The sequence below is a fragment of the Telopea speciosissima genome, chromosome 7 (genome assembly GCF_018873765.1).
Source record: "Telopea speciosissima isolate NSW1024214 ecotype Mountain lineage chromosome 7, Tspe_v1, whole genome shotgun sequence".
In the NCBI taxonomy this organism is placed as follows: domain Eukaryota; kingdom Viridiplantae; phylum Streptophyta; class Magnoliopsida; order Proteales; family Proteaceae; genus Telopea; species Telopea speciosissima.
In genome coordinates, this window is record NC_057922.1 from 48170133 (window position 1) to 48242221 (window position 72089).

At 40.4% G+C, this 72089-nt stretch overlaps 4 protein-coding genes across 4 annotated transcripts; 2 read left to right on the forward strand and 2 right to left on the reverse strand.

Annotated features, from left to right (window-relative positions):
• Nucleotides 1-2461: 2461 nt before the first annotated feature.
• Nucleotides 2462-2842, forward strand: LOC122668644 (secreted RxLR effector protein 161-like). The gene has a single exon (XM_043865183.1). The coding sequence runs from the start codon at nt 2462-2464 to the stop codon at nt 2840-2842; it is 381 nt and encodes a 126-aa protein (XP_043721118.1).
• Nucleotides 2843-10354: 7512 nt separating this feature from the next.
• LOC122669027 (CBS domain-containing protein CBSCBSPB3-like) lies at nt 10355-36168 on the reverse strand. The gene is made up of 14 exons (XM_043865640.1): nt 35814-36168; nt 35569-35737; nt 35319-35451; nt 28149-28319; nt 27123-27201; nt 26884-26997; nt 26696-26762; nt 18973-19078; nt 18842-18900; nt 11518-11627; nt 11284-11414; nt 11095-11177; nt 10918-11007; nt 10355-10746 (listed from the first exon to the last, which is right to left on the reverse strand). The coding sequence occupies exons 1-14, from the start codon at nt 35954-35956 to the stop codon at nt 10555-10557; spliced, it is 1647 nt and encodes a 548-aa protein (XP_043721575.1). The 5' UTR covers nt 35957-36168; the 3' UTR covers nt 10355-10554.
• Nucleotides 36169-60457: 24289 nt separating this feature from the next.
• Nucleotides 60458-63926, forward strand: LOC122666854 (uncharacterized protein At4g08330, chloroplastic-like). The gene is made up of 3 exons (XM_043862948.1): nt 60458-60574; nt 60696-60796; nt 63396-63926. Exons 2-3 carry the CDS (start codon nt 60711-60713, stop codon nt 63787-63789), a joined length of 480 nt encoding a protein of 159 aa, XP_043718883.1. The 5' UTR covers nt 60458-60574; nt 60696-60710; the 3' UTR covers nt 63790-63926.
• A 5241-nt stretch (nt 63927-69167) lies between these two features.
• LOC122668645 (uncharacterized mitochondrial protein AtMg00810-like) lies at nt 69168-69971 on the reverse strand. Its single transcript, XM_043865184.1, has one exon. The coding sequence runs from the start codon at nt 69969-69971 to the stop codon at nt 69168-69170; it is 804 nt and encodes a 267-aa protein (XP_043721119.1).
• Nucleotides 69972-72089: the final 2118 nt, after the last annotated feature.

Sequence of the window (72089 nt, forward strand, 5' to 3'; positions counted from 1 at the left end):
GTCCCAATTAAATTCAACATATAACTTGTCTCCAAAACAGTGACAGAATAAAATCTCTAAAATCCCTACAATCCATACCTAAAATAATTTTTTCTCAAAAAATCCCTAAACTCATACCTTTTCGGTTGATAACCTTCAATTAGAGGGATGCTGATCCAATTCTTGAGACACAATGGGAGAAAAAAATGCAAAACTCGGCAGATCTTCATCCAATAGGGACGACCGAGAGCGAGACAGAGAAAGTGAGAGGGGGAGTGTAAGAGGGAGAGACAGAGAGAGACAGAGAGAAATAGAGAGAGGGAGAGACAATTGCAGAGACAAAGATAGAACGATGCAGAGACTGTGAGAGATAAAGAGGGAGAGAGCGAGAGAGCGAGAGAGAGAGAGACAGAGAAAGAGATAACGAGAGAGAGAGAGAGAGAGAGAGAGAGAGAGAGAGAGAGAGAGAGAGAGATGTCTGAGGCAATCTCACCTTCAAAAATTGCAAAGCGTTATAGGCCTCCTTTATCTCCACAGCTCCACGGGCAAGAGCCTTCTTCGCAAACTCAAAACCCCAGACTTTTCTTCTTGGTTCTCTTCAATAAATCATGGGTTTTCCTCGATTTGTCCAACATAAGTTGTTCTCGTTCTTCTGATCGTGTAAAGCGATCACAAAGAACGTTCTTTTGATGAAATTTTCCTTTGATTTGTTACGAAAGACCAATAAAATGAACCAACAAACCAAACATGATTTTGTGTTTTTTGTTCTCAAAGAATGGAAGAATTGCAAAGAACGTCGTCTCGACCATTACCAAATGCAGCCTTAATCTATCTATGGTGATCTATTGGATTAATGGATTATATCTTGTTTGAAATTTTAATTCTACATGTGGTATCAGAGACTCCATAGATTAGGTTTAGAACCCTAATCAAGTTTGCGAATAATGGATTAATGTTTCTAGATTGAATCTACAGATTAAGGAAGATTATAATCCTATTTTTATGTGTATTTCCCTATAATTGATTTACTTGTATATATTAATTATAAACAATTACAAGAAGCCTCATTTGCGGATCGATTTGCCTGAGTTGGTTGAATCCGATTAGCTTTGATTCTCTTTGGTATTGCTAGGCATGGGATCGACACGGATTAGCTCCATATGGCCGTAAGAATGGCTAATAGTTTTAGAGTTCTCTTCGATGACTCGCTCCAGGTTTCAGAGCTGATCATGCAGAACATTAAATTGCGCCATTATCACTAGAGCATCAACGAATGGAGGTTCTGTGTTTGGATTCTACAATGTTGAAGGGTTTGGGCATTGTTCTCTTAACTCCATACCCGTACTTCGTTGGCCTTTAGATCATCGAGATCCGTGATTCTTCTCTTGAATGATTCGTTCTTTTTCGTGAGGTTCCTCCCAAAGTTCTCTAGACTGACCAAGAACCATCAGAGTGGAGTTAAATGAAAGTAAACATCGACGGCTACCGTCCACCATCGTCCATCTTCATCCAAGACCACCAAAGAACGGCCACCATCCAAGACTTTCCCCTAACCATGGCAAGATTGTCAAGACTGCCTTAACTCCTTCGTGGAAAAATGAAGATGAAAATTCCTATAAAAAGAAATTAATCTTTCTGTATTTTGCATCCCAGTTGTAGTAGTTACATAGCTATCGAGAGTTTGTATCCTACCTTCTAACCTTTCAATAAAGATCCTTGAAGTTTCTCCTCCGTGACTCTACAAATTTGGTATCAGAGTAAGGTTATTAGCTTTGTTCTTCCACCGTTCACTATCGAGCTCTCAGAGGCAATAAACTTCAAGCTCAAAAGTTCTTGAGCTTTGTTTTGAATTTTTTCCACCACCAAGTTAGAATCGTTGACATTGTATGTGAACTGCAACAGTGCCATCTTTAGCATTTTGCATTTCTGCAGACTCGAGTTCTTCCACAGCTTCTTCCATCTTTACCGTCTTTCATACACCCTAGCTCTCACAGATTTTCTCCTCCAATTCTATTTCCTTTGCTACCTCTTAAACTAAAGAAGAAAGGATGAGATAGGAGGTGGTTAGTATATTAAAGTGTTAGGTGAGTGTACTAGGTGTCTTTACTCATCATCTGTTTAAAAGTGTGATTGTGACATTTGTTGGTGAGGGAGTTAATAGAGAGTGAAAAGAAAATGAGAGTGACGTTGTATATGGTGTGTTTTTCAAAGTGGATATTCAGTTACATCTGTAGATTCAAGCTTGTTCATAAGAGCTCAAGACGGTAAGATATCAATCGTACTCGTTTATGTAGATGACCTGATTATCACAGGAGATGATGAAAATGAAAACCGTCAAATCAGGAAGAATCTATCTGTACGATTTCAGATGAAGGAGCTCAGGGAGCTCAGGCATTTTCTTGGACTTGAGATAGATCAAGTCAAAGAAGGGTTGCTCTAGTGTCAACAAAAATACACAAGAAATCTCTTACAAAAGTATGGCATGGATGATTGCAAGCCCATCTCTACACCAGTAGAAGTCAACAATAAACTAAGTGTTGAAGGGGAAGATGACTTGGAAGACTTGACCATGTACAGGCAACTAGTAGGTAGTCTGATTTACCTAACAATGACTCGACCTGATATGAGTTATGCAGTTGGCCTGGTAATTCATTTCATGCAAAAGCCAAAAAAGCCTCATCTGGAAGCAGCTCGTCGTATTTTACGATATGTAAAGGGAATTGCTAATTTTGGTCTCTTATACAGAAAAGGAGAAGCGTGCGAGCTATTTGGTTATTGTGATGCTGATTATGCAGGTGACTCAAGCACGAGAAGGTCAACAACTGGATATACATTCAGTCTTGAATCAGGACTAGTCTCTTAGTGTAGCAAGCGACAGTCTATAGTATCTTTATCAACTACAGAGGCAGAGTACAGATCAGCAACAATTGCGGCACAAGAAAGTACATGGTTGATGCAATTAATGAATGATCTACATTAACCAGTGAATTATTTGGTATCACTATAATTGTGATAACTTATCTACCATACAATTGGCAGAAAATCTTGTTTTTCATGCAAGGACCAAACATGTGGAAGTGCACCATCACTTCATTCAAGAAAAAGTCTTGCAAGGAGAAATTATACTTTAGCCAATCAAAACAGATGAACAAGTTGCTGACATGTTCACAAAAGGACTTAGTTTTACCAAGCTTGTCAAGTACAGAGATGAACTAGGCATGACAAGCAGGCTTGGAAAGAGAGTCGATGTTGAGGGGGAGAATTGAAAGTAAACGTCGACGGCTACCATCCATCACCTTCCAAGACCACCAAAGAACGGCCACCGTCCAAGACTTTCCCCTAACTATGGCAAGATTGTGAAGACTGCCTTAACTCCTTCGCGGAAAAATGAAGATGAAAATTCTTATAAAAGAGAGCCAATCTTTTTGTATTTTGCATCCTAGTTATAGTAGTTACATAGCTATAGAGAGTTTGTATCCTACCTGTTAACCTTTCAATAAAGATTCTCCTTCGTGACTCTACATCAAATGCATGTTCTGGCTTGAGTTTCTCTTATTCTTGGTTATGGTAAATCTCATTTTTCAATCGTTCTTTCAAGTTTCCCACATACAACACCAATCTGTTGCAGAGGAAAACCGTGTCATCACACTATGAGGTCACTTGCAAGCAAGAAAATGATGATAGAGCACAAGAGAGATCTAGACTTGGGTCTAGTGGGGACTCACGGATGCTTAAGTCAGTATTTCTCACAACAACAGTAATTTGTATCAGGAACTAAAATAGCAAGAAGTAGGAGAAAGTATTAAAGTATTTCGAACATGTACCTTGTGTCCCTTTTTTACTATTTTTAGGACGAGGAATAATGTAACCCTAATCATAAGGAGTGGCGAAAGGTCATCTTTGTCCTTGTGAGTGAAGTACTTTCTGAAGATTCCCCAGTATGTTATCCATGGGAGAGCTTAGAGCTCAAATCCCAAGAGAACATGGTGTTATAACTGAATCCTATTGATGTCAAATTCTCTATCACGTGTCGATGATCTGTTAGGTCACCACATGATAGTCATATGATGGTGTTGATTTTATGTATATCACTATAGTATACAACTGGGTGTCTTTGACCTAGCAAATTTTTCTAGGCTTGGGGCATGGCCCTTCCACTTAAGGGAGGGCTGAATTTACAGTTTTAAACCCTTTTAGTTAAGTCAATCAATTTAAAAATAAAATAATTCAGAAAAATTTATGGAATGAGCATGGGCATCTAAAATAAATACTTTTTAATAGTGATGGGACTGAGCATTAATTATCTAATGGCTAAATTAAGCACTTTAAATGAAAAGCCCTCGATCGTATCGATTTGAACAGTCCTATCTTTATCTTCCTTCTATCATTTTTCTTCTTTTGAGGTCTCTCTGGATTCTAGAGCAATCAAAACAAAATGAAAGAAACCTGCATTCCCGAATATCTTTAGTAGACCAAATTATAGTCCAAACGATTCTACCAGATTGTGCCACAAGGTTTCGATCGCCAGCTTGTACGTCTTTCCTCTCTATTTGTGTGTATGTGTGTTTTATTTATTGATGATTTCCATGTTCTATGATACTTGCAGAGCATCCCAAGTATGTTCGTTTAGAATGTAAAGGAGTTTTGTGAAACCGTAAGTCTTAAAGGTGATGGGCAGAAGATTTGGAAGTTGGAACCATAAGTCTTAAAGATACTGGCCAAAAGACTTGGTGGTTATAACTGAATTCTGTTGCTGTCAAGTTTCCTGCTAATCTGCCATGTATCGGTGATCTGCTGGTACCACGTGGTATTCATGTGATGGTGGTTGATTTTATGTATATCACTATGGTATACTGTTGGGTGTCTTTGACCCAATAGATTCTTCAAGGTTTGGGGCATGGCCCTTCCACTTAACGGAGTGATGAATTTAAAATTTTAAACCCATTTGGTTTAGTCAGTCAATTCAAAAATAAAATAATTCAAGAAAAATCATGGACTGAGCATGGGCGTCTAAAGAAATGTTTTTATTGGTGATGGGATTGAGCATTCTCTAATGGCTAAATGATGCACTTTAAATGTAGAAGCCCCTCGATTGTATCGATTTAAACAGTCTTATCTTCATCTTTCTGCTATCCATTTTTCTTCTAAGTTCTCATTTGACTCTAGAGTAATCCAAACAAAAAGGAAGAAACCTACATTCACAAATATGTTTAGTAAACCAAATTTCAGTCCAAGTGGTTCTACCAGTACCAGATTCTAACCCAGGGTTTGATCGCCAACTTGTACATCTTTCCTCTCTCTATTTGCATACATATGTGTTTTATTTATTGATGATTTCTATATTCTATTATACTTGCATAGCATCCCAAGTATGTTTGTTCAGAATGTAAAGGAGCTTCGTGGAATCGTAAGTCTTAAAGGTGATGGGCAAAAGACTTGGAAGGTGGAGTGAAACGAAAACCCAAGATGGCTTGATTTTTCAAAATGGATGGTCACAGTTCGTAAGAAACAATTGCTTGGAAGCAGGGAATCTGTTCATGTTCAAATAAAATGGGCATTTACATTTCGATGTCTCCATTTTTTCACCATGAAAGCTTCTGTAAGAAAGCATGTTCCTTTTGTTAAGGATCATGGCTGCCGTGTTACCAGAAGATCAAGCAACGAATGCGAGGAAGTTGCACCTCTCAAACAGGAAGTGATTGTGTTACAACTGATAGGCCCAGGGACACCACAATAGAATGGTGTCTCAGAGAGACATAATCAAACACTATTAGACATGATTCGTTCTATGCTTAGCTATTGTGAGTTACCTTTATTCTTTTGGAGATTCCCCCTAGAAACTGCCATGAACATAATGAACAGGGTCCCCAATAAATCTGTGGTATGGGCGAAAGCCTAGCCTACGACATTTTAGGGGTTGGGGTTGTATTGTACATGTTCGTAAACAAAGACAAACGAGTTGGAATCCCAAACACTTTAAGATTTTTTTCTTATGATACTTAGAGGTACTACATGGTTCTATTTCTATGATCCTGTAGAGCTAAAGTATCATTAGTAAACATGTGACATTTATGGAAGAGGAGTTTATCAATAGATGATCTGATCACTGATCATAGAAGAAGTTTCTAATGTTCAAGCATCATCTGCACCTCCAATTTAACCTCCAACCATACCTTTAATTGAAACTCTTGTCTTAGCAAAACATTGTTATCAAGACCCTTGATGCAATGAGACAACTTTTAGACCTCTTACACGTTTGAGTCTTCTTATAGAGGATGAAGAAAAAGTGGAAATGTTCCACATGGTACATGATTCTTAGGAATTAGATCCAAATTGTACTTTAAGGCTGTAAAAGATTTGGACACCAATAAATAGGTGGAATCATGCATTTTGAAATGGACTCTATGTATTCCAACCACGTCTAGACTCTAGTAAATCCACCCCATAACGTAAAGTCCATTGGATGCAAGTGGCTCTATAAGAAGAAAATAGGTGTGGATGGGAAAATAAAGAGATTTAGAGCAAGACTGGTTGTGAAAGGTTACTCAAAAGGAATAGGTGGACTATGATGAGACATTTTCACCACTGGCAATGATTAAATCCATTCGTACTTTATTAGCAATTGTTGCGTACAATGACTATGATATCAGGTATATGGACGTACAAACTGTCTTTTTGAATGGTATATCTTGATGAAGATATCTATATACAGTAGTTAGAGGGTTTCTCTTCTCTGGGAGAAGAAACAAAGATGTATAAGCTATTGAGATCAATCTATGGTCTCAAGCAAGCTTCCAAGAGCTAGAACATCTTTTTTGACCTGATCGTACGTTAAAATGCTTAGGTTGGAACATATCATTGATGAACCGTGCATTTACAAATAAATTAGTGGGAGCATGACTTGCTTTCTAGTCTTTTATATGGACGATATATTACTCATTGGGAATAATGTGGGTATGCTATCATCTGTAAAGGTATGACTGTTTACAAACTTCTCGATGGAAGATCTTGGTAAATTTAGTTGCATCCTAGGTATAAAACTTGTGAGAGATTGCAAGAGTAGGATAATGTTACACTTATGACAATCCACCTATATAGATAAATATTTTGCTAGGTTCAACATACGAGATTCCAAGAAAGGAAATGTTCCTTTTAGGCACGGAATAACTTTTTCTACATCACAATGCTCTCAGTTTTCTAAGAATATTGAGGCTATGAATTAGTCTTCCAAGGATATTGAAGTTATGAAGAGAGTTCTCTGTGCTTTGACAGTGAGAAGTGTCATGTACGCCATGTTGTGTATCAGGCCAGATATTTGTTATGCAGTAATGATTGTGAGCCAGTATCATCTAACCCTGGACAAGAATATTGGATTGTTGTAAAAAATATCCTTGAATATGAGAGGAGAACCAAGGTCTATTTCCTAACCTATGGCTTTGATTAGTTGCCAGTCGTGGGTTTCACCGGCTCAGATTTTCAAACTGACAAAAATGATAGAAAAACCACGCCTAGGATGGTGTTTACTTTAGGTAATGGGATCGTTATATGGAAGAGTGACAAGCAGAAGTCAACAGCTAACTCCATGACTAAGGCTGAATATCTAGCAACTGGAGAAGTGGCCAAAGAATGTGTTTGGGTGAAATAATCCTTGATTGAATTGGGAGTTGTATTTGAGCTCGTCAATCACCCCATTCTATTATATTATGATAACAAGAGAACCATCACACAAGCAAAGGAACCCAGAGCTCATTGAAAGAACAAACACGTGGAGAGGAAGTACCATCTCATTCGAGAGATTATCCTGTGAGATGATGTAGTCATTGCTAAAGTTGACTCTAAAGATAATTTATCTGATCCCTTGACAAAGGGTTTTGTCACAAAATCTATGAGCAAAACATGAGAATAAAACATATGTGGAAATTGCCATTGATATTGTTGGAAGCGTACCATCAAATCTTACAATTAAGTTGTTTTATTTATTTTGTTAATGCATAATATTAATGGGCCATAATTGTGATGTTCACGACTAGGGACAAAATTGTGCATTTCATTCATACGGTCGTCAAACTACCTGTCTAGTGGAATGATGATTCCAAGATACAAGTGTGATGCACATATGTTTGTACATTGGATTGGATCACATAAGAATCTTAAGTGGTGTATGGTCAGATGTCAGAATCTTATTTTATTTATTTTGTTATGCATAATATTAACGTGCCATAATTTTGAATGTTCACGACTAAGGACAAAACTGTGCATTTCAATCATACGGTCGCCAAACTATGTGTCTAATGGAATGATGATTCCAAGATACAAGTGTGATGCACATACGTTTGTACATTGGATTGGATCACATAAGAATCTTAAGTGGTGTACCGTCAGATGTCAAAATCTTATTTTATTTATTTTGTTATGCATAATATTAACGGGCCATAATTTTGAATGTTCACGACTAGGGACAAAATTGTGCATTTCAATCATATGGTCGTCAGACTATGTGTCCAGTGGAATGATGATTCCAAGATACAAGTGTGATGCACATACGGTAGTACATTGGATTGGATCACATAAGAATCTTTAGTGGTGTATTGTCAGATGTTTAAGTAATGAGATTCTCATAAATAGCTTACGATTGGTCCTCTAACTTGAGAGGTCCTTATCGTAGCAGCTATGCATTATGGATTTTGGTGTACTAACAATTGATATCTCCCCGACTATATATCGGTGTACTAGATTCATAGTGTCAAGCAGTGTTTGAAAGAGATGCTCCACACGGAATCAACTACTTGTAATGGAAAATATCAGAGTGTGTGTTTATATTTGATTAGATGAAATCCAGATCTGATAGCACGTTTCGTAAATACTTAACAAAAATTTTTGAAATTATTAATTAGTATCAATAATTATTTTCTAAATGTGTTTGAAATATTTTTATTGGTCTAATCAACAAAACAAATTCTCTGTGCATGTGATTACAACGGTCTACGATGGTGACGATAATTATCACCATGCCCTGAGAACTGTTACATGATATTAAGTGGAGAGACCTAACCATAATTAACTGATGCATTGGGAGAAATAAGAATTATTTCATCTTTTATGTACATATCAATAAATATCTTTAATTGAGAGTTACAAACATTATCCAATATTATATTAGAGGTGGATATCCTAATGGGAGCCTACCTCTTCCCAATTTGACCATCACTTAATAAGAGTTGGGGAAAAAGTTCTATACGGGAGTATGGCCTCCGTCAGCACTCCCATGAGTCTATCTCTCTCCTCCCCATGTGAAAAGGCATCTCTGCCCCCCTTGTTTGGAGGAGAGAGATAGACACATGAGAGTGCTGGCGTAAGCCACACTCCCGGACAGAGAACTACTTCCCTAAGAGTTATTATCACAATATGATACATTGTTTGTTAAGAGAGAGCGAGAAAGATTTTATTTGATTGGCAGAAAGAATGCTAACCAATGTTGTGTCTCGGCAGTGTACCTGCGCCCAGACACAGCCCAGCTCAAACCTGGTCCTTTTCGCCTTTTGGGGGGATGCGTCGGTTTTTTCGTGCTGGGCTGTCTGGGCACAGATACAAGCTGCGCCCAGCAACCTGTTAGTGTTCCTTTTCCTTATCTGATTAAAGAAACTATTTTACTAGAGTTTCTTTGTTTGCATAAGAGTTAAGTTCCTTAAGCAGTACTCTTGATTAGGTTTTTCATGCCTGAAGGGTATATTACTTCTTACATACCTCAGAAAGTAGGTTATGATTTAGTTATGGAGTTGTTCATCAAAAGATCTTGGAATAGATCAAATGAGTTACTCCCTTAAATACATTCAGGTTGGAGACGTAAGTGTACCTGCAACCCATATATCCTTTGGTAAAAGTGAACTCATTTTATTTTATGATACCATTCATAGTACAAAATTCACTAGATGGTTTCTTCCAATTTTTTTCACATCCATAGATGATTGTTTTCCTGTCTATTTCAAATCTTCTACAGCAATCTAACCGTCATCTATTGTACTTTAAAAGACAAAAAAAACAAAAAACAAAAAAGCAAAGGTTAACATGTCAAACCAACAGTTGAGAGAGAGAGAGAGCACAGATTACCATTGCAACCCATGACTTCCCCATTTCTTGGATCAAGATGGTTTCTATAATTTGATACATTGCGAGATTCAGTACAATAGCCTGTAAAAACATGAGGTGCTTGGCAGGGTCTGGGAGACATTTTATCTGTGGATACACTTCTTGGTTCTACATCTGCAGGCTATTTGTATAACTCAATTGAGTTAGATACCATACTTTTGACTCTGTTTTTGGGTTCTTTCCTCCACGGTTCTAGGCTTCGCCGCTTCTTTGGAGTTTTGTTTCTTTCGGTCCTTTGAATGAATAATTATTTATTCCTTTACAAACCTTGGCATCTCGTGGGCCCTAAAGGAACAAGGCATAAACAAAAAAGAGCAACAGTAATCTAGGGAAGTACCATGAGTATTATATTTAACTCAGTTAATCTTCCAGTAGCTCTTCTATGAAACATTACAGCATGGAGAACTTCAAGTCAACCATATGCCAACATTACTGGCTTGAGCGCTTCAAGTATACCACTAAACTGATGCCTACCAATGCAGCTGCACCAGCCAAAACCCCCGACCGGAGAGAAAGCCCACCAGATTTCTGAACTGTTGTTGTATCCATTGAAGATCTTGTATCTATTGAAGATGATGCATGCTTGCTTGATTCAGAATAATCAAGATGTAACCTTAGAACCTACAATTGCAAAAAGTTGATCAATTAAAAAAAAAATTGCAGAACACTGGAATTGCACACCTGAATTGATTGGATTTAAGAAATTGATAGCGATTGAAGGATGGTAATAGTCCAGTAAAAATTAAATAGCAACACCCATCTATTGCTTGATCCAAAAGCAGGGATGTGTACCTTCAGTCCAGCTGATCTGGCATGATTAACAGCCCCAATAAGGTCACTATCATTTGAAAGTAGTACTTTGTCCCCTTCATCATCTTCATACTAAAGGATGAAACAAAAAGGACTGAGCAAAACCGTCCTAAAGCAAGTGTAAGCAAAGAAGAACAGGGTTCGAAATGAAAGACGCACCAAAAACTGAGGACGATTGTGAACATCGTCAGTCTTTATCCTCTGCATGACAGCAGATATAAGTTCATCCAAATGCTCAGTACCTAAGGGATAGCAAGAAAGGTAGAAACTGTTATTCAAGCTAACAGAACCCAAGCACAATGACTTCCTGACCCAGGTTAACAAAAGGATATTTCCCAGGATACATACCACAATTAAGCCTATGAATATGGCCCTTGTGATCCTGGAACTTGAAGTTAAAAGACTTCCCAAGTCCAAGTGGTGGATACATGAACTTGCTAGCTTCAGTACCTTCGGATGCCATTAGTGCAGACATTTCGCTGCAAAGAATACGCTTACATGCAGAATCATAGTGACAAAAAATATACTCAAGGTAATCAAGATACCACCATAAATTACATGAATAAGGCACCAAAATGCTACCTTTGGGTGTCATATTCCTCATCTGGTGGCTCCAAAGCGAGTGCAGAATCCCAAAACTTTTGCATCATTGTGTTTGTCATATCATTGACAGTTTCAGAGTTACCCTCAACCTGCAAGAACCAACCAATTCAGCAATTCAGTGCAAAGTCTCCTCCCCACCCCCCAACCCCCAAAAAAAAAAACAAATCTTTTGTTTCCCATATTTATGACAAGCATAACTAGCTATTAATATGTCAAATGCTTTTATTTGATAGCAATAAAGAATGCTAAATATATCTAAATAAACTTTGACAACCTTCCTCCCCCCGCCAATTAAAAGAAAAAGAAAAGAGAAAATTCATCACAGAATTATGTCCTAATTTGTGAAACTCCGAAAATTTTCTAGGATTTTATTTGAGTCATTTGACAGATAGGAACACTCAGTTTAGTAGGTTGGTAATACCTGCAGAGCTCCACTCCAACCCCGCCCCCCTAGTGAGCCATATTCAGGCCCTCCTGTGATGAAGCAGCCTATGGGTTCAGTTTTCCGTGCATTAATTTTTCCCATGTGTAAAAAATATATTCAATTACTCTTTGAAATTCAAGAAAACATGGAAAGACAAAGGTCTCTCTTTCGCCACATGGCAGAAGAGGTCTGCAGCAGGAACCTAGCATGTGAAGCAAAGTGGAAATACCATTTGGAGAAGAGCAAATAAACAGTCTCAACAGGAACCAAAGGCTGTTGCACAAGAACACGCTACCTGTCGTCACCAATCAGTGCAGATAATTCCTATAAAATTTATTCATTCATCTATTAATTAATAGACAATTAGTGGATAAAGTCTTAAAATTAAAAACACAAAGAAGCTTAATACAATCATTCAAAAAGCAGAGGCGAAGCCGAAAAAACCATCAAACTTAAAAGAACAGGGCAACTAAGATGTCTGGTAAGGCTCGTAATGGCTAGATGCCTGGTAACTAGGCTAAAGCACAGGTCAGAGACAAATTCTCAAAATCAAGAGCACAGAGAAGTTTAATTAACACTGAAAAGCAAAGGAGAGGAGGAAAAATCCATCAAACTTAAATGACAAGGCAGCTAAGATGCCTGGTAGACACATCATCGCCAGATGCCTGGAAACTAGGCTAGAGCATAGATCATAGATACAAAGAATCAGGGGCTCAACCATGGGAGACACATTCTTTTGCCTACAGCACATATCATGTACATGCAGGCTCTAAATTTATGGGAAAAACTACTTTATGTGGCCCAGTTTAGGAAGGGCTTCGTAAAAGGTCCACTCTTGTAGTGTCACGTGGACAGATGATATTTCAACCGTTGGATAGAGAGGACAAGGTCTGGATTAGCCACAAGCCAAGTTTCAAAGCCTAACTCAAATCAAATAACCTCCCGTGTATTGGCATACATCCTCATGTACATAATTGTCACGGCATCAAGGCAACCCAAGGCGGTGGCCAGGTGTCGCTTAGGTGGGCACATACAAAGGGTGGGGGTTAGGATGTAAAATAAGAGATTTAAATCTTTTAACATGTAAGTTTTAGGAAGGGTTAGAAATTAAAATGAGATTTTGATCTTTTAAGATGTAATTTCTAAGGAGGGTGTTATATATAAAATTTATTTCTTCTTTTACTTGCAAGGAAAATATCTCTTTTTAACCCTTAATTACGATTACACCTCTTCGACTTCCTCTCTTTTTTGCAACCCCAGCAGCTGCTACAACTCCAGTGGCTGCTTCTTCTTCTTCCCTTTTCCTTGCAACTCAAGCAGCCACTGCAATTCCTGCAGTGGCTACTTTTACTTGTAAGGAAAATATCTCTTTTTAACCCTTCATTACGATTACACCTCTTCGACTTTTTTTCTTTTGCAACTCTGGCAGTCGCTTCTTCTTCTTCCCTTTTTCTTGCAACTGAAGCAGCCACTGCAATTCCTGCCATTGCCACCGTCTGCAACTCTGGCAACCACTGTAACTTCTTCTCTTTTCCTCCATTTTTAACCTGCTTCTCTCCCAACCCCCTCTTTTCAGATTAATTTTGGGACTTAGGATCCTGAGTCCTGGAAAACTGCTTTGTCTCCAAAGCAACAACCTTGACAACTATTGATGCAGTGGCATTATCATGGCTGGACTGGCAAGACCCAATCTGGACCTAGACCAACACAAACCAGATCCAAACCGGGTTTATGGTACAATAAAAGTTGGTAGGGGCTTATTCTTGTAATTGCTTTCTTATTTTATTGTGGGGCATGGTTTAAATCTCAATAGAAACATGTATTTTCGACCGAGATATCTCGATTTTGTAAAAACCAAGACGAAACCTAAGTGTGAAACGACTTTGTACCTGGTTTCGACATGTTGAGACTTAATTTCAGACATTTTGCAAGTTTTGACCTGAACCTGGTTGAACCACCTATATAAATTCACTTATCCTCATCGAAACTTAGGCTCGAAATGGTATCAAACCAGGTCTGGCACTGATTTATGCCAAATATTATTTAAGTATATGCTTTTTATATTATTTCTTTCATTTACTTAAGATATTATTCATAAACTAGCAAATACCCCTATTTGAATCCAATAAAAATAGTTAAAAAATAAAATTCCAAAAGGATAAAAAGTCAATCCCTAGTTCGAGAACAAAGGCTGAATTTTGGGTTGTAGGGGCATCCAAAATTGCTTAAATCTAATTTATATTGAAGGAGTTAATTTCATATCAAACATTATTTGATGTGCGGGAATGTTGTTTAAAATCGCCCTGAATCGAAATAAATTTTTAGACACCAAAACAAAAGATTATTTTGCCGTTCTTTTGGTTTTTAGTGATGTTCTATCACAATACGATTTATGGACTTTTTAAATTTTAGAAAAAAACCCTAGCATTTGATGGGCTGCTCATCTCTAAATATGGTGACAGAATTAGACATGATATTGGTTCTGATAGACTTACTAATGTGTCTTCCATCCTTCATGATGGATCTTAGCATCATGGCCCTAGCAATTCTCTTAATCTCATTGAGGTTTAGAGCACTCCTCAGCTTTAGTCCAAGACTTGGGGGTAGTGGGGATAATGTACTGCGGTTGCAAACTCTAAAAAAAATTCTCCAATTCTTCTGCATGGGATTTGGTGAGATCTAGAGCTCCTAAAGTTCTCTGGTTCATGTTGGTTTGGTTTAGCTCAAACATTCCTAAACACTACTTTACTGTTTGGAGAGCTATGATGATGCAGGTTTATCACCAAACTGGGCTTCTTTCCATAAAAATAAGTCTAGTGTTGGGTTATAGAAATGTTGGGGCATATTTGTCACGGCGTCACGGCAATCCAAGTCGGTGGAGGGGTGTTTGATCGATATATCGATACGTCGCCTACCATGGCGATCATATCGACCATGTTTTATTTTTTATTTTCTATATTTTTTAATGTCATTTAGTATGCTATAATATATACCCTATAACATCAAAAATCAACAAGAAAGTGTACTACTAATCTACTATGGTTTAATTCATGAAAGTGTAATATTTATTAGTGTACTACTAATCTACAAAAGTAACTAAACAAAAAAAAAATTAAAAGAACATAATTTATAATTTTATATTGAGTGAAATCAGTGAATAAACCTAATAAACAGCCCATATAAACAACAACAAAATTGCTGATGTGAATATGTGCTTGCTTCTGTTGTGTGTGTGTGTGTGTGTGTGTGAGAGTGATGGACTACTGGCTGTTCACTCCCTGTCTGTGTGTGTGTATGTGTGGCTCTGTGCAAGGTAACAAGAAGAAAAAATTTTAAAAAAAACACCTTCTTTGTGACTGTGCAAGCCTGCAACTGCAAGGCAAGAAGAAGAAAAAAAAAAAAAAAAACCGAGAGAACTACTGGCTGTAATAAATCCCCCCCCCCCCCTCTATCTCTCGACTCTGTCTCTGTGTGTGTATGTGTGGCTGTGTGCAAGGTAAGAAGAAGGGGGGGGAAAAAAAACCCCTTTGTCTCTGTGCAAGCCTGCAACTACAAGGCAAGAAGAAGAAACAAAAAACCGAGAGGTCTATGATTGTGTGCAACCCTGCAACTGCAAGGCAAGAAGAAGAAAAAAGAAGAAAAAAAACCCGAGTTCTGGGACTCTGTGCAAGCCTGCAACTGCAAAGCAAAAAGAAGAAGTTAAGAAGACGAAGAAGTGAGAAGAAGAACTGAAGAAGAAGGATCAAGTTGCCGGAGGACTGGGAGGAGATTGGAGAAGAAGAAGAACCAAAGAAAAAAAAATAAAAAATTACTTACCTGGAGGTTGCCAGAGGGGTTCGAAAACTTGCCGAGAGTTGCAGGAACTTAAGCCAAAGTTCTTCTTCTTTCTTTGCCTTCTTCAGTTCTGCTTCTTCTTCTCACTTCTTCGTCTTCTTAACTCCTTCAGTCTCTGTGTCTCTGTCTCACGAACTCTCTCTTCTGTCTTGAACTTTCACTTTGCGATTTCTATTTCTCCCAAATTCCAATTCCAATTAGTAATAGTGTTTCAAAATTAGGCCATAGTGTACTGTTTAATGGTTTTAATTTTTTTATGTTAATGTGTATTGCAGGTGTAACTTTTCCAGTTACACCTCCAATACAAATCAAGGAAAAAGCATTTAAGCTCTTAAATGGTTTTAAAAAAAAAATTTAAAACCTAAGTTTTATACACTAATATCGACCGATATGCCCACATATCGTGGTATGGCGTCCATGGCGGAGCCATGGAGGCCATATCGGGCAATATTTGTACCTCATCCATGTCGGAGCTTGATATACTTGCTTCTCCAATGCCAGGATGCCATGGCGACACCAGGACAACTATGATGTTGGGCCTTTGATCCCATGGGTTTTCTTTGTAATAGAGCACTTTTATGGGCTTAAAGTAGGGGTACATAGATTGCATACGGGATTAGCCCTATACTTAGTTTATTTTCATATTTTTGCATTTTAAATTGAACCAGTTGAACCACTCGTCCAATTTAAGTGATTTTAGAATATTCTTTTAGGATAGAATTTTTTTAACTTAAGTTATATTTTAGGGTCCACACCTCTACACGAATTTTTTTTTGGTAAATGAATATATTACCGAACCCTAAATGGGGGCAGGGAAACAGAACCAATATACAAGAAGAGGAAGAAGTGAGGAGAGAGGAGGGGAGGGGGGGCAAGGGGCGTCAACCAGCCTACGCAGAGGAGGAAGGCCGCAAAAGGGCAGTGTCAAGGCCCCAAAAATTTACAATATGTCTGTTCTTCACTTCTTCCAGTTGTCAATGGAGTGGAAGAGATGGCTTTCCAAATCACGTCGAAAGATCTAGAGTTGGAAGTCCATATCCTGAGGTTTCTTTCCAGCCAGATATGATGAATCGCAACACCAAAAAAGCTTTCCAATAATGTCACAGATGGAGTTCCCTGAAAAGTTTTTGAGCAACCAAAGCCATTCACAATCAAAACTCAGGACTCTTCTGCTCCGCGGCCAGATGGAAGACAAGGCCTTGTTTCAGATGGAGGAGGTGAAGGGGCAATCAAAGATGAGATGGGGGGTGTCTTCTCGGCCAATCCAACAGAGGATGCAAGAAGGGTTGGCAGGGATGGTGCGGTGGATGAAGAAGGCTTGGGTTGGTAGGCAAAGTCTTAGGGTTCTCCAGACAGTGAGGTTGTGGTGGGGATGTGGCCAGTGAACCAAATTAATTTGTGCCATGGAACAAGAGGGCTCGGCTCTCTGGTAAGGTTCCAAGCTGAGGAAGCGGTGAAAAGACCATTGGAGGAGGGGAGCTAGATAACCTTGTCCACGGAAAGGGGGCGGGGAGGCTGTAAGGAGGGAGGGTTACCCAAATCTGGGAGGTGATGACAAGGTTGAGATGGGGGTGGGGGGTCCAAGAACCTGAGTTTATGAGGGAAGAGACAGGGGCATCTTTTGGGAGACCTGAGGAGTATATGGCTCTGGGACCAAGAAGGTTATCAAGGATCCCTAAGGGGTGCCAGGGGTCAAGCCAAAGGGAGGTGGAGGTGCCATCAGCAATGGAAGAGATGCCACGAAGGGTAAGAGGGAGTGTTTAGTATTTAGACTCAGCCTGGGAATTTCTATTCCTAGGCTGCATAGGAATTAGGCCTTTGGCCAATGTACAGAAAGGACAAACGTGGGGCTCCTCTTTACCTCACTGTTTTATGAAATCTGCTCTTGCAAGCTGCTACAACCTTTCTTCTATTGAAGATCTGCTTTGTGTGTGATCAAAGCTGGTGGGATTGGTGTGTGATCCAATCGACACCTTGCAGTGTGAAGCCCGGGTGGTTCGTTGGTGGGATTGGAGTTTGATCCAATCGACAATCTGCGGTGTGAAGCCCGAGTAGGTCCTTTCAAGTTCTACTTTCAAGTTTCTGTCAAAGATTCGATTTTTATTCAAGTTCCTCCATCAACAAGCTGTAGTCGATTATGTTCTGCCATTACAAGTCTGAAACATTCCTCATCCCCAAATTTTATTTCTAATCCTCTACAGCCCCAAACCTAACCCTAATTTTGACCTAAATCCATTTTCTACCCCAATCAGCTTACCAGTTCATAGCAGATCCTTTTTATTGGCTCCTAGTTTGTCTCCTACCAACCTAGGACTACATTATATGCCCAGAGAGTTTCCTACTTAGGAGTTTCTTCTTCAAAGAAATTTGTCAATTGACAACTGTTGTCTCTGTTGGAACTCCTTGGAAAGTATGAATCATCTATATTTTTCCAGTCCTTTTTTAAACTCTGTTTGAAAAAGTATTCTTAGTAAGTGCCGGCCAAATCATAGGGCTATTCTTACTTTTGACAGAGAACAGAAGTGGGTCCATAAGGTATTTAATGGCAAAACTTCCTGTGACTCTCTGGGTAAGCTGGCTTTTAGTATGGTTATGTATCATATATGGTGGGAGCGGAACAAAAGATGGACGTCCTCAAGCGTTCAATTGAGCAGATTTGGAATGATATCAACTTTGAGATCAGGAATAAAATTCTTCCAAAATGCTTAGTCTGCCTTGACACTGGTAGAAATAGGCATATGACCTATTCTTCGGATCTTCCTCTCTTTTTTCTCCCCCCCCCCCAACCAATTTTTGTATATCATCCTTTGCTATTGTTTCTTCCCTCCCCCGTTGTTTTCTTGTTCTCCTTTTTTGCTTTTGTTTCTCTTCCCCCCGATTTTGTGCCCCCCCCCGATTTTGTTGTATCCTCCTTTTGTTAGTTGATTTATTTAGTTAGGGGTTTTTCCCCTTGGTTTGCCTTCTTGGCTTTTTTTGTATTGTCTGTTTTTTCTTTTAATATATTATCCATTCACTCAAAAAAAATGCATTAAAATGATACTTTACCATGGAAATTGCTGCATGAGTGATCTGGAGGACATCCACGCAAGCAGCAATGCATCCATCTGCAGACAAAATATTATCAAATCCAGGGTTATGAAACAATATCTTGCTGAAATTAAGAAACTAATGCTCACCTTTATCTACAATAGGAAGATGTAAAAATTTCCCTTCATGCATTATATGCAATGCTTCAAGGATTGTTGTCTCCAGTGTTGCACATTCTGGATTGGGTGTCATTACCTTCAAAAGAAACCACATAAGTAAGGTAATGCCAACAAACTGACAGTAAGAAAAAGACCCATTCATCCAGAGAGTTTGATGTTCCAGGGAGACATCACCAGTGCAAAAAGGTATAATATCAGATCACTAGCTAGTCACTAGTTCAATTGTAACATACCAGTTGTTCATTCAAATCCACAGGAACAGTGATATTTTGCCCTAAAAGCTGATATATATATATATATATATATATATTCATGGAAAAAAACAACACATACTGGAGAATATTAAGCAATAGAATCACATTATTTTATGTCAATAGCATCACAAGTTAATCTTTAATGTTGAATTAGCTGGGAACAATCTTCAATATCAAAAGACCTAAGAACCATTTAGACACTTTAAAAGTGTAGGAAGTCGAGCAAGATAAACCCAGTACTGTAGATGACCGGAGTATTAATATGAAATGCAATACTAAGCTAACTAGCTGAGCTTTGAATTCAGAAGTAGAATTTGGATAATCATTAGGAACTGTCAAATAGTCCAGAATCAGAAACATAAATCTTAGATACATGAAAGTATATATTACGCAACCATTGCATCACTTTAGAAAGCAACCTTTTTATCCAAGCCTACGTCTACATACTGCAAAAGGACAGGTTCAATGGGTGAGCCAACCTCTCCCCCCCCCCTCCACAAGGGTTGAGTCTTCTCTAGCCTAACCTAATCAGGTTACTGGTTAAATATGAACCTTGTGAGCAGATTCAATTGTCAAAAGAAGCTTTCCAACAAGTCCAAGATTGCTTAAATCTGATTTATATTGAAGTAGTTATGTACCGGTCAAACTTAATTTGGCATATGCACGAATGTCGTCGAAATCACTCTAAATGAAAATATTTTTTTGGACATCAAAACAAATGAATATTTTACCGCACTTTTGGTTTTTAGCAATGTTTTACAATATTAAGATTTATGGAATTTTTAGATTTGAGAAAAACCCCAGCATTAGAAAGTTGAAAATTGCACATACCACCGCAAATCCACTTTTTGTGTTTGAACTAGGGGGTTGAATTTTTGTCCTTTTGGAATTTGATCTTTTAACAATTTTTATTGGATTCGAATAGGGGGTATTTGCTTATGTATGACTAATATCTTAAGTACAAACATTTACTTAAATGATATTAGGCATAAATAAGTGTCTGTATTGGTTTCCCACTAAGTGAAACTCTTATTTGGACTTTGATTTTTCAAAACCTAATAGTGTCATTGTGTTTAAATGGCCCAAAATAGGTTGTATACCAACTTTCATGACTAAACTAGGTCTAAAACCCACCAAAACTAGCCATCGAGTTGGAAAAAAGAAAAAAAAAAACCCCAACTCGCTATTTGACCAGCTCAAAACCTGTACTCGAGACGAGTTTTAGTTCCTTGATCTGGATATTCCATATCCCCAGTGCAGAGGCTTATATCAAGCTTCCCATGTTTGCAAATGGCTTTTGAAATTTTAGGGAGTCGAATCGTATGATTTTAGGGAACCTTACTCTGTCCAGTTCCTGTGAAGGGGGTGAGGAAGGGAAGAGAACAAGCTCATTGTGCCCATAGACATTATGTACATTATGGGTAAAGTTACCTACTAGGCATCACATCAATACAGACATGGGGCAGATGGTGAAGATCCAATGGAGTACCTAGCCCTAGTAAAGCCTGATTATCATCCAAGTAAAAAAGAAAAATTTTCACTGAACAAGAAAAACAATAGATTGCAACTCAGAAGCACACTGATGGGGCCATCATGCCCCCCTTTGTGCACCATTACCAGAGGCACAGGAGAGTATTTCCACGGAGCCAATTGCTATGGTTCAATGATGATTTCAGAGGCTACAGGCTAGCACGAGGATGTTTGGACACCTAGGGTTATTTTAGTCATTTTTATTTTAGTATTTATGTAAATAAGTGAAGGGCATTTAGTACTTTTGTTTATTTAATTCTGCAGTTTGCTTTCAGGCCTTATAACTTAAGTGAGAGCATTTTGTTACTTTCTTTTGCTTTAATTAGGTTAAGGGTATTTTAGGGATATTCATTTATTGTCTTTTATTTAAGTTGTAATCAGCCACTTTATTGAGGGATGAAGAATGAAGAGAAAAATTATTGCATAAGGCTTTCTCCCTCCCCCTTTCTACGATTCTCCCTCTCCTCTCAAGGTACGACTCTCTCTCTCCCTCTCTCTCTCTCTCTCTCTCTCTTATCTCTCTCTCTTTCTCTTCCCCTCCCCCTCAGCTCTCCTTTCTCTTCTCCCTTTCCCCCCTATTGGCGTGAGTACCCTTCTCATTCCCTGCTGCCGAAACCCCTTCCCCTCTCATCCCTCGTGGCCGAAACCCCCCAGCCCCCATTACCTCCAGTCCTCTCCATCTCTCCTAACCGAAACCCTTTCTTCCCCATCCTAACCCTATCACTAGCCATCCCAGCCCCATTCCCTGGTTTATCTTGAAAACCCTAACCCTAACTCAACCCCTACAGCCTATCCCTTATTCTTAACCTTGAAACAAAAATTTATATTTATGTTTGCATGGTTTTCCCACCCTTTTCAACCCCGAAACAATACCTATTTTGAATTGGTTGCATTGTCTTAATATTAAATATATTCCTAGTGCTTCTACTTTTTTTTTTTTATGGAAAGAAAAACTAATATTACTGAGAGAAAGGGCTTACAGAGTTATGGACACAGCCATTTATTCATATGATTGCTTCTAGTTAGTGGTCTATTAATCTTTGTGGACTATCATGCATGCATAATGATTCTTTGAATGCAATGCCCTGAATCTTCTTACCTAGGTTTGTGGAACTAACCATACTTGTTGCTAGCATTGTTTCTAAAAGCTTAAGGTGTTTATTCATTTGATTTATGGTGATATCTTGCTATTGGAAAATTCTGTTATTTATTTCTAATGTTGAATGTAACATCATGCAAATTCCAACCCTTGTTTCACGTCCATATTAGGGTTACAACCTGTGGTCCTATCCTACTGCGGGATACCTTAGTTTCTAGGGTTTGTCTTGTATCACACACCTTTGTTCGCTAAAAGGTCGTGTATATTAAAGAATAAAAAGATGAGTACAAACAAGCTGGAAAAACCCAGAGACATCAAACAAGAAATTGCTAAATCAATCCCCCCACCTACGGCATTGCCATCAACAAGGGAGTCGACTAACAGACAAGCAAAACAACAGGGAAGGGGAAAAAGCAAATTAGCACCACCGGAATCTAGGTCTTCCCTGAGCATCAACCCTGAGGTCCTCTTCAACCGAAACAGGCCATGAACCAATGGGAGTCGAATCCTCAAGCTTGGCAGCCGACTTTGCAAGAAAATCTAGCACCGGGTTAGCCTCTCAAAAGCAATGGAAGATTTTCCATTCAATATATCCCCAAAATAACCTTGAAGGGCAGTGAATTGTTGCCAGACAAACCACGGGACCAACAACTTCGATACCATGATCACCCTCAGAAGCATACCAGTAACTCTATTTGCCCCCCCCCCCCCAGACAGTTCTTGTGTACAAAAGTACCCGCCTCATCTTTCCTTTAACCAAATTACTCAAAACAAAGTTTGATATTACAAAACTACCCAAAACAGTACCCCATTCTCACCACTTGTGTTTTCTTGACTTTTTCCCCTCCTTCCCCATATCCAGGTACTACAATACCACTGCCTGGAGCTCCAAAGCCTCGATTCAAGGAAGATCAATCATAGTTAATCAGGGACACCTTTTATTCTTCACAACTAGAGTGGGGAGTAAGTATTAGTGCTTCCCCCACTGGAGCCGGCAATCTCACTTGTAGCAAAACTTCGGCATTCTTTCTTGCAGAGACTCCAATTCCAGACACAAGGAGATACAGAGAGCCAAGAGTGTATGTCTGTTTTGGATTGGAGAATTTCAAGCTCCTCTTTTAAGCTCAAGAGAACTCCTTTGCCCAACCAAACGATGCATACCGATGATTTCCAAAGCCAGAGGGAACCCTTTTACCACTAAATACAGATATAAACCCTCTACTCTTTAATTAGTATTTTTACACTTCAATCAATGATTTCCAAAGCCAGAGGGAACTCTTTTACCATTTGTCGTTGTTGACTTCTTGTTGAATGGGTGTAGTGAAGGAGTGGTAGTGATTAAGGTACTGCTCACCCTTCTCCATATACTTTCCCAGTCCCTTTTCTTCTATCTTGCCCTAGGAGGCGGCACCAATCAGATCAGCAGCAGCGTTGCGGCGACTTTTCCTTTGTCAATCTTGTCCATATCATGGCTGAGGCCGGATTTTGCAGCCTCAGCCACCACCTTGGAACTGAACAGAAGTTCCGAGTTAGAAAGTTGGCGCCTGTGGTCGTGCCTTGTGTGTTGCTCCTGAGAATGCAACTCCATCCTGATTTGCAGGAGAATATTAAACCTCTCAAGCTTGATTACTTAGAGAGATACAAAAAGAGATAAAGAGAGAAGCTTCTGTTTTAGGAGAAAGTTGATGGGCTGTTGGAAGAAAAATTATATATGGATAAGGGTCGCCTCCTACCTAAATGCTGCCACAGTTTCCACATCGTTTGCACCTGCATGTGGTTCCAATCCCTCTCTACCTGCTCACTCTGCAGAAAATGCCATTAGTTTGGAGATTATGACGAAGCACCCACCAATGAAACTCCGGTTGAGTTGCTTGAGTTCTGGTCTCTGTCCGTCTTGCCTTCTTGACAGAGATGAAATAGATTGTTCCCCCTCTACTTCTGTCTGCATCTTTTCCTTCTTATCCAGCAACTTCGTCGCTGGAAACTCTAGGAAGACACTGGAGGCTGTAAATATGAGGTGCAAAGAAGCAACGAGAGTTTGATATGCTTGGAGTGAAGTTACCGAACACGGGAAAGGAGGGGCAAAATTGTCAAAAAAAATATAAAGGATGAGAGAAGGATACTGTTTTGTTGGGTAATCTGATTAAAACAAAGATTAGGTGGTTAATTTGGTAAAATGAAACCTAATTTTGACTAATCTTATAATTTTCCCATAAATAAACTATATTACAGCAAATAAATTTTCAGCAAGTATAAGAAAATCTCATAGGAGGTCTCTAAAAATAACAAAACCTCTGAGGATTTTGATAAATCATCGGCTTCCCTTGGGATTAGAGGATCAGTATCACTTACCTCCCTCTCATCACATGTTAGTCAGTTTAAGCCCTCTATCACATGTTTGTCAGTTTAATCAACAAAAAAGGCCGATTTAATTCAAATATTACCTTTCAACCATTTGTAGCCCAAATTATTTGACTAATTATTAATTAAAAGGCCTAAATTCCCTTATTAATGTATTTAATTCCTCTAATATTCATGGTATCTTTACCCCATATAAGGTATTGCATTCAAAAATATAACCCACTACTTATCCAATGCAATAGCACCCAAACTATCAACTGATTGTTAAAGAAATCATTGCCACTAATTTAAGTAATTAACCACACAAAAAAGAAGTTACAAGTGAAAGCTTTATTTTTCTCTTTGAGATGCCTAAACAGCAAAAGGATTGAACAACTAACACTGACCAAGTCCCAAAACCCCAATAAGACTTTGCAGTTTTATAAAAGGTGGTGACTGGTAATAGTAAATCTCACCAAACCCAGCTTTTAGAAAAACAATCCAGCCCAAAAATTGGGGACAACAGTTTGTACAGTTTGGATTTAGTTCTACGTATGACACTTCTTTTTCCACTTCAAACCAGACCCAAAAACTCTGGTAACATTATTCTCCATGACCCAGTAATCCCCATAAGAACCAACTTCATCATATTAAATAAATTTTTAAAAACAAAACTAATAAAGCATTTAAAACATAATGATGTTGGTTCTTTAGGATCTATTTAAAAAGCCCAAGCTTGGTTAAAGCCATGTTATCTACCTCACCAAGCATAGTTATCAAGGCGGCAAGGCGACCACGGCATTTGAGGGCCTTCCTAAGCGCCTTGGCGATAGGGCGGCCGCAAGGCGTTGCCTTGGCGAACAAGGCATTCTAGTGTTCTTTTTTTTATATAACCATTTTATTTGGCACAAATAGCATATTAAAAATTATATAATTCTACCATCAACATTGGCCATGTATAAAGAGCTGATGTCTAGTTGTCTACAATGATAGAAAATAGAAAAAAAATTAAAAATATAGAACTAATACTCTAATAGAAGACTAGAAGTACTACAACAGCACAAACATTGGCACCTTTGTTATGCACAAGGTTTAATTAAGAAATATGAATCATATGACATCCGAAAGCATGGTTGGAGAAGGAGAGAAAAATTACAGCTGACTTGTATATTTATGAACAAAATATCTGTTCCCTTCATGTTTGTAGTAGCATTAAAAGTTTTATCCAAACTATTTGCCCATGCATCCTGAAAATTAATTGCATAAATGACCAAGAGATGCCCCAAGAACCCATTTTCTTTATTTCGTTCAATCATCCAGAGTGTGAGGAAATTAAAGAGGATATTGCCAATAGAATTAGGAAGGGTCGAAGGGATGGATGAAGCAAAAAGGTGCTTCTGGTGATTGAAGGAATAAATATACAAGTCAGGTGTAGGAGCACCTTATCTTTTCAAAGAAAAATTATGGGCAACGAAACAGCAGATTCAGAACAGAATCAACAGATATGGGCAACGAAACAGCAGATTCAGCACCTTATCTTTAATCATTAACAAAATAGACCAGAAGAACTCAAGAAAGGGAGTACGAAGAACTGAAATAAAATAAAATAAAAAAAGAATGCATAAGTGCACAAAATTACAATACTTACCGGTGGAGGCAGGGGATGTCGCCGGAAACCGGTGGGGGTGGAGATGGAGAATGAGATGTCGGAAATGAAGGGCACAGATTTTAGAAACCTTGATGGACTGAGGACTGAGAGGGAAGTGATGAAGTCTCAACTCTCAAGTTGCCACTGCAAGCCTGCAACTCCGGCAAGTCGCCGCTGCCGCTGCTTCTTTTCTCTGGAGATTGAGAATGAGATATTGAGATGTCGCAACTAGGAAATAAAGGGGTCAAAGGACTGAGGACTGAGAGAGAACTCAGGGAAGCCTCGAAGGAAGTCTCAAGGTCGCCGCTGCAAGTCGCCGCTGCCACTGCCGCTGCTTCTTCTCTTTCATGTTTTTTGTTCTTTCGATTTTGGAATGTGAAGGAATTCGATTTGATAAGTTACATTTTAGGTTTTTTTTTTTTTAATTTTAAGTTTTAACTTTTTACTTATGATTCCATGCTTCTCAAAGCATGGAACTAAAAATACACCCCCAATGAGATATTTCCAATTAGAATATCTTATTAAAACATAAAAAAAATTAAAAAACAAAAGCAAACCTAAAAAAGGGTCTAAGGCGACCGCCCAGAAGAAAAGGCGTCCCAAGGCGCTTAAGGCAACGCCTTGCTGTCCAAGGCGCTCGCCTTTCTGTTACACACTAAAGCGTCCAACCGCCTAGACCCTCTAAAACCGCCTGGACGCCATGGCGCCGCCTAGGCGACACCTTGATAACTATGTCACCAAGAAGAAGAAAACAGCAGGGTTACTGCAACAAGATAAATGATGGAGAGCAGGGTTTAATGAAGGATGGGAACATGTAATAACCTTTTCCACAAGAGTCAGCTCAGGGGAAAGACTTTGAGCCACAACTCGCATAAGTACATCTTTTGAACTGCAGCCAAGTGCAAAAAACAATAAAATAAGTACGCAGAAAACTTAAGCCATTAGACACCAAATAAAATGCATCTTCTATCAACAGGTGTTCCAAGCAAAGTTGAAGAAAGCCCTCGTACGTAAGTATCCCCTGAGGTTTGTTTCCAGTTGCAATTATAACTGAATTAACTCGCAACTCTCGCATCTTTTTTGTTGCAAGATAGACAGGATCTGATGGAGATGCTAGTGCAACCCTGTAAGTGAAAACAATTACAAAAAATAACTAACAAGAAATCAATGCCAAAATACCAACACAGTAATGGAAAAATTATTGACAAAGGCAGCCCAATAACCAACTAATAAACAAGTTATTTAGTACTTCGAATTTTCAGGGATGATGGTTGATAAGGAAGGCTTAAACATCCGGTCCCTGAGAGTTTCTATGAAGGCATATGGAGCTGCATCCAAAAACAGAAAATAGAAAAGTAAGATGGAAATATCAACTTGCTACCTGGCATTAAAAAATAAAAAAAGATCAGAAGGGGCAATATTTCTGGGATCCGGGTAAGTTACATAGATTCCTTTATTAGGTAAGATTTCAAGTTAATACAGCTAAACCAGACCAGCCATGAAATTGGGGACAAAATAGTTGGTCTCATGTCAAGTTTCACTGTCAACCACAATTCTACAGCCAATGGTATGACTTTTCCCCTTATAGTTTCAACTTTCAGAATTTTAGAATTGGAAGTGGCATACAAACTTACAAAGAGGGACATATTTTACCAACAGATGTGATGCTTATGATGAAAGTCACCAGAAGAGGTGGCATAGTAATATGTGAAGCCCTTTTCGGCAGCCAACTAAAGCCACCAAGTGGAAGATTCTATGTGCACATACATTTCTTTCCTAGTTGACTGCCTGACGGACCCAGCAAACATGTCCCAAATATCAAATTGATCCAACCATGGTCAAAAGTTCACAGAAATTACCAAAATATTTGGGTTTTGCAAGAAATTGAAAAGAACGACTTTCGAAATTTATTGAAAATTCACTGAAATATTTCTGTTTCAGCAGAGGACAAAATGGGGTCAAAATCCAAATTTCAAATCTTAAACCCAACACACAGTATAGGTCATTATAAAACTCAAGAGAAGAAAGAAGGAAAACTAAAACAGAGAAGCTTGTTTCTTTGCATCATCATTTCAGTATTTAACTCAAAATCAATCATGTATTTACCAATAGAGGTTTCCAACACAATACTATGATACCATGCAAGTAACTTTAGTTTTATTAGACAAAACATAACTTTATAGTCTCCAGATAGAAGATTTAATAAGATTAGAAATGCAATCATTAAAGATCCTTATCATTAAATGAGCAGGAAAATCAATATGGGGAAAGTAACCTGAAAAATTGCTTCCCCATTGACGTTCCACCCCTTCAACAGCAGCTGCAATGGCACTTCCTTGCTCGGCAGCCTTTTCCATTCTAGATATAGCATCATAGAGGCACTTTGTAATATCCAACAAAGCAGTAACTTCACCATTTTCAACAACAGGGAGGTGCCTAAACTTTCCTGGAGTAAAAATGACAAGGGATTAAAGATCAATGCAAGTAGAGTAGACATCAGCAAGTATTACTCATATTCCACTCAAAAATATTAAACACACACACACAGAATACAAACCAGAAAAGAAGACTATGAAAATCATCAATAGAAATAAAGGCAATTAGACTGGAAATAGGTTCTTACATAAAAAGGTTGGAAGACTGAAAATCATCAATGGAAATAAAGGAAATTAGACTGGAAATAGTTTCTTACATAAAAAGATTGTAAAGCAACAAAACAGGCCTCTAATGGTCACTAGTTTCAGCAATTTTAATCAGTGCAAAGATCGCACACTAGATTGTGTTGTCAACATCTGTAGCCATGTTTTAGATAGGACCAAGGAATTAAGTATCGGAGCGTATCGTATCGTCTCGGCCGATACGTCTCGGTATCGGTCGTGGCCGAGACGAGACAGGTCGAGACGTATCTTTTTTTTTTTTAAATGTAAATGCCTCAAATGTATCGGTATGTATCGACCGATACATATCGATACGATACGATACGGTCGATATGTATCGATACAGACGAGACATGATTTAAACCATTATTTTATTATTTTTTAAATAACGATACGTATCGAGATGTCTCGGTATGTATCGATATGTATCAACCGATACATATCAAGACGTCTCGATACGTATTGGCAACTTAAAAACCACATGGGCCCAAGTCTTTTTAGAACAGAAAACTCGAGCATGAGCAGGCTGGCCAAAAAAAAAACAGTTCCAGCTTTGAGAAACCCATCAAAAAACATCTTTAAACTTGGTTTTTGCCAAAGATTTGTTTAGGGCTTTGATTCCTTTGCCAAAAACGATCCTAAAGGAGGTGAAATCTCATCATTTGCTGCATCTAACAGCCCACATTCGAAATCAAAAGGTGTTCTTGAAGGGAAAGGTAGGTTTTTTGAAAAAAACTTGATTCTTTTCTTTAAATCTTTGATTTTTGGTATTTTTTTTGCTATGATTCAAAGGGAATATGTTAACCTAACTTAGTATTGCATTCTTTGTATACATTTACAAAGATTTGAGTTAAAAATCCATGTTTCTTTGCATTTTTTACCCAAAACCGAAAATTGCTTCTTTACAATGATTTTTTTTTATTTATTTTCTTCTAAAATTTAAAACAAATGCTAATGTATATAATATATGTACTACATTATGTATAGATCTATCACATTCCAAGAAGATTATATATTTACGCTAAAATCTATCACAATAGTCACTCCTATTGTTGAAGACCCTTACAGACATGACTTTGATCCACCCCGACATTCTTCATGGCAATAGAGTGACTTTACATGTAGGAAATTTCATCTTTTAATCTTTTATAACAATTTCAATGTGCCGTCCTTGTCTGGTTATTGATTATTCACAATTCTTAGTATATATGCATTATATATGACACAAATTGCTTGTTTATATTGTTTTTATTGTCCAAAAGTGTATTTCCATGTGTATTTTAATCATTTTCATGCGTTTCTGCGCCGATCGATACGATACGATACGATAGATCTCTTAAAATCGCCCGACCGATACGATACCGATACTTAAATCCTTGGATAGGACAAACCAAATGCAAACTTTGGAATTGCATACGCGAAAGTTCTGTCTACATGCACTTATGACAAGATTTTCATGCACATCATCCACTATACAAATGTAAAATCAGCAATGGATGCGTCAGAAAGACTAATCAATCCAGAAAACACCAAAACTAGATGGAACACCATAGTCTGCACTCTGCAGAAGCAAAATAGGAAAGGCACGGTACATGCGTTCTAGGCAGACACCAGCTTTTCCATAATCCTAGGGTAGCAGACATGAGAGAAGCACAGAGCATTGATACTTAATCCATAAAGCTACAATATTTCACAGTTCTATAAGTCAACATGCAGATGTGCCTCTTATTTACTTGAGATTCATCACAAGCATAGTTGTCAAGGTGTCGCCTAGGCGCCGCTTAGGCATGCAGGCGGATTTCTAGATGCCTAGGCGGCGGCTGCCTTATTGTAGGACGCCTTGCATTGGTTTAATTGTTATCGAACTACGTTCTAGCACTTATTTATGCCAAATGTCATTTAAGTAAATGAAATAACAATTGTTATTTCATTTACTTAAGATATTATTCATTAATAAGCAAATACCCCCCTATTTGAAACCAATAAAAATAGTTAAAAAATAAATTCCAAAAGGATAAAAAGTCAACCCCCTAATTCAAGAACAAAAACTAGATTTTTTGCGGTAGGTGAATTTTCAATTTTCTATTGTTGGGGTTTTTCTCAAATCTAAAAATTCCATAAATCTTAATATGGTAAAACATTACTAAAAACCAAAACTGCTGTAAAATATTCATTTGTTTTGATATCTAAAAAATATTTTCATTTAGAGCAATTTTGACAGCATTCGTGCACACCAATTATGGTTTGATCGGAACACAACTCCTTCAATATCAATCAAATTTAAGCAATCTTGGATTTGTTGGAAAACTGGTTTTGTGCTCTACCTAATACAAAAAGTCTCATGTAAAAATAAAATCATTTGATCAATCAAATTTCTTAGAGAACAAGAATATTTCTCTAAATTGAGAGCAGGTTAATTAATTATTGATAACATCATATTTTCTAAGAACAGTATTAACCAAATGTGAGACTAGGTATACCATATACCTGAAAATGACAAATTCCAAGAACATATAAACCAAATGTGTCCTTTGATTGTTTCACACATATAACTGATATATTAAAAAAATAATATTGGAACACAATTTAGGCCGCCTAGAAACCACTTAGGGAGGACCTCGAACTCCTTGGATCGCCTAGCGCCTTAACAACTATGATCACAAGATGTACAAGAAGCACAAAGTGTATGCTTCTTGCAACATGTGCAAGCTGAAAAACCAGTGGTAATCTAAAACTTAGCAGTGTTCTTAGCATGGTTCTAAATCTCAATCGAAACTTATATCTAAGTTTTGCAAGAAACTGAGACGAAACTAATATGCAGTACCAAATGATTATTTTACCGACTCGGTTTTCATCGATGTTTTACCATATTAAGATTTATGGAATTTTTAGATTGAAAAAAAAAAAACCCGGCATTAGAAAGCTGAAATGTTCACCTGTCGTCGAAAATCAGTTTTTGTTCTTGAATTGGGGGGATTGACTTTTAATCCTTTTGAAATTTGATTTTCTAACTATTTTAATTGGATTCAAATGGGGATATTTGCTTATTTATGAATAAATGAATAATATCTTAAAAACATTTGCTTAATGATACTTGGCATAAATAAGGATAATTTTCATTCGATAACATTTCCAAGAACAATATACGCCATCAAAATTGGGACAAAACCACAACAACTACAGATGTAAATGGATCGAATTCTGCTCGGATTTACTATCCGAATCCGAATCCGTTTACCGAATGACATATCCATGTCCGATCCAATATTCAACAGTTTTTTAAAAACTAATATCATATTCGAATTCGGGAGTCTATCGAATATCCGGATATTATCCAATCCGATAAACTATCCAAATAGTAACGAATCTGACCTATATCGATTATGGATTTCCGACTCCGATTACTGATTACCGACTTCGATTACCAAAATATCCTTATAAATGTGTTTATAATACGAATAATATAGTAATATATCATACACTTTAAAAAAAATATTAAACTGATCGCATTTTACAATCGGATAGTAAATTAACCAGACATTATCTGGATCTGAATCCGAATCCAATTATCTTTCGGATGGATTCGGATATTTTTCAGAAACCACTAAACAAATTCGGATGCGGATTCTCGGCTATCCATTTACATCCCTAACCACAAGTACCATTTTGAGTGTTTTTTATGCGAAACTAATGCATGGATTGGATTCAAAATGTCAAAAATAGACAGCACAGCCAAAATAAGGGCAAAAAAACAACTTCTGAGCCTCGAAACCAAGGCTTCGATTTGGCCTAGAGAAAGTACTAGCATAGTTGTCAAAGCGTCGCCTAGGCGTCCGGGGGAAAAAATGGGGCTGAACAGTGTACCGCTTTTCCCTAACACACTAAAGCGGTCACCTTGGGCACCTAGGCGTCGCCTTGGGTGTCTTTTTAGTTTCAGATTTTTTAAATTTTCTTCGTATGAAACATATGATTCTAAAAATTTACATTTTATTGGTTGTCTATTTTTTTTCCAAGCTGTGAGAAACATGGAATCATTTGGTTTTTAAACAAAAAATCTAAAACAAAACCTAAGTCAACTTTCCTAATTCCTCTCGCACAAGAAAGAAGTCACAAAGGAGAAGAAGAAGAAGCAGCGACACACCTCTTCAAGTTCAAGCAAGTCAGTGACAACTTCCACTACTCCGGCGACACATTCCGACCAACAACCCTTAATCCAGTAAGTTGTTCTTCCTTTTTTTTCCTTAATTTTCTTTCTTCTCTAAACCTAACGGCCACCATCTTCCTCTGTTTTTCCTTCACAGTGGAGACATCTTCCATTATTCCGGCACACCGGCTGCCAACATCACTCCTATTACTCCGGCGACATCTTCCGGCCAACATACCTTATTCTGTTAAGCTGTTCTTTTTTTTTTCCTTCTAATTTTCTCTCTTCTAAACCTAATGGCCACCATTTTCCTCGGCGCCATCTTTCATTGTTTTGGCAGTCCAGCTGCCAGCATCACTCCTATTACTCCGGCGACATCTTCCGGCCAACATGCCTTATTCCAGCCTTTTTATTTTCTAATTTTCTCTCATCTCTAAACCTAACGGCCACCATATTCCTCTGTTCCTCCTTTACAGCAGCACATCTTTTAACTTCCAGCATTCGTTACATCCCACAGTACAGGGCTACAATCCTTCCACCAGCAGCGCATCTTCCAACCTCCATAAATTTTTTTCTTTCAATTTTTAGCTCTCTCTCTCTCTCTCTCATGTGCTTTTTTCCCCATGTAACTACATACGATCATTGTTTTTCTGTCATTTTGTGATGCATTTCTTCTCTGTTCAGTACTTCTGTTTCTTGATTTTTGTCTAATTTTCTTCTAGTATGTGTATGTGTTACTGTTAGTCTGTTACAATTTCTGAGTATCCAATGATACAATCCCATTATTCTGAATATGTGTATGTGTTGTGTATGTGTTACTGTTAATCTGTTATACAATGGGTACAGTCCCATTATACAATGATAAACTTTTTCCTTTTTTTTGCACTCCTTTTTTTTTAATCTTTGCCCATTAATGAATATTGCAATATGTTTTATAATTTGGCATCTTGGTTCTTAATTTAGTTACATCTTAATTCTTACTTGTTTTTCTTTGCAATTTGTTATACTACTAGTAATAAATATAACAGATACATTAAAAAAATAATACTAGAATGCTTAAGTTGCCTAGGTGCAGCCTAGCGACCGCCGAAGCGCTTAGGCAAGACCTCGAACACCTTGGATCGCCTAGAGCCTTGACAACTACGAGTACCAGGTTTCAACCGAGTTATGGTCAAAATCTGGCATATCTCAGTTTCGAGGCTGGCCAAAACAGGCCTCAAAACTGAGATTTAGAACCTTGGTGCTTAGAGGCTTTTCTTTCCAATTAGGTGCCCTAGCATCTTTTCTACCCTGATAAACTGATGTGCTCCAATCATTTGGGTTCCATTCCTCAGCTGAATACAAATCAAGATTTCTTTCCTTCCACCTGAGGACTCCGATTAGATAAATCTATCTAATGCTTCAAGACTGTGCGTTTGTGCATAGGCAAGATCGATAGGAACATCTACGGTTTGCAAAAGGTGATAGCCTAGGTAATTAGCTACTCCTCTATCTGGACCTCTTAGCTACCTAGGAGTTTAAATGCCAATGGAGCTCCAGTGAAACAAATTTAACTCTCAAATCAGTAAATTGTACCACAGGATAGCCATATGAACCCTTGTTCCTAATTCCTTACCATTTCTTCGAAACTCATTAGAATGATCACAAACATCCATATTGCTAACCCAGAAGGTCATGCTCGATTTCTAAGACTTCTAATAGCAATTCAAGGGCTCCTTTACTACCAAGATATTCACAAGGAGTAATTTTCCACAACTTCTGTCGATCATACTTTCCCATTTCTTTGAAATGTTCTACACTGCGGGTCATAAACATGAAAACCTATACAAAGATTAGAAATATGAAATAGGTCAGAAGACTTGCTATAAGAGTACATTGGCCTTATAAGGATGTAAAGCTAGCAGAAAATAGATTGATGATAGGCATCGTCCTGATACTCTAATCTGCTTCCTAACTCCATAAGAATCAATTCATCGCCACAATGATTACAACCAGAACAACTATGGTATCATCCCCCACAAAATTATAAGTAGAATGACAAGACTGCGATAAAATCATTGTTATCTTCACCAACGTGAAATAATAGTAATTCCATCAAGAAAACTCCTACTTGGTGCCATCAATCAACATGAGATTTGTATAATTCACTATAAAATATTAGCCCAAAGCTTTGGATGAGAACCATAATATTTAAGACTTTGTCCAGATGAGCTTATCCATAACTGCACATGCTATTCCCATATCGCCGGGAGGGTCATTGTTTTACTATGTTTCCAAATTTCCTTCTTTTCTGATGCCATTTTCTTATTTAAGGAAATATACAGAGACTGCAAAAAAGAGGGTGGGTCTTGGTGCAACGGTAAGGTTGCTCCATTGTGACCAAGTGGTCACGGGTTCGAGTCTGGAAACAGCCTCTCTGCAAAAGCAGGGGTAAGGCTGCATACATTACAACCCTCCCCAGACCCTGCAGTGGCGGGAGCCTAGTGCACTGGGTATGTCCTTTTTTTTATACACAGACTGAAAAAAAAGGGGGATTACTTTGTTTTGTTAGCGCAAGGTCAAGGTGACTGCGTTTAAGAACTTATAATCCTACCGATTTCAATAAACCAAGCAAAAGAGCAGCAAATTGAGAAATAGAACTAACCTTGAACCATCTTCTGCAGAGCCTCAATGGCTAACGAATCTGATGTAACAAAAACTGGATTCCTCGTCATAATTTTTGAAACAATCGTCTGCTCTGGCCTCAACCCTTCAGCTACAACTCTATTGGAAATGTCCTGAAACCAGAACATAAAAAAATTCGAAGAATTGAAATGATGAAAGGAGAAGAAATTAAAGCAAATATGAGGCCTGAGATACATAAAGTGATAGCAAACAAGAATCAACTACGAAACCTTGTCAGTAATGATTCCAGACAGTAAGCCATTGGCATCAGTAAGTAGAGCTGCGTCAACACGGCGGGATGCCATCCGACGACAGGCTTCAGAAACAGTCGTCCCCTCAGGAATTGTAAGCGATTTCGACAATCTCAACTTCTTCACCGTTCTCTCTCCACCAACAGACCTGCATTTATTTTCATTTAAACAACAAAGGAAACCAATAAAATCCAACCAAACAGAGCTCAGGGACTGAATTATACGATTGAGGAGGAGACGATGGCTTCGAATGGTTTCCATTACTGTTGCCGTTCTCAACAGCAGGGGCCGATTTCTTAACAGCTGACGGACCACGCCTTGGATTCAGATTGTTTCTCCTCGGATGAGGAACTGCTGAGCTGCTCATCTTCGAGCTTTCTAATTAGAGATTGGAGAGAGATAAAAAGATCGATTATCGCTTCCTCTGAAAACCCTAGACGCTTGAAACAATAAAAACCCTACGCTTCTAATCAGAAAGAGATTAGAGATTATAGCAGCGTTAAAGGAGAGAGGGTGGGAGGGATTCGAAGGGTTAGGGTTTCAATTCCCTTCCCTTCCCCTCAACTCGCTCTTTCTCTCTTACTCAGTTCCTCCTTCCCTCCCTCCCTCCCTCCTTCCCTCTCTATTTCTGAGTTTTCTCTGTCCTTTCCCACCAGTTTTGCTTTGCAATCTGAGATTTGAAATTAACTTGTTATTAAACGGATTGCAGAAAATCACGGGAAATGTAGATTACTTTGAAATGCTATATAGATTCTTTTTGGACGGTTGAGGACGTCCCATATTCTTCGGTCTACAACTTGTCATGGTTCACGTCAGCTCAATTTCGTGGGGGTCCCAATGACGTGTTTTGATTCTGTGGAAAAGACTTTATCAAAAAAAAATATTCTGTGGAAAAGTTATGATTAGAGAGTTTTTAATTTTTGAAAATTGTTTCTGTGGGACCCTACACACAGACACAAACGAATTGAGCTCCTCCCTAGGGAGCCCCAGCACGCTCAGAGAGCATCCAACCGTTGGGTTGCATCGCACACATCCCTAGGCATGCACCGAGATGTGTGTGGCACAGCCCAATCCTTGGATGCCCCCTGGGCACTCATTGGGCACTAAACTCCCTGGAGAGGAGCTAGATCTAACATAGACGGGGCAAAGTGAGTGTCTTACGCCATGAAAGATAGAAATGTCTGGTTTGTTGATGCTTTTGTGGACATTCTTGTTGAACCTAGCGGACCACAATACTCATGGATTTTTATCCTCTCAAGTGAGAATCCAACCGTCCACCAACACTTGAGAAGATAAAAGATGGACAGTTGGATTGTCAAGTGTGGTGGATTGGGCAGCGCACTGAACTTGACAGAATAAAAATCTCAATACCCACAAATAACTCTTTCCTTTTTCTCTTCACCCAAAAAAAAAACTCTTTCCTTTTTTTGTTTCTCTTCCTTGCTTCTCCAGGCAATTGCATTCTTCATACAGAGACAAAACATAATCTTTATTTATTTATTTATTTTTTTTTGTAAGTAAAACATAATCTCTATTTGGTTGGTGGGGAACTTAATGGTGACATGGATGAAGAGTGAAAAATATTCTTATAACTTCCCTTGGGTTTTTCTTGAAAATTGGGATATTTGGAACATAAAAGTTGGTCTAATAAAAGCCTACACAAATTTGATAAGGATTTTAGAGGAAAAGGAAATTGGAATATTTTCTCACCACATATCCTCATCCTTCAAAAGCTAACCAAACATACCAAGAAACATTTCTTCATCTGACTAATTTTGCCTTAAAAGTTCACAAAATGTGGGGTTCATCCCCAAGTTTCCCATCCCAATCTCCTTGCCAACCAAACAGACCCTAAAAGACTAGTGACTAGGAGCCCATCTATTGGCCTTCCATTTTTTAGCAATGTGGACTAAGGATTTAATAGTATGACCATTTTAAAGATTTGAAATGTTTAAAATATTTCACTTGTCAAATTTAATGGTATATCTTAGATGTGTGGCCTGTTGGCTTTTCTCCTTATTTTTTTGTCGTTCATGTTGAATTTATGCTTAACTTGAATTTCAAATGCTTAAAAAATGTTCATCTCTATGAAAGGTCAATTGGGGACATTAAATTGCTATAATTTTTTTTTTATTATTATTTTGGGTAGAATTGCTATAAAATTTTAACTATGAATAGTGTTGCATCGAGAAATCTCCACCAAGAGTCCTCCTGGGCTCGACCTGCACAAGAGAACAAGATGGACATCAAAGAGCCGGTTTTCACCAGCGGGGGACTGTCCAATGCCTAAGTCAGGTCTCTTTTAGCAACAATTGAGAATAGTGAAGATGGTTTGTAATGGATTATATCTGGGTATATATAGTGTTTAGTCAGGGAGTAGGCGATTCTTGCGAGAGTCCCAATATGATAGCTTCTATTCTCTGTGAGAATAATTCTGATAGAGATCTCTCTAGGAGTGAGATCCTTTCTTTCCTTTCTTCTAGGCTTCTTTTTTAGTAGTTTCCATATGGAGATGGATGATTGCGTGGCTCTTGAAGCCGTACTTGATTTTCCATTTATGTATCTGGATCTTAGGTATGACTGCATGACTCATTGGATCTCAAGCCGTCATCCCCTGAAGACGTGGAACGATCTTATTGGGTGGTTACATTTTGGGGTATAACAAATAGCTAATAATGTATACAATATGTCCAACTTATTAGGATGTGACGATTTGTTTTTTTTGTTTTTTTTGTTTTTTTTTTGGGTGAGTAGAATTCTATTAAGGAGGATGACTTACAAGATTAGGATGATGAACCCTACAAAAGTCAAGACAGGATGGGGACCAAAATCGGGGGAGGGGGAGATGCTCCAATAACAAAGATCCTAGTATTTACATAAAAAGAAGTCGAACTATCTGCCACATAGTTTTCCTCCCTACACGTGTGAAGGACAAAGATACAATGGAAATGAGACATAAGTTCAAAATAATCATCCGTAATCGGTCTAATACGTCAAGGACTACAATCAGTTTACTTAGAGAGGATTTCAATTATGATCATGTTATCTCCCTCTAACTCCACATCTTGCTATCCTTTAGACACTGCAATCCACAAACTTGGAAAATCCAAAAAAAAAAAATACTCATATTGTCTCAAAATACTCCACCTAAACCAGCAAAACTTGGAGCACCCAAACAGAGCCATCAAAATTAATTTTAACCGTATTGCCAATAGGTGGTTTCCATTTGACATTTAAATTTGATGGTGGTTAGAAGTATAAGATTGAGAAGCTTGTAATCCCAAGTCATATGAAAAGATTTGGTTAGAATAAATCTAACAAAAAGATGCTATTCTTGAGAATGTTATCAGTATAAGCAAGCCATATTTACCAAATAAGAGTTTCCATGATCGTATTCTCAAATGATTGTTTGAGAAAGCCCCAGTAGAGGTGAGAATGAAGGATATAAAAAAGTGAATAGTTGGAGGAGTAATAACTACCTAATGATATCCTCTAGCTTGTCATAACATTGAAACAAATGACATGTAAGAAATAAATGATTCGCATCAAAGTATGAGTGGGATCAAAAGAGACACACATTGGGTACTTGTATTCTTCTATTGTTCAGTAGTGGAGGCAGAGACATTTATTTGTGAAGAAATTTTTAAACAAGAAGTCTCACTTTGGAACCATATTCAAATGAAAAACCCTCTGCCATATCGGGTTCTTGGTGGGATAAGAATAGTGGTGAGAGAGAGAGATGATATGTTGATGAGACTAAAAACTTTCTCGAAGCTATAAGAACCCAAAGAATACTATCATCCTAAGAGTAGGATGGCAGTGGAATAGCTAAAATGATATCAACAATACCAGGAGGCCACCATAACTAGATGAGTGGTGCAACCTATGACATGGTTGAGTGGTTGATAAGCTCCACCACTGATACATCCAAGATTCACTGAACCAATTAGCGGCTGCCACGTGCCACAAAGCGACCCGCTCCAGAACCAAGGAGAACCAACCGGGGGTCCCACCCGGGCGCAGCCTCACCCAGGTGTGGCTTGCACCCTGGCGCGGCCTCACCCAGGTGCGGTCTCACCCAGGCGTTGCCTCACCCAGGCGCGGCCTCTCACCCAGGCGTGGTCTCACACCCAGGCATGGCATCATGGACGCAAACGTGATGTACACGGACACCGAGGCTGCCCGTCTATGACCCAATCGTGTCACTGCAGACTTATGCCACCACCAGGACTCTGGGCCACAGCTTAGAAGCCACGTCACCCAGACGAATTCAAGCACCAATGACGTTATCACCACACGCGAGTATCTATCCGCCAAGGATCTTGATACCACCAGGACACTCCCTCCCGCGGGGAGATGGCCAATCAGGATAGAGCCCTGCTACCCATGGCCTCTATCCACTCAACGGCACACTCGCCATCAAACTGGGACTCTCCATATCATCATACTCCACTATAAAAGGAAAGGTACACCACCCTCAGAAGAGGAGAGAAAGAAAGAACTCATATTGAATTCTACATTCATCTATTCGCTCAGGAGATCTAACTTTGGCATCGAAAAGCCCTAGGCCGGAACCACACCAGTTCTCTGTGGTGACCCCTTGGTCCTTTTACAGGAGACGACACTCGCAGGACCGCTCGGGGATTTCTTGACGCAACAGATTGGCGCCGTCTGTGGGAACGACGCTAGCCATTACATCTACTAGCTCGCTTCCATATTCATTTAATGGCACGGAGGAAGACTACCTCCACCAACAACGTAGCGAGGAATGGATCACCACCCCCAGAGTGCTCTCACCGCAGAGCCAATGACAAGGACCATGTCCCTCTAGAGGAAGAGATCCCCCTTAATGACCAATTTGTGGTCGACGAGCCCAACAATGATGAGGCAGACGATGTGGTGGTGGAGGTGATACCTGACCCCAATGCACCAGCAACTGTGGGTCAGATCAACGACCTTCAGCGATAGATCCTTGAAGAATGGCAACTCTTTCGAGATTACTTGACACAGCGTGCGACGTCTCACCGCCGAAGGACGTCGCCGTCAGCAAGGGCAGAGTCCGTACCTCAACAAGAGCCAAACCCTAGGAGATCATCTCCCAGGGGCGTGGGATCAGAGAGACTTGCGCGATGGGCAACCCCCACTCTGTAGCGGGGGGAGCCTTCCCAGCGTCCCAGGAAAATAAGAGACCTCCCGCCACGGTCAGAGCGTGGGAGGACACCAACACCCAGGGCGAGGGTGCCTAGCCCTGAGAGATCGGTTCGAAAGTCTGTGTTCGACTGTCGACTTAAAGAAGGTCACATACCACGATGAAGCCGGACCTACAGAGAGGAAAGCCCCTCACCTTTGCGATAGGGTTCATCGTGGCGTGACCATTCACCATCCCGCCAACACTCAAGGCGGGAGGGGACCTTCAGGAGAGAGCGTGAACGAGGTTGCAGTGAACGTCCTACCAAGCCTGAGGGACAAACACGGGATGAAGAGCTTGATCGAAGACTTTGCGACCTGGATGAGAAGTTGGAAGGGTTGAAGAAGCAGACTAAAGGCGAGGCACATGCCATACCTAGACAACATCCATTCTCAACAGAGATCATGTCAGCCACGCTCCCTTCCAGGTCTTGACTGGGACCTCCCATCCTCACCATACTTGGAGGACTGGGGTAAGAGTCCACCATAAAGGCTAAAGCCCATGCCAGGTTCATGGGAGTGGCAGAGAAGCCAATCAAGATAGCCAAGACCGAGACGGTGATCTCCTTCTCGGATGAAGACTTGGAAGGACTAAGCTTCCCACATGAGGATGCCCTGGTAGTGCAGGTGAAGGTAGCCAACCGACCTGTACACAGGGTACTAATAGACACAGGGGCCTCTGTAGACGTACTCTCCTTGGACGCCTATCGACAGTTTGGGTTCGGGGATGATCAGCTCAAACCATAGCCCACTTACCTCCATGGATTCTAAGGTGCCATCGCCTCCATCAAAGGTACCATAGAACTACCCATCACCTTTGGGGTACACCCTCGACAAGTGACTATCATGGTGAACTTCATGGTTGTCAAGTCCGTGGTGTCCTTCAACGGCCTCCTAGGGCAACCATCTCTGATAGCCCTTAGAGGAGTCATATCGCCACTCCACCTGAAGATGAAGTTCTCCACCGAAAATGGGGTAGGCGAAGTCCGAGGAGATCAGAAGAAAGCAAGGGAGTGCTACGCCACCTTCATGAAGAAGAATAATGGTAATACCCGTGGAATGGCACTCTGGCTAGAGAACATGGTCAGTGACTAGAGAGATGAACTAATAGAGAGAAGAGGAAGACCAATGGAAGACCTCATCCCATGGCCCCTCAGCAGGGACGACCCCTCCAAGGTCGTATAGGTTGGCTCGCTACTAAGTAAGGAACAGAAAGAAGGACTTGGACACCTCCTCCAAGCGAACATGGATGTCTTTGTATGGTCGACCTCTGACATGCCTGGAATACCACGTTTCATAGTAGAGCACCGACTACATGTCGACCCAACCAGGAAGCCCATCCAACAGAAGTGGCGTAACTTCACCCTCGACCGACAAGCAGTAATCAAGGAAGAGGTTGAGAAGTTGAGCCAGTCAGGGTTCATCAGAAAGGAGAAGTTCGCAACCTGGCTCACAAACGTGGTCATGGTACCAAAGCCCAATAGGAAGTGGAGGATGTGTGTCGACTACACCGACCTGAACAAGGCATGCCCAAAAGATGAGTACCCACTGCCTAGGATCGACCTACTGATCGACGCCACCGTCGGCTAGGAGATACTGAGTTTCATGGATGCCTACTCCGGGTACAACCAAATCCTCATGCATGATGGTGATGAGTCCTACACCGCATTCTGGACAGACAAGGAGAACTACTGCTACCATGTCATGCCGTTCGGGTTGAAGAATGCAGGGGCCACCTATCAGAGGATGGTCAACAAGATGTTCGAGGAACAGATCAGGCGCAACATAAAGGTATATGTGGATGGCATGCTCGTGAAAAGCATCCATGCCAACCAACACCTGACCGACCTAGAGGAAGCATTCACAATATTGAGGAGGAACCAGATGAAGCTGAACCTTGCAAAGTGCGCCTTTAGTGTAATGTCAGGAAAATTCCTGGGGATCATGGTCTCAGTACGTGGAATAGAAGCCAACCCATCCAAGATCAAGGCCATCCAAGAGATGGCAGCTCCTTGAATGGTCAGGGAAGTACAGAGGTTGAATGGAAGGGTTGCCGCCCTTTCAAGGTTCGTGTCATGGGCAGGTGATAAGTGCCTACCATTCTTCAAAACATTGAAGAACCTCCGAAGCCCTAAAGACTTCACATGGACAGAAGAGTGCCAGAAGGCATTCAAAGAATTGAAGGAGTACCTAGAGAGCCCACCACTGCTTGGGCGACTAGAACCTAACGAAGAATTGTAGCTCTACCTGGCCGCCACCCCTGTCTCGGTCAGCGCAGTACTGCTGAAGGAAGAGGACAAAGTCCAGAGGCCCATCTACTATGTCAGTCATGTTATGATCGACGCAGAGACCAGGTACACTAGGATCGAAAAGGTAGCCTATGCATTGGTAATCGCGGCTAGGAAGCTACGATCATACTTCCAGGCCCATACCATCACAGTCCTTATCGACCTACCTCTGAAGAAGGTACTCCACAAGCCAGACGTCTCCGGATGATTGATAGCATGGGCAGTGGAGTTAAGTGAGCATGACATCAGATTCCAACCAAGGACAACCATCAAAGGTCAAGCCCTGGCAGATTTCATTGCAGAGTGTATCCTATCTAAGATCGAGCCAGAGATAGGGGAACCCGAGGAGAAGGATCACGGATCGTGGGACATATTCGTGGATGGGTCAAGTAACGCAGTAGGAAGTAGCGCTGGCTTCATATTAACCAGCCCCGAAGGATTCCGGATCCAATATGCTCTCCGATTCACTTTCCAGGCATCCAACAATGAAACAGAATATGAAGCACTACTAGCTGGACTCCAGGTAGCCAAGGCCATCCAAGTCACACACCTATCCACCTGGAGTGACTCCTAGCTTGTGGTAAACTAGATGAATGGAGAGTACGAGGCGAAAGATGATAGGATGGCATCATATCTAGCACGTGCTCAAGCATTGATCGAGAGTTTCATGAAGTTCGAGATGGTTTGAGTTCCCAGGGATGAGAACGCCGTCGCTAACGCCCTATCCAGGCTAGCCAATGATGAACTCCAAAATTTGGCTAGTGTAGTCTATGTTGAGATCCTACATGAACCAACATATAAGGAAAAGCAGGTTAATGAAATCGAGGAGGGACCTAGCTGGATGGACCCCATACTCAACTACCTCCTGAACGACGTCTTACCAGAAGATAAGGCCGAGGCAAGGAAGATCAGGATGAGAGCTGTAGAGTACACCGTCCTAGACGGGTTACTGTACAAGCGGGGGGCAACAACACCACTACTCCGGTGCCTAGGACCCAAGGGGGCAGAGTACGCCCCAGCAGAAGTCCATGAGGGGATATGTGGAAGCCACATGGGGGGACGAGCCCTAGCCTACAAAATCCTCCGCCAGGGACTGTACTGGCCACGAATGCAAGAGGAGGCCATACAATATGCCAAGAAGTGCAAGCAATGTCAGTTGTTCGCCCCAGTGCCCCATCTACCCACCACCAAGCTGACATCAATCCTCAACCCCAGACCCTTTACCATGTGGGGGATGGACATCTTAGAAAACTTCACCGTAGCACCGGAAAATAAGAAGTACCTAGTCGTCGTGATTGATTACTTCACCAAGTGGGAGGGACTATCGGCCTGCATCGGTAGCATACCCACAGGCCAATGGTCAGGTGGAGGTCACCAACAGAACACTGCTGGAAGAAGTCAAGAAAAGGCTAGAGGGAACCAAAGGGAAATGGGTTGAAGAGCTACCAAGCGTTCTGTGGGCGTACCGAACTACAGTACCGACATCCACAGGAGAGAGCCCATTCCGCCTAGCATATGGCACTGAAGCATTGGTGCCAGTAGAGGTCTGCGCCATGTCCCATAGGGTTTTGCACTTCAATGAATGTACCTATATCGACGGACTACGGGTGAACCTAGACTTTATAGATGAGGTCCGTGAGAGAGTACTCCTAAGGAACGTCTCCTACCAACAACATACTGCCAGGTACTATAATGCCAGGGTTAAGGAAAGGTTATTCCACTAGGGAGATCTAGTCCTAAGGAGGGCAAGTGCATCACAGCCACAGAAGGCAGGGAAGCTGTCAGCCAACTGGGAAGGGCCTTACATAGTCTCCAAGCAGATACGTCCAGGGACCTACGGCTTGAAGACTCCGAGGGGCAAGAAGGTAGACCGCACCTCAAACCCAGAACACCTGAAGAAGTACTACTAGTAGAAGTACCCAAGAAGCATCACCAAGAGTAGTAGCAATAATAGTAGCAGTAGCAGAGTAGGCAGTCAACCATGGTTTTGATTTTCAAGGGCAATTTGAAACTTTATTCTGAGATTTATAGAAAATATTTAGTGATTGGGATACGTTCATCTACTCCTACCTGCTGATCGACTACCACTAAAGCACCAAGGCCCATAGGCCACCCCGGGGCAAGGTCCGATGACCAAAGGTCCGCTGACCATCAAAGCGTAAGGTCCGTTGACCACCAAGGCATAATGCCACCAAGGCCCGTTGGCCACTTTGGCGCAAGGTCCAATGACCAAAGGTCCGCTGACCACCAAAGCGCAAGGTCCGTTGACCACCAAAGCGCAAGGTCCGTTGACCACCAAGGCCCGTAGGCCACCGCGGCGCAAGGTCCAATGACCAAAGGTCCACTGACCACCAAAGCGCAAGGTCCGTTGACCACCAAGGCCCGTAGGCCACCCCGACGTATGGTCTGATGACCAAAGGTCCGCTGACCACCAAAGCGCAAGGTCCGTTGACCACCAAGGCCCATTGGCCACCTCGGTGCAAAGTCCATAGATCATCAAGGCTCAAGGTCCGATGACCACCAAGGTGCAATGCCACCAAGGTTCGATGACCACCAAGGCCCAATGCCACCAAGGTCCGATGACCACCCAGGCGCAAGGCCACCAAGGTCCGATGACCACCAAGGCGCAATGCCACCAAGGTCCGATGACCACCCAGGCACAAGACCACCAAGGTCCGAAGACCACCAAGGCGCAATACCACCAAGGTCCGATGACCACTAAGGCGCAACGCCACTACCAAAGTCCCATGACTGTCAAGGTTCAAAGCGCAAGGTCCGTTGACCACCAAGGCCCATTGGCCACCCCGGTGCAAAGTCCATAGATCATCAAGGCTCAAGGTCCGATGACCACCAAGGTGCAATGCCACCAAGGTTCGATGACCACCAAGGCGCAATGCCACCAAGGTCTGATGACCACCCAGGTGCAAGGCCACCAAGGTCCGATGACCACCAAGGCGCAATGCCACCAAGGTCCGATGACCACCAAGGCGCAATGCCACCAAGGTCCGATGACCACCCAGGCACAAGGCCACCAAGGTCCGAAGACCACCAAGGCGCAATACCACCAAGGTCCGATGACCACTAAGGCGCAACGCCACTACCAAAGTCCCATGACTGTCAAGGTTCATAGGGCACCAATGCGCAATCAACCACCAAGAGACAGTGCAATCAAAGAAAAGCAACAGCGATCACATAGAGAAGTCATAATAGTTACAACTCAAATTCAAAAAGAAAAGGTTCAAGACGTCTATAAGTTCGATAAGGCCATAGGGTCAAGGGACCACAGAGAGGTGGGTCACCTACGACCCAATAGGAGACATCAGGTCCACCTCGAGAAGGCACACAGCAACACCCCCCTCAGGCAGGGCAGTCTTCACCTCTGGCACTGAAACGCTCGCCACCACCTCAACACCAGGAAGCGCAGCAGCAAACTCAGAGAACCCCAGGACAAAGAAGTCATAATCGGGGGTCACCTCTAGGACACAAAGTGGCTAAGTCCCGGATCCCTCCCTCATATGTCGGCTGAAGCTGCACCTGATACAAAGTCGAGAACGTCGGGGATGCCTGGAACTCAACCACAGCTCGCTCGCCTACAGATGCTAGCTCAGCCTCATGACTCCCCCTCAACGCATGAAGCTCCTCCTCCAAGGCTAGAACCCTAGCCGAAGTCTAGGCTGCACTGGTAGAGGTCACTCGAAGCTCCTCAGATGCCTCCAAGAGCTTCTCGGACGCCACCACGAGCTCCTCCGATGCCCTCTGCGCGCGGGCCTCAACCCTCTCACGGACATTGATATGTCCCTAGAGCTCCCTCTGCACATCACACAGGGTGTGCTATATCTGTACCTCGCGAGCAGCGTGACCCTCCAGTCAAAGCACCGCCTAAGCAAGATGGTGATGGACCTACAATCAGCATGACAAGCGGTAAACACTCTAAGTATAAGAGGAGCAGCGAATGTGATGAAACCAAAAGGAATAACTCACCGAAGCCATATCATGGTAGAGAGTCTGGGCCAGACACGCGTCACTAAGCCTCTGCAAGGCTACTCTCGCGGTAGGAAGCCTCCCCTTGTCCACCCATTCCCGTGACACGCCGGACCCAGCCAAGGTCGAACCTTCCGGCACGCCTAAGGTGATCACCAGGGATTCATCCATAGTAGGAAGATCAATGGCAGTACCACTGGAGGAACTCACCCCTTTGCCCTTGGAGAGGGGTAATGCAGAAGACCCGGAGGGGACGATAGTAGGAGGCGGAGGCACAGATCCCGAAACACCATCATCATCAGGAGAAGTACGGGGAAGGAGGACACGCATACCAGCGCTCGTCACATGTGCATGTCCTGGACCACCCTTTCACTTCGCCCCAACAGCCACAGGCGCGGAAGATCCACCAACATTTGTTACTCCAGCAGATGAACTACCCTGAGAAGTGGCCTTCTTTCGAAGATTACCACGGAGCAAACTGAAATTCGGACGCGTATCCACTGCATGACAACATCAAACCAAGACCGCCCAACCAGTCAGATGACATACATATTAAAATACAAGCATGTCAATTAAGTACAAAAGACAGTGCTCTTACCAGGACTCAGCTTCCAAAGGGACAGGAAGTCCTCTGAGTCCAACTCCTGGACGTGGAATGGATCGTGACCCAGGCACTGCTTGAGGGAGTCACCCTCAAAATCACTCAGCTCAAGCCCCCGGTTGACCCTCTTGAGGTCAATGACTTCTCTAACAGTCCGTAGTGGGCATCGGGGGACCATGGCAAAAAAGAAGCGATCCCTCCAATACTTCACGTTGCTAGTGATCCCTGTGAGAAGCTCCAAAGAGGCATAGGGCCCCTTGAGCACGCGACGAGCAAAGTGATAACATTCATGATACCCCTTCTTCAGCAGATAAAAGTGGGAGAACAGGGGAACAGTGGTGGCACGCCCCATGCGGGCAAAAAATACATAGAAACCCAGGATCACCCTCCAAGAATTAGGCAACACCTGCCCAGGGGTGAGGTGCCAACGCTTTAGCACCAACTCGACAAAGCGAGGGATAGGAAGGCGAAGGCCCTGGAGGAAAAAGGTACGGTAGAGACAGATCTCGTCTGCATAGTGAGAGAAGGCATACTCACTAGGTCCGGGAATACGTAACATGACCTCAACGGGAATGTGAAACTCCTCACGAAGGGAGACTAAGTCGGAAGGGGACAAGATACTAGCAACATGACCCAACATATCAGCAGGACCGGCGACTGAGGACGCCGCCCCAGAAGGCCTACGATCCCTACCAGGACCAGAGACACTAGAAGGTCCCACACCCCCATCACTAGCACTGGGGGAAGGTACAGAGGATGGAGTACACACAGAAGAATGTGATCCTAGGGAACGCTCCTCTGAAGATCCAACCCCGACCAAAGCAGGGCCAGGGTCATTAGGAGACGACATGAACGACAACAGAAGAATAGACTACTTACTCAAGAAAGCGATCTCCCTCAAAGACAAGAAGCTAGCAAGAAAAATGAAATGAAGACCACCTGCAAAGTATAAACAGCAAATCCATCACAGACGAGAAGAAGGAGAGTGGAGAAGCATGTGGGTCCATCGCACCCACAGGCACGGCCTCACACCCATAGGCATGACCACACCCGCAGGCACGGCCTCAGGGCACGGCCACCCTAGCCGCGGCCTCACACCCATAGGGGCGGCTACACCCGCGGGCGCGGCCTCACCTAGGTGTGGCCCTGCATTAAAAAAAAAAAAAAAAAGGGGTTGAACTTACCTTAGGGGGAGGGTGATCGCACGGGGGGAGTAGACACACGACGATGCGACCACACCATGGGCACGATCAAGTGACAGAGACCACCAAATGCAAGGCACTCAAGCCAAGCACCACTCAAGCCCTCCAAGTAAGCAAGGCACTAAGTGAGCACAAGGCATGCACAGGGACCCAAAACCAAAGGAAGGAAAACCAAAAGTTGACACTAGTCTAGGTGACCCAAGGACGAGAGCATGGTGGGCACCAAAAAGAGGGCAAAAGAAAAAAGTGCAATGCAAAGGAGAAATTCAAAAAAAAAGCAAAAAATGAGAGACAAAAAGTAAGAAAGAGAAATGATGAGGAAAAATGAGAAGTAAAAAAAGAGAAAGTGAAGAAGAGGGACATATATCTACAAAAAACAAAGCAAAAAAGAAGACGGAAAAGTGTAGGAGGAGAGGTTTGAACCTCCAACCTCTCCTACCTCACTAACAGATTTACAGGCAAGCCCCACAAAGGAAGTTCATTCGCAACAAACCCCTCACTATATAAATGCATCTACTCTCTTGGACATCCTTTCTCAAGAGAGTGGAGGCAAATGATACATCCAAGATTCATCGAACCAGTCAGCGGCTGCCATGTGTCACAAAGCGACCTGCTCCAGAACCAAGGAGAACCAACCAGGGGTCCCACCCGAGCGTGGCCTGCACCCAGGCGCGGTCTCACCTAGGCGTAGCCTCACTCAGGCGTGGTCTCACACCCAGGCGTGGCCTCACCCAGGCGCGGCCTCTCACCCAGGCGTGGTCTCACGCCCAGGCGCGGCATCGTGGACGTAGACATTATGTACACGGACACCGAGGCCGCTCGTCTATGACCCAATCGTGTCACTGCAGACTTATGCCACCACTAGGACTCTGGGCCATCGCTTAGAAGTCACGTCACCTAGACGGATTCAAGCACCAATGACGTTATCACCACATGCGAGTATCTATCTGCCAAGGATCTTGATACCACTAGGACACTCCCTCCCGTGGGGAGATGGCCAATCAGGATAGAGCCCTGCTACCCAGGGCCTCTATCCACTCAACGACATACTCGCCATCAAACTGGGACTCTCCATATCATCATACTCCACTATAAAGGGAAAGGTACACCACCCTCAGAAGGGGAGAGAAAGAAAGAACTCATATTGAATTCTACATTCATCTGTTTGCTCAGGAGATCTAACTTTGGCATCGGAGAGCCTTAGGCCGGAACCACACCGGTTCTCTCTGGTGACCCCTTGGTCCTTTTGCAGGTGACGACACTCGCAGGACCGCTCGGCGATTTCTTGACGCAACAACCACTAAAGTAGGGGCTAAATAATATAAAGGAAATGGAGCTGTTGAGGTGTTAATACCAGGGATCCATGAATCCAACCATGTATTAAACATAAAACTGGACCCAACTTGATAGAAAATACCTTTTAGCAATTAATCTTTCTGATGATACCCTATTGTGAACAAACTCAAAAAAAGTTGTCATCATTCTCCACTTGTGAGGATGAGTACACTTGAGAGAAATGGGACTAAATAACCTCCCCAATAAGAGCTTTGTTATTTAGAGCTAAGCCCTAATGGTTGAGAAAATGTATATTGTTTTTTGTCCTTCTTTGCATAATAGATAAGTGAAAAAAAATGAGTATTAGCCTCACCCTCTTTGGGCCATTGAATCCTCAACTTTCGCCCTTCTTTGCATTCCAATATCCCATCAACACCCAGGGACGATAGATGAAAGAAACTAAGTGATGAAGAGAGTTCTAACGCATCTGAACCAAAGTTAAGAAAAAAAGTGTATCGTTGCTATTGCTATATGAAGGAGATATTATGGCATGAATGCCACCATTCCTTGTGCCAATACATGCCCACTATTATTGTAGAGATCCACATAAGAAGCAATCCCTCCACTACGATTGATAACAAGAATAAAATGAAAGTTATCGAAAGTCATTTGATGAGAGAGACAAAAAAGCCGCATGGTGAAACTTTAACTTCACAAATGGAAAGGATACATATTCCTAATGTGTTCTGTAAGTGAACACAGTTCCCTCTTTATTGCTGGGCAGCCAAGGCCATGACAGTTGTGTGAGAGAAGCTTCATGACTGTTGTGATGGTTTTTTGTCCATCAGCCACTAGGACCTCAAAGGAAGCAATAGATTTGAACTTCTTGATTCCCATGCATTCGTTTTCCATCTCAAGACTTTGGGGGAGTACCACCTCACCATCACGCACGAAAACCTTTCGCTTGTACGTTTAGGGTGAAGGGTGGGAGAAATAATGTGGATTAGGATTAGGATTAAGAGGTTAGGGGAGCAGTGCAAGCAGGTAGTTAAATGGGAATATGAAGGGGTGTCATGGGGGTCGAGAGAGGATTTAAACTTCCCATGATATTGGGACCATGTGAAGGTGGCTAATAAATGATAAATGCTGACTTATGAGGGGATGATGAATGGGAGGCGGGAGGAGTGAGAGGATGACCCTTGACAAGGTCTCCCTTATTTCCGTCACCATTGGAATTGAAGGTCATGCTTGATTCTAGTGACTTGCTCAGAAACAATTCATCATATGTCTTATAGGATTTCAGTTAATATTTTTGTCCTCCAAGGCGGAATGACTACAACAGGTTGTTAGTCAAATAGCAGTCCATGGGATCATCTCCATGTGGATCATGGCTAAAACCTAGGGTTGAATTTATCTGGGTCAGCCCATGGTCTCCCATGGTGACCCTAGGGCAACCAATTATAAAACAATTAGGGTTTTACACCTCCTGGGTTAACCCATGGCTGCTCTATTTAATTTTAGGGTTGCCCATGGGGAACCTTGGTGTAACCCAATTAGGGTATGGTTTAATAAACCATCACCCAATCCTTCTCTTTCTTGTCACATAAAATTATGGGATCCCTAAGAGAGAGAAAATTCATCTATGTTTCATCCTATGGAAAGAGGGATCCATCCCATACCTGAATGCACAGTGAAAAGAGATCGATTTGGGTTTCTTTCACATCCCATGAACAATCATATAACTAAAAGAAGAGGAATTAATAGAAACTTGCTAACCTAATGAGCCTCAAGTGTTGCTCCTCCAATAAATAATGGTTTTTCCTCCAACGAGCACACCAGGTAAACAGATCTGAACCTCCAATGGTGCAACAAAGGTTCTCAAAGTCAAAACCAGGTCTTCTTCTTCAAATCTTCAAGAGACACATTTGCGTGACTCTTACGGTCTTTGTTTGGTCAACTAGAGGTGTGACCGTTAGCTCTAGTGGTTTCAACCATCAGGCTGTTGGAACCTATAGTCTGGCGTAGGTTTGATCAACTAGTAGCCACTAAATCACTCATAAGTTTCTCTTCTTAACTCGATTACTTACGTGTTTTTTTTGTGGTTTGGGGCTTCCCCAAATTATGAGTCTATGGTCCTCTATAACCCATGTGAAGTCACCACTTCATCTTAAACTATACAACTAACCTTACAGTCCACATTATACGTAAGGTCATTCTAACTTACTTGATGCTTATAAATGGTGAAAATTCATATTTATCTGAGCTATTATAACTTCTTTGTTGGCTGAGTCAAACCGGATTCCGTCAAAACAAACCCGTCAAGTACCTATCAACCATGACATCAATAATTAAATTTTTTTTGTGTACGAGGTATTACATTAAGTATAGTTAGCCTAATACTAGTAACGTGGTCACAAATTGGAGGTGAGGCTTTTTTGACACATCTTAATAGTATGTTATAATGTGTGTGTGGAACTGTGGACCTATATATATATATATATATATTGTTTCCTACTGGTATCAGAGCCATTGCCTGAAAGAATAGGCTCGTGATATTGTGCCTTGACTTCCTTTACACCTGCAAGTTATCCTTCTTGCGTGGGTTACGTCTGATAGTACCTAGCACTGAACCGTCTGAAGCGGTAGAAGGAGTGTAAGTCCGGGAGACAACGGTATAACACTAGGTAGTGCCTTAAACCATTTTAGAAAGGTAAAATGCACTTTTAAAGGGGGGGATAACACCCATATCATGGACCGTTTAGACGAAACAATGTCTTCAAATACCTTAGCAGACTGGAGTTCAAACTGTAGTGTAATAAGCAACAATGAACAAAAGAGAGACGGAAGTCTAAAAAATTGGACCATCCCCAAAGTTAAGACCAAAGAAGTCTACCCACAAGACCTAATTAATTTCACTGAAAGTATCCACACCGTTGAACAAACACTAGACTACAACCCAAATATGCAGGAAATCTGCCTGCTTAACCCCAAAAGTCTCGAAGAATGGAAACTGTAGTGTCAGATTCCGGTACCCCAAATTGATAACCGTGAGGTCGAGTACATCACTGAGACCATCGACGGAGAAGTCTCAATCAAATTCATTAGGACCCAAAGTACCCAGAAAGGAAAGGAACCTATAGGATCCTCAAAACCTAAAGAATAACCTGCCAGAGCTTCATGCTCCGGCACACCCTCAATTTATAGTCACCAAACTGCAAGTAGCCGCCTTATCGGCCTAAGACAACAGGGTAACATCGTACAAGGGATGTACCAAGATTACAAGACTGAGACACAGGAGTCTGATTCAACTCCGACACCTCCCAAATCACCAATATACTCCCAAATGGAAACTCCTCTACCTGATGCCAGGGTAGGAGTTATCTTCACAGAAGAAGAATTCCAAATTAACAAACCTATGTTAAGAGAAGACTTTAAGTCTTCTAAAAACAAAGAGAAAAAAGACTGGTTCTTCAGAACTGTCCTTGAAGACCAACGAACGAAGATTAGAACACACTGGTATGATTTCATGACCAGTCATAAATTCAATATCAAATTCTTTACATACCTAGAAATTAATGCCAAAAATCATAACTTAGACTACCCATTCGTTAGTCTAAACACAAACCAAAAATAACAAAATCATGGAAGACAAACATAAATGAGAACATAGAGTCTGTCCATTCTCCATTAGCAAACCTTAAATTAACAATAAATGAAGCAGAAATCACTGCAACACCTTTTAGGTCAACACACGGAGCGTCTGAAGTGAGAAAAAACTCATAGGCTTATCAAATTATACAAACCAACACCTTCTAACATTAGGAAAACAATTATCTAGGGTCGAGGCCTTAGTTCAACCAAGATTAGATCCTCCTGATCCAAGCCCAGGAATCAATCCAAAACAAGACCTCCCAAGTTCCTCAGCAAGACCCTTAGTCACACCCCACAACATGAACCAAAGGAGCATAAAAGCTCTAAGCAAAAGCGATGCCCTAAAAGAAATTGAACAAAGACTAAACTCCTTAGTCATCCCTGAAACTCCTCAAAAGGAGATTCAAAACCAATCTCAAGTTTTAGACAACACAAAAACCGTTGGAGTCAATAATCACCAAGACTCTAATGAAGAACCAAGTACCATAAATGTAATAGAGGAAAACTTTCAAAGGTCATACCCAAAACCAACATTCCCAGACCTGCAAATGGAGAAGAAGGGAATTTATTCCCAGGCCTCCTACCAAAGTGGTGTCATTTATGAATGGAATATAGATGGCATGTTTGAATACAACATAATTAACAAACTTCAAGAAATGGCCATGGTAGCAAATGCCTACCGGATCAAAGAAACATCAGACCAGGCCGTTGTTGATCTCCCAGTTTCAGAATTCACAGGCCAACTAAAAGGATGGTGGGACTATGTCCTAACCATTAACCAAAAAAATAGAAATCCTAACAGCAGTCCAGACCACTGAAGATGGAGCCATAGTCTTAGACAATGGCAGAGTTGTTGAGGATGCTGTCAACACTCTCATCTTCTCCATAACCAAGTATTTCTTAGGAGACCCATCAAGATTAAAGGATAGGTCCTCTGAACAATTAACAAATTTAAGGTGCAGAAAACTGCATGATTTTAAATGGTACAAAGACATATTTATGACCAAAGTATTAACTAGGGAAGATGCAAACTCTCCCTTCTGGAAAGAGAAGTTCATAACTGGGCTTCCAACAATTTTTTCTGAAAAAATTAAACAGAGACTTAGAAAAGAAAACAACGGGAAAATTCCCTATAATATTCTCACTTATGGAGATTTAATCAATACTATCCATGAAGAAGGCATTGCATTATGCATTGACTTGAAATTAGCAAAACAAGTAAAGAAAGAAACCAGATCCTACAAAGAATTAGGAGGGTTTTGTGAACAATATGGGTTCCCAGTCCCAAAACCTCCATCGGACAAAAAACATAAAAGACATTTCAAAGACAAGAACAAAAAACATTCTAAGGAACGATATAAAGATAACCCAGAAAATTTTTATACAAAACCCAGATTTCAAAAGAAGAAAAGGTTTCAATCTAAGAAACCCCAAGAAGAAACAAAACAGGACAAACCTTCAACAAGTTCCGATAAAAGAAAGTGTTTCAACTGTGGCAAATTAGGCCACATAGAAAAATACTGCAAGGCTGCAAAGAAGGTAAGCCTTCTAAACCTTGACAGTGAAACTCAACAAAAAATATTCAAAATCTTCGCTGAGTCCGACTCAGATACAGAAGACTCAGATGATGAAGTCTTCTATGAAGTGAATCAAGTAAATCAAGACACTGAGTCCAGCAGTGACTCTGAACCCGATGCAGTTGCATGCAACTGTATCACAAATGCTATAAAAACTTATTCCTCCTCAGAGGAATATTTCGAAACCAAAAGCATTGGAATGATACGCCAATCATTCTTTGATGCAATTGAACAAATAGCTGACGTACAAGTCAGAAAACAATGCCTCAAAGAGGCCAGACAAGCCCTAGAAGAAAATAAAAAAAGACAAAAACCCTATGATATAAACCAAGTCTTTAAAAGATTTGACAAACAAAAGTCCATAGAAAAAGCTGACAAAACTAGAATTACCAATCTAAAAATAACAACCCAAGAACTAAAAAGGGAAATCAAAGAAGTTAAAGAAGAATTGGTAAGACTCAAAGGGAAATCCTAACAAAACCTAGAGACAGAGACTAGTCAGAGTTATGTTGAAAGCATTTCTCCTCAAAAATGGTTTGTCAGAGTCAACCTGACGATGGACTCGTCCTACAAATTTACCTTTGTGGCCCTGATTGATTCAGGAGCACAATTAAATTGTATCCAAGAGGGACTTGTCCCTACCCAGTATTTCCAAAGGACCAAACAAAGGCTAACCACTGCCAGTGGGGCCTACCTAGACGTCCAATACAAATTACCAGAAGTCCACATATGCAACCAAGGGGTATGTTTCAAACAACCCTTCATTCTTGTCAAAGACTTAGATAGCCAAGTTATTTTAGGACAGCCCTTCATAGAGCTGATAAAACCTTTCAAAGTAACAAACTTAGGGTTAACCACAAAAATAGGAGGACAAAAGATAAGTTTTGAATTCCTAGAACCCTCAGACATAGAACAAATAAAGAATTCAAGAACCCTATCAATAACAAAAGACCCCTCTATAAATAGAATCAAATCTAAAGAAGAGCATTTGAAACATTTGAAACAAGAGATTATGCATATCAAGACTGTAGAGATTCTACAGAAGAAAGAAACTCAAGATCAAATAAGCAAGTTAAAAACCCAAATTGAAAATAAACTCTGCTCAGAGTTCCCTGATGCCTTCTGGCATCGCAAAAGACACATTGTCAAATTACCTTATGAAAAAGAATTTTCTGAAAAGCATATTCCAACCAAAGCAAGGCCAATTCAAATGAGCCAAGAACTTCAAGAGACCTGTAAAAAAGAAATCCAAGATCTCTTAGACAAAAAATTAATTAGGAAGAGCCGATCTCCCTGGAGCTATGCGGCCTTCTATGTAAACAAGAACTCAGAAATAGAAAGAGGAACCCCAAGGCTAGTAATCAACTACAAACCTTTAAATGAAGTTCTCCAGTGGATTAGGTATCCTATTCCTAACAAAAGAGATTTACTCCAGAATATATATATATATTTATTGTTTCCTTTAATGGAAAATGACTGGATTTATTTCCTTTTGCTGGGTTGGTGCCTACCCTCACTCTTTACATAGTTTATATTGGCCCATTAAATGTATGACCTTGAAAACCTAACGAGAAAATGGCAACAAGACTAACAGCCATCATAGAAAAATGAGCGTTCTTGCAAGCAACCTTCTCCGATCATGGATCTTTTTTTTCTTTTTTTGGTCAAAAGGATAAAACTTTCATTAAAGGAAGTCTTCCTAGGAGAATCTCCTGGAAACAACAAAACTAGGATTTACAATGAAAATAGGTGGACTGCCCCACCAAACTTTTGATAATCTAAGCCTAGATGACCCAGATGCAAGGAAGTCAGCAAAATCTAGACATGTCTAAAACATCTTTCGCGATATTGATTATATGTTCATGTAAATTCTCCATGTTGTGTAGAATGTATAGTTTCTATCAAACCAACTAATCTAGCTCGCACCTTCAAAACCATTCAATGTCATATGTCAACAATGTTTCATATTTCAATGCTCATAGGCAAGTTAATAATATAACACATGCACTACCATATCACATTGCTCATATAAATCCTATGAAAAAAATGGTTATTAGCCTTTTGACCTTGGAATCACCTGTTACGTTGGGTGGTTCTAAACCCTGAGTCCTTGACAATATATGACTAAAGGAGGAGCTATTTCGTGTAAGCTCGATTGTTTAAAATTTGATAGATGAGGAATCCAAATAGTTCCCTAATTATGTTCTCTATGGGGGAGTGTACCCCTTGCGTCCAGACACATGAGGGGTTGAATGACCACCCCATCCCCATGAAAGACGATAATGATCATCCTATTAATGTCACCATATGTGCTCCCATTGGTCCCCAACGCATGCATAGGGGCCTTGCTGCCCCCACAGAGAACTCTTGCTCTAATGTGACCTGACATGATCATTGGTAAAAAAAAATTCTATTAGATAATGAACCATATGCTTGAGAGAAGCTATGATATTTAATATGTACACAACCCTACAAAGGCATTATCCATCAAATGGTCAATTTGACTACATTAACCATCCACGCATCTCAAACTAGTTGACCATGTTATTCTCAAGCTCATAAACAATGGATTTTCTGAGATTGTAAAGCTTTTTTTCCTATTTAAAATTCCTTACTTGGGGTAGCCCCCAAAAAAAAGTTCCTTACTTCATATGGAAGGGTTTATAATATATTTTTTCAACTCTCATTAAGGAGAAGCAAGAGCTTGATTCACTTGCACCTGCACATATGGTCGTTGCTTAATACTTATGCAAGATAAAAAGCATTTTAATCAACAAATAGGCCGAAGGAACATACACGTAATGTGCACATACATTTATTAACTAGAAAAAGTAAGAAAGGGCCACGGTTAGCTACCTAACATGAGTGAGGAAGGCCGAGAAGGAGAACCTAACAGGTCGGACAGATTTACCTTGGTTTTTTATTTAAAATAGTTTTTTATCTTTTTTATTTTTTTGACTTTTGGTCTGTACTGAACCACCAATACGTAGGACTGTAAATGGATCGGATTCGGCTCGGATAATGCTATATCCGCATCCGCATCTGATTAGTTATCGGACAGATTCGGATAGTGCCAAACGGATATGAAAACGGATACGGATCAGATATTTTATCCGTTTACATGTAAATATAGCTTTTCAGATAACCATAGCCTATCCATATCCGCATCCGTTTAGCTTTCGGACGGATTCGGATAGTGCTAAACGGATATGGACACGGATACGAAAATGAATTTCGACTATTCATTTACACCCCTACCAATACGGTATCACACCAGAATCGATATTGCGCTCCATCAATATCATTCTGATCCAAGCAATTCTTGTTAGATTTTCTCTTTAGATGGGCTAACATAGTCACATTTTTTTTATCTTTCTAAAACTGGATTGATAAGTGTTGACTGCTGTAATAGTGGAAAATGATCACATATAGATCTTGAATTGAGATTTGGGACATCTTAATTAATACGAAAATCTTACACACTGTGGACCTAAATAATATATTTTTTAATAGGAAAGGAAACTTTTATTTCTTTTCACAGAGTTGGTCCCTACCCTCACTTTATATATAGTCGACATTGGCTCATTAAGTGTACTGTTAAGAAAACAACACCCAAAAGTGGCAATTTGTAAAAGAAAACGAAAATGAGAGAGCACACAACGCACAACACAGAATTTACATGGTTCACCCCTAAGATGAGAAGCTACATCCATGGCCGAGCAACATAACAGATTTCACTATCTTTGAAATTTTACAAAAAGCTTTCTTGCAGCCCTCCCATAGAAAATAACAATATATAGGGAAGCCCTAACCTAGAAAGTATAGAATTGCCCCTAGAACCAAAAAATGACCAACTAGTCAGAGTCAGACCAAAACTAAACATATGTCGAAATATATATCGTTTTGGAAGTCTCGATGAGCTCTACACAACTCATAGCCGCTGGCGGTGATGTATCCGCTTTTTAGATTATCCAAGATCGTTTTGAAACCGAACGGCCTTCCGAAGATCCACTGAACCACTTTCTGGACCGAAATCAAGCTTCAACAATAATATGTACGACATCTGAAACTCTAAAGTGAGTAGAGAAGAGAGTAGACAAGACTAACGACAATTGCAGCAAAGCAACGACGTTCATGCAACCATTGTTCCTCGACAATAGATCTAGATATGCCGAAACCTGTTTCTGTAATATTAATTGTTTGCATGCTTATCATATCTCCATGTCTTATATGTGTGTGAATTTTCCATCAATCCTTCCAATTTGTTACCAATCCCTAGAACCATGGCTTGGACCAACCAAGCCCCATTAGTAGGGCTTCAAGAATCAGGAATCATATCAATAAATTTACTAATTTGTATTGAAACCGACCATAAGAAAAAAAGTACGTTTAGGAGGGCAGCAGACGGGGTAAGAGAGCAAAAATATAAGATGGAATAGAACCAAGACGGTAGGGTTTCAAAATTAGGAATCAACGAAGAAAATGGTCGAATCGGGTCTAAATCGGCCTTAATTTTCCCCAGAATCATTCATATGGAATCGCTAAAATTGGAATCGGTATCAGCTGATTCTGATATGGATCAGCCGTTTCTCGATCTGATTCACCGATTTTTGAAACCCAACAGATAGCACGTCTGATATAATCAACAGAGCTTGTGACCTTATTAATGTGGGATCCATTCTTACCCAAATAATAATAATAATAATAATGTGGGATCCATCAGAATAACGTGTCCATTTATTTTATTTTCTTTTTTATTGGACAAAAAAATTATTTTATTTTTTTTTCCATGGAAAATGACGTAAGTCCCCTGTTAACATCACTTCCCATGTGATCTCTGCATGTAAGTCCCCTATTAGTATTAAAATTTTAATTTGATCTAATTAAGGTTGAAATTTCAAACCCCCAAACAAAAAAAGCTTAACGTTGAAATTACCAATATACCCTATTGTGACTTTTTCTGTTTCCGTCCGTTAACTTACTTCTCGCCTTTTTGGTAGGATTCGCCAACATTATTTAATAGAATAGAGCCGACACAGACAAGCGGAGACACGCGGAGGCGGAGCGCAGCTTGAAGAACTGAAAGATTGAAGTCTTTATTATTAGAAGCAAAAGCAAGTAAGGAACTTCTCAACAGTCTCTGCCGATCGTTCCGACTTCGAAATCGGAATCATCGTTTCTGAAACTAAAACTATTTCTTTGATTCAATTTGGAGCCAGAGAGGTGAGCGATCAATTCCCCCGATTTCATCGCCATGATCGTCCCTTGATCCCTCTTTTTCTACTTCGTGGTCTACTTGAGAGCATTCGTAACCATCGATATATTTTTTTTGGCAGAGAGAGAGAGAGAGAGATTTCAGATGTTTATACAGGATGGTTATACCAACGGATATAACGATCAGCATCGCTCCTTCTCGTCGTCGTCTCAGAGAGATGTCACTTATAGGTACGCTGTCTCTCTCTCCTTTTTTTTTTTTTTTTTTTTTGATTTGATCAGAAATTGTTATTTCATATACTGTTCGAACTGCAAATTACAGTTTTGAATGTTGCTAGGGATTCTCTGTTCTCTTTAATCTGAACCCGATTGTTGAAAATAAAAATTTGATGGCGACACAATGGTTTCTGAGTTTGGAAATTGTGAGTGCCTAGTCAAGCAGTGGGGTTTAGGCTTTAACAGATTTGGCCACTGGGGTAACAGTATTCCTGAGTTGCCAACCAGACTACCTGTTGTTAATTTGATACTTAAATTAATTGATCCTAGATGCTACATTGGTGATCAATGATTCAGATGTAACTCATTCACTGAGCCACCACCGGGTTTGCTACGCTGCTAGATTTGTGGGATCGGAAGAATTATATGATTTAAATAAGATTTGATAAAACATTTAATTTATTTATCTCAATTGTGATAAAAAAAAATTTAAATGAAACACCTTTACACTGATTTTCTTGATTTGTGGAATTAAGAAAATTGTATGATAGGTTTTCCCAACCTTTAATTCGGAAATAAATCAGTGAAGATCAAGATACATACCTCCATTAGATCCCAAGTTGCTCATGGTTGATGCTTGAAGTTCTTGAAGGAAATGGCTGCAACACCTTCATGTTCTTCTTCACTTGACTGGTTTTTCTCTATCCCTTTTTGGTCTCTCACTAGCACACCTAAGGATGTTGGTTCTCTCTACATTGGGGATTTTTAATAACAAGACTAAATGTTTATGCACCCAGCCTCTTATATCTCTCCCTCACCATCAAGGGATAGGTGGTTATGGGAGTTATAAAACTCCATATCCACATAGCATTCATAGGTCTGATGTGGCAATGAAGTCCGCATCTGGCAACATTGTAGTCTAATTTGGTTTTCAATATCATACCACTGTATTGGTTCGGTTTGTTTGATTTGCTTGACTTGTGGGATTGATTGAATTATAGTCTAACTTGACCATTATTCATCAATTCCAACTTAGTTTTGAGTGAGTTACACTCGATTCTAATTCAATGCACTTTTTCATAGTTGCATTCTTTGAGAATTCTTAAGTTGATCACATGATCTTTCCGAGTTAGGTCGGCAAGGCAGTAAGGAAATGTTTTATGGTGCTTCTTAAAAATTGGAGCCCCAAAGAGATATCGGGGCTGTTTGGGAATGTTTACCATTAGTTCCTGGCACCAGTGGTGTCTGGAAAGTTTCTGGACAACATTTCGAAACTGTGCACTAGAACCTCATGTGGGATAGAAAGTAGAAACTCGTGTCTTCTTTCCTTCACTTCAATCCAATTCTAACAACGTCTGCCCATTTATAGATAGCTTTTCCCTTGAGAGGACGCGATGTTAGATAGAAGTTTTTTGACTGAATGATAGAAAGCCCCCATTTGTTCCCTCTAGTACCGTCTATTGGTTTTCTTTCCTGGTCTCTCTGGTTTGATAAAATCAGCTAAGTAGTAAAAAACGTTAATTCAGTTCCCCTCCCTCTCTTCCCCTTTTGTTCCTATAACTAAACGAAATGTCATTAATTTGAGGATGTTCAATTACAAGCAGAATTATGATTAAAAAAAAAAGGGCATACCCAGTGCATGAGGCTCCCACCACTGCGGGGTCTGCGGAGGGTCATAATGTACGCAGTCTTACCCCTGCTTTCGCAGAGAGGCTGTTTCCAAACTCGAACCTGTGACCACTTGTTCACAATGGAGCAACCTTACCATTGCACCAAGGCCGGCCCTCTACAGGCAGAATTATGATAACCACCTATAAACTGTTCATGAGACTCCATACGCTCTAACTGACGCAAACTTGATTCGAATTTCATGTAGCCTTTCAGGCTTACTTTTCACCCAGACCTGACTTTTACCTAGGCTTACTGACCGGCTTGCTCAGGAATGGGCTTCCCTAGCATAGCTGTCTAGGGACATATATAGCATTACATGACTTAAAAGATGAAAAAAATCTCTTTGATATTCAGCAGAAGTGGAAAAACACTCCAAGGTCAGTTGTAAAATGCTTGCTGAATTAAGAGGGCTTGGTAATGTGGATCTGGAAGTGAGATTTAAATGAAATTGTCTTCTCCAAGCAAGGGAATTAGAGATTTAAAGGATAGAAGCAACGTCAGATTGTAAGACACTACTGGACAACCTGATTCAGTACCTTGATCTCCGTAAACTTATCCTATTAACGTGGAGTGCTCCTCACAAATTTGAGCCATGAAGAGATACAACGACTGTTTTGGCACGTTCCCCAGGAGCATTCTGCTGCTTCAATTGTTTCCAACAGTGGCAGGCTTGTTGCTTGTGGCAGTAGTAGCTGGAGAGCCTCCATGGAACATTTGCAAACTCGGCCAGAAAAGCTCACATCTTCTTTCCTTATTCTCTTCATTCGAGTTTAACTAATCTATTGGTTCTCTCTTCCTAGTCCTAGCTGCTGTTTTTCTCATAATCTGTGTGTTTCTTTTTTGAATTATTTAGAAGACATGATTGAGGTATTTATTTTATTAGATGGATTCTGGTGAAGCCTTTTCATTTTTAGTCACAAATCATATAATGTTTATGATGCAGCTGTGGTTCTTGTGGGTATGTACTAAACTTAAGTTCCTCCAATCGGAACACCTCAATCATTGGATCTAAATATGGAAAATCGATGAAGAGAGGGATCATATCATTTTTCTCAATTGATGAGAGCAGGTTCACTCAGATTGATGAGCTCCGCTGCATACCTTATTTCATCACCAAGCACTCCTGGGGTTTGTTCCGTCGAAGAACAAAGATTCTCTGCCGTAAATGTGGGAACCATATCGGACATGCTTATGAGGCCTCTTCTTCAAGCCTCGAATCTGATGGATCAGATTTCAGCTCAGCGAATGGGAATTCTGTTTATAGAAAGTATGATGTCAAAATTCGTGCTTTACAACCCTCATCCTCAGATGAGTCTGGTGTCCCTCTGGTTATTTGATGTACATTGGCAGGATTGCTTTGTGTATGCTGTGGCCTGCTTAAAGAACCATCAAACATGCAGGTAAGCTTGAAGAGCACTGTAGAAAGGTCATCTTTATTATGGAATGGATTATCAAGAGTCATTATCATTCATCACCATACACCAAGCGCCATTATGGTCAATTCATTGCATCAGAAAGATCCTCCAGGAGTGAATTCCATTAACAAATGTCATCTTCGACTCATAAATGATTGATGGGGCCGCGTTATTGGAATGGTTAAGCATGGTTTGTGTTGTAGTTGAACTACTGTTTTTTTTGGTAATGAAGAAATCTATTGATGATAGAAGTGTGTAATAGCCATGGCTTCACGGATTTGTTCTTATGTAAATATATTTTGGTCTTTTATGGATGACTTATATTGCTAGTTTTTCATAACTATGGAAAATTGAAGAGGCAAAAGTTTTTTCTAGACCACCACCAAATTTTTACCATGTGGAAAGGTGATGTGGCAATTTTGACCATGTCCACAAAATTTCAGTCTATTCAATTTGCCACAAGATAGATATTTGCAGAGTCCACACAAGAAGGGTTTCTTGTATAGCCCCACCTATTGGAAGGATGATCATGCAGTACTTCCTGCCATTTTGGTTGTGTTCAAAATTTGGGAATTTCATCTGAGTATTAGATTTTATATGCATTTGGTTGTCCCTTGTAAAATAACTAAATCATCTGTAAATCTTTTTCATGATGAAAAGTATATTTTTCAGGTCAAGATCATTTCAATAAACAATTCCAACCAACACTTTTCTTTTCCTTGTAGTCTTTGTTTAGAAGGCAGAAAAAGTGGCATTATAATTTTGAGAAACTCTGTGATTAATTCCATAATCCTAGAGAATGTCTTTTCTTGACTATTAATAACATCAACAAAGCCTTGCATCGAAAGGGGAAGGAAGGAGTGGGTTGGGGGAAAAGCGGGAGACAAAATCAGTGTTTTCTTTATGCAAGAAAGGATCCTATGCTAAATCTGGACTTGTCTGTCTCGAAATGATACTCATCAACAAAGCCTGCACCCTCTTTGGAAAATAATTTTAGAAATCCCATGTAAAATGGTAGACATTGAGGAGGCAGGTTCATTCTCGTACGGTCTGAACCGCACAGTTGGAATCCAATGCACAATTTGGATCCTCTCCTGCCAAGTTGCCTGGTAGGACCGTGTTGCCTAGACACGGCAAGACGTGCAATAACTGCCTTACCCCTGCCCAAGCGCCTTATCCAAATGGGATGAGATGATTATTGAGCGCCTCACCATGTCTGGGCATGGTCCTGCCTGGCAGCTCGGCAGTAAGGAATCTGAATCCATCCAATGCAGCCCTTGACATTGTTTTTTTGGTAAGACAGCCCTTGAAATTGAGATAGGACAAGAATCGGAGAAGGTTTGAGGGGATCATTGCATAGGGCTTAGAGCCACCTGGGTCATATTTTTGGGTGACGTTGATCTCTCCCTCAAGGTTTTTGGTATCGGATATGGGATCGGTCTTGGTCGAGATCTAAATTAGCCCATATAGACAGATTTATCCCTAGTTTTTAATAAAAAAATATTTTTTTATCTTTTTACCCTTGGTTTGTATTGATCCAGCGATATAGAATCACCCTAGAATCAATATCACCGTTACGGATTGGGCGATTTTGGCAATTTGATATCAATTCCTTGATCTGTGCTCCTAAAAGCTTGGTGGCAGGGGTGTTAATTCTAGGCCTGGCCCGTTTAGTAACCGAACGATCCCGATGTGGGGTCTTAGCTTGTCAGGTGTCTGATCGGACCAACCAAATGCTAGCCCGACCTTGCCAAAATTTCAACATCCAAAAAAACAAGGAAATCATATAGGTTTCAATATCAAAAGTATGTTTTATGTTCATTCCAACATCAATTTAATTACTGCACTAGAAGACAGTTGTTACAAGGGCAATTGGACCCTCTAGTTTACATAAACGGGTGATCAAGGTGCAAGCTTTAAGCACCGTGAGACCCGGCTAGCCCCAACTCGTTGACACCTTCCTTTGGCTGTTATAAGTCAGTGGTGAGGCCACTAATATAAGGGTGTAAACAAAAAAACTGAATACATAAACTCAAACCAATCAAATTAATTACAATTTGATGGTTTCGGATAATGAATATAGTTTTTTTTTTAATGAAAAAAAGAAAAACTAACTTTAAACTAATAAAGAGAATACATACTAATCCACATCTACAGTTATTATAGAATTCCACCTTCTCCTCTTAGCTTCCTCAACTAAGAGCCTAGTTAACATAATCAAGTTCTTATTACAAAGATTAAGAGAAAGTTGTTTTTTTTTATCAAAAAAAGAAAAAATTAGTTTAAATTTTAGCACAACACACTGAAATTTTGTATAACCATCTAAAAACCCTAATGATCAGCTAGACTAGACGTCTAGACCTCCTTTTCCACCATCCGTCTCATCAGTGCTGCTAAGGCCCTTGAGCAAGGCACCTAGTTTATGCCTCAGTCTTGTCGCCTGTCCATCCATAGCCAAAACGGCAACAGTAAACATTTTTGTTATACAAACTAAGAAAGCCCATCCAACTTTTTGACTATACTCATCAAACCCAAACTTCTTAATTAAGAGCTTATAGTAACATACCTGTCCATAGCCATATGGTAGACTCTAATCACACCCCATTAGCCGTCCACATTATTTTTTCTTTTTAAAATACGCCGACGTAGTTTCAAATTTGAAGTTAAATGGGACGGACATCCAGACCTTAAAATCTGGTATTGCCTCATCTCGGAAACCACAATCATGGGTTCTGCCTAATTTTGTCTCCGCCGCAAAACCCAGGAATGTTGAGTGGAAGATGAAGATGTCTTTTCACATGCTGCTTTTTCATTCTACCATGCTTTTTTTTTTTTTTTTTGGTTAAATTTTCTTTCTACCAGCCCTCTCTTTAATTTTTTTAACCTGAATTTTGAGGTTCTATCTTATGATAGCGAGCTCTCCCATTTCATCCTAGTAACTTGTAACTTTGTAAGTAGTACTACATATTCTATTCAAATACAAACTTCTTGCATGACCAAACCCTTGCTAGGACTGGTTTTTTTTTTTCTTTTTAGGCTTCACGATTAGTATTTTTTTGAAATAGGAAACTGATACATATCGCAGATTTTTTTTATGCATTTGATTACTATATTATTAAGAATTTCATCTCTGGTAATATGCTAGAAAAATTCATCTATTACATAAACATCTACGTATGACTAAGCAGTTTCCCCCATACTAATATTTCATACTTGTAGAATTAAGGTTATTCGAAATATTTGCTTTCAAGGATGCTCTTGATATTTATTGTCGCACTTCAGGTCAGACCACCAACCTTGAAAAGTCCATTATGACTTTTAGTCTGATTCTTTATTAGCAAAAATGCGTTTAAAACGTTGTTCCCGTATTTTATCGTTTAAAACACGTTTTCCTATATACTTTCCAAACATACCGAAAAAAAGGGATATGGCTGGAGTTTAAGTTTTAAACGGACGTTTAATACGCGTATACATTTTTTAAGGGTATATTTGTACTTTTACTTTAATTTTTAGAATTAAAAAAAAATAGAAAACGTAATTCTAAACCCTATTTTTTGGATTTTCCCTTCCCTTCCCATTCCTTCTTCGCAATAGCCGTTTCTTGCAAACCCATCCCCAACCTCTAGAGCTCCCAAAACGATTCGAGCAAGCTCCCTGCTCCCACCATGGTTTTCTAGTAGAAACCTTCGTTCCCAACTTTAGAGCTCTCAACATCCTTGTGGCTTGGGTGTGCATCATATAAGGTCATCTAGAACTATTTTCCGTGCTTCTAGTGTTAGGGGTTTTGTTTGACAGTAGTGGGTGGGAGTGTGGGACCGTGGCAATCATGTTTCTTCTTCCAAATTGAAGTGCTATTTTGTTTCTATTTAAGCATTATAAAAGCCAAGGCTCAGATTGCTCTGGAAAATAGCTTGAGGGAATCAGTGGTGAAAAACCATTACAGACAAAGGGATTCTGATCTGGAATTCTGGATCGAAGGGTGGGAAACCTGGGATTTCTTTGTTGTTCATACTTCATACTCTCTTTTCTGTGCAAAATAGTACTGTTATTCCTATCAATTGAGTGCTTTTTCTGATTGTTTAACCTCTAATTTGAGTTAGTTTAATATCTCTAATCCTGTTCTTGTTATTGATATTGAAACCCTTTTATTAGAAGCTTTATTATTCTCTAATTTAAGACTTGTCGTTCCCTTGTTCTATGTCCCGGTTTCAGCAATAGAGTTTCGTGAGTTCAGGCAGATCTGCTATTCAATTTTGAGGCTATCTGTCTGAGTTGGGTTTGTCTTGGGACCTTGTTTGGATTGTTGTCTTGAGATTGATTAGGCTTTGAAACTTCTTCATATACTGAAATACATATGCATTAATGTTGGATGTTAGTTTTTTTGAACATTAGGTACAAGTATTCAGGTACTATCTCTCAATTTATATTAGTATACTGTCATTTTTTGGTCCCGTTTATTTTAAAACTATATGTTTAAAACCCATACCGTCCGTTTGTCGTTCCTTTTTTTTTACTGTTTGTTTGACCGTACCATTCGCCATTTAACTTCGTTTAAAACGCGTACCGTAATACTCCGTTTAAAACGCGTACCGTAATACTCCGTTTTATTATTGTTCCCGTATTTGCTAACTATGGTCCGAATACTCCCTCAAAACTGAAGTGATGGTTTTCTCTTATCTTAAAGGTTCCATATGGAATGGGACCCAAAAAAATACATGGGCCTTCCTACCCAGTTTGGTGTATCAAAGTCTGATCTTTTCAGTGATATTTCTGAAAAAGTTACAAAAAAGTTAGAGGGCTAGAGAACTAAATTGTTATCTCATGCAAGAAAAGAGGTGATGCTTAAATCTGTAGCTTTCTTGATGGCTAACTATGCTTGTTCCCATTTCAAGCTTCCTGCATCCCATCATCAACAACTTCATCGAGCGGCATCATACTTTTTCTGGGAAATGGAAAGCTGAAACTCCATTGGATCTCTTGGAAATTGTTAACATTGGTATTCAAAGTTAATTGTATTGATCTGATTTGCATATTACAATTGGGTAATATATGTACAGTATATCTTTCCTAAACAATCTCTTACTAATATGGAAGGTACAACTAAGGGTGATGTACAGGATAAGAATGAGGACGTGGAGATACAATCGTAAGACTCTCCCTCAAGTTGGAGCATGAAGATTCCGAATGCCCAACTTGGACAGCAAGAAGGTGAACGACTCATGTCCTAGTGCCTTGGTAAATATATCAGCCAGTTGATAGCAGGAGGCAATCTTTGTGGGAATGATGAGACCCTACTGTTGTCATTCACGAACAAGGTGACAATCAATTTCGATGTGCTTGGTTCGTTCATAAAAGACAAGATTGGCAGCAATGTGGAGAGCTGCTTGATTATCACAATATAACGGAACGAGAGGGCGGTGTGGCAGCCCAATGTCGCGTAGTAAATATGTGAGCCATATTAATTCACAGGTCGCAACAGCCATTGCTCGATACTTAGCTTCGGCAGAGGATTGAGAAATTGTGTGTTGCTTCTTAGTCTTCCAAGAAATAAGGCTGGAACTCAATAATACACAGTAGCCAATGGTTGAACGGCGAGTCATGGGACAGTTGGCCCAATTTGAATCACAATTGACGTAGAGGTCAAGTGTACTGTCAGAACGGTAATGGAGCCCTTGTCTTGGATTTGTTTTGAGATATCGTAACAAACAGTGAGCAGCATCAAGGTGATGGTGTTGGGGTTGATGCATGAATTGACTCAAAATATTGACAGTATGAATGATATCAGGACGAGTGACCATTAGATATATCAGTCGTCCAACCAAACGACAATAAGAAGACGAATCCGCAAGGAGATCACCTGTATCATTGGATAACTTCAAATTTTGCTCCATGGGTGTGTCAACGGGCTGGGCACCAGTGTAGCCACAATCGTCCAAAATGTCAAGAACATATTTTTGTTGACAAAGATATAAACCAATGCTGGAACGAGCCACCTCTATACCATAAAAGTATTTAAGTTGCCCCAGATCTTTAATGTGAAATTGCTGGTGAAGCATATGTTGAACATCTTGAATTAAAGAAGCATCAGACCTAGTAATAGCCATATCATCAACATATAAGAGAATAAATATGGTGGCGGTGCCCTTGCGGAGAATAAAAAGAGAATGGTCGGCAGTAGAGTGTTGAAAACCATATCGACATAAGGTTGTAGAAAATTTTGAATATCATTGTCGGGATGCCTGCTTGAGACCATATAGGGATTTCTGAAGGTGACAGACAAGTAGCTCCCCCTTTTATCGATAACTAGGAGGAGCGAGCATATAAACTTCCTCATTGAGATCGCCATGTAAGAAGACATTATTCACATCCATTTGATGTAGAGGCCAGCCTTGACCGGTGATAATATCGAGGAGGACTCGCACAGTGACAAGCTTAGCCACAGGAGCATAAGTATCATGAAAATCAACACCCTCAACCTGGGTGTAACCCTTGGCAACAAGGCGGGTTTTATAACGCTTAATACTGCCATCAGAGCATCATTTGATCTTGTATACCCATTTGCAGCCAATGGGTTTCTTTCCTGGAGGAAGGGGCATAACAGACCATATTTGATTTTGTGTCGAAGCTTGAATTTCAGCCTACATGACATCCCTCCACTCCTTATATTTCAGAGCTTCTGTAAATGTAGATGGCTCATGCTCAAGGGTAACAGATGTTAGAAAGTCTTTATGAGAAGTGGTAAAACGATCATAGCTGAGAAAATTTTGTAATGGGCAAGAAGAAGACGAACCTGCTTTTTAGGAAGGAGAATGCAGCGGGTTTCACATGCATTGGTAATGTTGTGGGTAGTGGGGTTGCTGACTGTTCCTTTGTGGGTGTGTAGGGGCTAGCACGGGTGGTGGGGAATGTATGGGGGAAGCGGCGAGGGCAGAGAATGGGGTAGGGGAAGATGGTGGGGTCGTGGATAGGGGAATAATGTCAAGAGAGGAGGCATCCGTGTGGGAGGGTGGTAAAGGGAGAACAAGTGAGCTAAGGGGCGCAGCAGTGGGCAAAATTGTATAAGGAAAAATATGCTCATAAAATAAAATGTACCTGGTTATGTAAATCTTTTTGGATTGATGGTCAAGTACGCGGTTTCTTAATTGGCCATGAGGGTAACCACTAAACACGCCGGGTGAGGCATGTTGATCAAACTTGTGAAGGGCATTATGATTGCGCCCAGAACAAAGACACCCAAATACCCATAAGTGGGAGAGAGATGGGGCTTGGTGATGGAGGACCTCATAAAGGAATTGGCCCTTTAACACCGAAGTAGGGAGTAGATTTATTAAATAAGCGGCAATTAAAATACATTCTCCCCAAAATTCGATTGGAATACTAGATTGAAAACGAAGAACTCAAGCAACATTAAGAATGTGACGCTGTTTGCATTCTACAACTCCATTATGTTGGGGGATTGCAACACAACTTGACTGTTATAAAACACCCAATGAATGGAGATAAGTAGAAGTAGAATGGTTACAAAATTTAGTGCCATTATTTTATCAAATACGTTTAATGCTGAGCTTAAATTGATTATAAATCATGGCAAAAAATTAAGGAATAACCAAGTGCTACGTAAGTAATCATCCACAATAGTCAAAAAATAACGTGCACCGGATAAAGAACTAATCTGGTATGGTCCCAAATATCAAAATGTACCAAGTCAAAATAAGAAGTGGAGGTTAAACTAGAGGGAAATGGGAGACGAATTTGTTTTGCTAAAAGACAAACAGTGCATGTGCACTTGTTAGAAATAGAAATAGTAGGATCAATACAATGCAAATAGGACACAGACGAGGAACCCGGGTGACCTAACCTCCAATGCCAAAGATCGAAAGGGTTGCCAGGGATAGTCGCCGAAGCAAAGGGGATCTTGGAATCAAAGAGGTAAAGACCACCATGCTTGCTACCCAATGTAATAGTCTTCCTCGAAAGTGGGTCCTAAAATAGACAAGAATTTTTAGTAAAGGAAATAAGGAATTTAGATGAAGCAGTGAGCTGACTAATAGAAAGAAGATTGAACTTCAAAGAAGGAACAAACAATACACGATCAAGCGTAAATCCAGGTAGTAAAGTAATAGATCCAAAATGTGTGACAAATGCAAAAGACCCATTTGGTAAGGATATGAGTAATGAGGAAGTGCAGGGTTCAAGAGAATTAAAAAGTGATGCATCAAAGG

Excerpts from the sequence above, each read along its gene's own strand:
- LOC122668644 (XM_043865183.1), top strand. The coding sequence starts at position 2,462 with ATGGATGATTGCAAGCCCATCTCTACACCAGTAGAAGTCAACAATAAA.
- LOC122669027 (XM_043865640.1), bottom strand. The coding sequence starts at position 35,956 with ATGAGCAGCTCAGCAGTTCCTCATCCGAGGAGAAACAATCTGAATCCA. Across the intron at positions 19,079-26,695 it reads AGCTGACTCTTGTGGAAAAG|GTAATGACACCCAATCCAGA; the intron begins GTTATTACATGT and ends TTTCTTTTGAAG. Across the intron at positions 18,901-18,972 it reads TCTTCCTATTGTAGATAAAG|ATGGATGCATTGCTGCTTGC; the intron begins GTGAGCATTAGT and ends TTTTGTCTGCAG.
- LOC122666854 (XM_043862948.1), top strand. The coding sequence starts at position 60,711 with ATGTTTATACAGGATGGTTATACCAACGGATATAACGATCAGCATCGC. Across the intron at positions 60,797-63,395 it reads CAGAGAGATGTCACTTATAG|CTGTGGTTCTTGTGGGTATG; the intron begins GTACGCTGTCTC and ends TTTATGATGCAG.
- LOC122668645 (XM_043865184.1), bottom strand. The coding sequence starts at position 69,971 with ATGGCTATTACTAGGTCTGATGCTTCTTTAATTCAAGATGTTCAACAT.